Source organism: Nerophis lumbriciformis, linkage group LG38 (genome assembly GCF_033978685.3).
Source record: "Nerophis lumbriciformis linkage group LG38, RoL_Nlum_v2.1, whole genome shotgun sequence".
In the NCBI taxonomy this organism is placed as follows: Eukaryota; Metazoa; Chordata; class Actinopteri; order Syngnathiformes; family Syngnathidae; genus Nerophis; species Nerophis lumbriciformis.
Window position 1 is genome coordinate 20,249,894 of NC_084585.2, and position 72,089 is coordinate 20,321,982.

Consider the following 72,089-nt stretch of genomic DNA (forward strand, 5'->3'; position numbering starts at 1 on the left):
TTTGTGGTTTTTAGGTGCGCCTTATAGTGCGGAAAATACGGTATATACAGTACAGGCCAAAAGTTTGGACACACCGTCTTATTCAATGTGTTTTCTTTATTTTCATGACTATTTACATTGTAGATTGTCACTGAAGGCATCAAAACTATGAAGGAACTTATAATCCGGTGCGCCTTATATATGGACCAATATTGAGCCACAACAGGTCTCGCAACTACGGTAACTACGCCGACTTCATTTCCCCCCTTCTACGTTTGCTTACCGTAGAAGAAGAAGCGCTTCTTCTTCTACGGAGGAAAATGAAGTCCCGTAGTTGCAAGACCTAAACTTTATGTAAAGACCCAAAAATGGCTCCTATTAAGAGACACGCTTACGACGCAGAGTTTAAACTCAAGGCGATCAGTCACGCAGTAGAACACGGGAATAGAGCAGCAGCGAGAGAATTTAACATTAACGAATCAATGGTGCGGAAGTGGAGGAAGCAACACGATGACCTGCACCAAGTAAAGAAGACTAAACAGAGTTTCCGAGGGAACAAAGCGAGATGGCTACAGTTGGAGGACAAACTCGAACAGTGAGTTGTTGAACAGAGAGCAGCAAGTAGAAGTGTCAGTACAATCACTATTTGTTATGTTGACATTCCCTTTAGCGCAGCTCCATCTAATGGATGCATAACGTAACCCCAGCCTCTACTGTAGTGTCTATTCTATGCGCCTTATAATGCGGTGTGCCTTATACAGGTATATGAACAAAGTTTTAAAATAGGCCATTCAAAATACGGTACTTAACAAAAAAAAAAGGTGAAATAACTGAAATCATGTTTTATATTCTAGTTTCTTCAAAATAGCCAGCCTTTGCTCGGATTACTTTTTCGCACACTCTTGGCATTCTCTCGATGATTTTCAAGAGGTAGTCACCTGAAATGGTTTTCACTTCACAGGTGTGCTTGAAGCTCATCGAGAGAATGCCAAGAGTATGCAAAGCAGTAATCAGAGCAATTTTGAAGAAACTAGAATATAAAACATGTTTTTAGTTATTTCACCTTTTTTTGTTAAGTACATAACTCCACGTGTTCATTTATAGTTTTGATGCCTTCAGTGACAATCTACAATGTAAATATATATTTCTATATACAATATGTATGTCTGTGTTTGCTGTTGTGCTTTGCAGTGGTTCACACCTGTGCTGTAGCAAATTACGTTATTTTTAAATTTATACATTTTGCAATAATCCTGTTATTTAGTCATTATTTTTTATAAAATAATATGGTTTTGAGTTAATCATTGTGTAGAAGTGCACTGCATAATACTGAGTGCTTTTTCTTCTAACATTTTTAATTTGATGTTTTGGTTACACCAATATTTATATGCACAGTATATGCACAATTTTTCGGTTACTATTGAAATATATGTATTTATTACATAGGTGCAGAACTTCACTGTATTATACTAAATTTGTACCTATGAAGGTTCTCATTTATCCAGGTCTTTGTAATCTCAGGGCATTCAATCGATCGCAACTGGACTGTTTGGTTTGTCTTGGAAAACGTTTCGCCTCTCATCCGAGTAGGCTTCATCAGTTTATGTTCATAGACTTAGATTGATCAGATCTAGTCTTATACTTAGATTGGTCAGATCTAGTGCAAACGGTTGGTGCCAAAACCCCAAATATTTATACTCCAAAAAACCCAAAGGGTGTGCCTGGACAAGGATGGTTCCGCCCTATTGTAGTGAGAAAAACAACTGTTTGATGCAAACAAGCAATCCTAACTGTCAAAGCCAATGACCGTGTAGTCTCCTTTGTTCTGATTGATGTATTGTGTGGCAGAACGATCGCTGTAGATCGACTACTACCAGTCCAAAATAGTCGTAATCCCAGTACACTTCAAACCAGGCAACATCCTGAGACAGAGACTGGTGCATCCTAAAGACCGGACACCCCACACCCACAAAAACAATCTGGTGTATGCTACCCATTGTATTAAAACTGATTCATATATTGGGGAAACAAAACAACCACTAACCCGACACACGGCACAGCACAGACGGGCAAACTCTTTAGACCAAGACTCAGCTGTCTACCTGCACCTCAGGGAGAAACAGCACTCCTTTGAGAACTAAAATGTACAGATTGTGGACAGGGAGGACGGATGGTACGAAAGAGGAGTGAGGTGGGGTTTGTGTGGTGGGTAGTAGAGCAGCCGTGCCAGAAACTTGAGGGTTGCAGGTTCGCTCCCAGCCTCTTGCCATCCAAATCACTGCCGTTGTGTCCTTGGGCAGGACACTTCACCCATGCCCCCGGAGCCGCTCACACTGGCGAATGAATGATGAGTGGTGGTCAGAGGGGTCGTAGGCGAAAACTGGCAGCCACGCTTCCGTCAGTCTACCGCAGGGCAGCTGTGGCTACAATGTAGCTTACCACCACCAGGTGTGAATGTTGAGTGAATGAATGATGGCTTCTCATTTCTCTGTGAAGCGCTTTGAGTGTCTTGAAAAGCCCTATATAAATCTAATTCAATATTATTATTATTATTATGTAATGGTTGAAAAACCATACCTGAACAGAGGAGGTGGTCTGCAACACCACTTGTCTCCCACGCACAACACTGTCCTTTCAACCATTCCTAAAAGACTACAATTTACCCTCCAACAAATACCAGGAGTTAGAAACATTCTGGTCACAGAAGGTGACCAGAATGCCATTTGTGACATTTGTTTACAACTGAATGGAATGCTTACGTGGGGGATTCCGACTATTTTGGACTGGTAGTAGTCAATCCACAGCGATCGTTCTGCCACACAATACATCAATGCTAACAAGGGAAAATTACATTTCAACGACTGTCGTTGGCTTTGACAGTTAAGATTGCTCGTTTGCATCCAAACAGTTGTTTTTCTCACTACAATAGGGCGAAACCATGGGTGTGCGGTGTGCGGTCTTTAGGATGCACCAGTCTCTGTTTTAGGGTGTTGCCTGGTTTGAAGTGTACTGGGATTCCGACTAGTTTGGACTGGTACTAGTTGATCCACAGCGTTCGTTCTGCCACACAATACCTCAATGCTAACAAGGGAACATACACTTCATTGACTGTAGTTGGCTTTGACAGTAGAATTGCTCGTTTGCGTCCAAACAGCTGTTTTTCTCACTACAATAGGGCGAAACCAACCTTGCCCAAGCACACCCTCCTGGTTTTCGGAGTGTAAATATTTTGGGTTTTGGACTAGATCTGACCAATCTAAGTCTATGAGCATGAACTGATGAAGCCTACTAGGATAAATGATAAATGGGTTGTACTTGTATAGCGCTTTTCTACCTTCAAGGTACTCCAAGCGCTTTGAAAATACTTCCACATTTACCCATTCACACACACATTCAAACACTGATGGAGGGAGCTGCCATGCAAGGCGCTAACCAGCACCCATCAGGAGCAAGGGTGAAGTGTCTTGCTCAGGACACAACGGACATGACGAGGTTGGTACTAGGTGGGGATTGAACCAGGGACCCTCGGGTTGCGCACGGCCACTCTTCCACTGCGCCACGCCGTCCCTAAGGATGAGTGGCGAAACGTCTTCCAAAACAAACCAAACAGTCCAGTTGCGAACGATTGAACGCCCTGAGATGACATACTAATTCTGGTTGCTTTTTTTAGATTGTGTTTTTATTTATGTGGGCTCTGTACCGAGGATGTCGTTGTGGCTTGTGCAGCCCTTTGAGACACTTGTGATTTAGGGCTATATAAATAAACATTGATTGATTGATTGATATTTTAAATATAAATGAGTACAAATATTTTTTGTATTTTAGATATAATATATACAATTTGAAATATACTCAAATATGTCACTGTATTTTAAATACATTTAAATTATTCTAATTACATTTATTTTATTTGATCAATCTTAACTAAACTGCATGATACACAGGTGTTTCTAATACACATGCCATTCATCCTATTAATAATTATTTTTATCTTTTATATACATTGTAGAAGCAAAATATAATTTATTTTTTAAAATTATTTTCAAACATTGTATTAAAAATTTAATACTAGCAGAACTTTAACAGCATAAGCAGTCCTTACATAAATTGTATTTCTAGAATACTGTTTTATAGGGAGACAAATATTTAGAAATTGTGAGATGGAAATAACTCATTTATATGAGTTGGGACGGCGTGGCGCAGTGGAAGAATGGCCGTGCGCGACCCGAGGGTCCCTGGTTCAATCCCCACCTAGTACCAACCTCGTCATGTCCGTTGTGTCTTGAGCAAGACACTTCACCCTTGCTCCTGATGGGTGCTGGTTAGCGCCTTGCATGGCAGCTCCCTCCATCAGTGTGTGAATGTGTGTGTGAATGGGTAAATGTGGAAGTAGTGTCAAAGCGCTTTGAGTACCTTGAAGGTAGAAAAGCGCTATACAAGTACAACCCATTTATCATTTAAAAATGTATATAAACATAACTCCAAAACCAAACATGCATTATGTGTAAAAATGCCTGTAATATTGTATCTATGTGAGTTTTACCAGAATAAGGTATTTTGGTAAGGTTTATAAATACAACATTTAGGTTTTACTCATAATGACAGTATAACTGCCATATTCAAAATAACAGTTATTTAAACATAACTCCTGAACCAAACATGCTAAATGGCTATTAATGCCTGGAGAAATGTATAAAAACATAACTCCAAAACCAAACATGCATTATGTCTAAAAATGCCTTTAGTATTGTATCTATGTGAGTTTTACCAGAATCAGGTATTTTGTTAAGGTTGAAAAATACAAAAATTAGGTTTTACTCATAATGACAGTATAACTGCCACATTGACCGCCACCAAACATGCATGATGTCTAAAAATGCCTATAATTTTGTATCCATGTGAGTTTTACTAGAATCAGTTGTTTTTGTAAGGTTTACAAATACAAAATATTAGTTTTACTCATAATGACAGTATACTGTCACAATCAATCTGACAATTTGGCTAATAATGCCTTGAGGAATGTATCTTTGTGAGTTTTACTGGAAATAATATTTTGTAAGGTTTGTAAAGACACGAGTTTTTTTTTTTTTTTTACACAATTTTACAGTATAGCTGTCATACTATATATGAAAGTTATATAAACACAACTCCAAAACCAAATATACAAAATGTGAGTTTTATCAGAATCAGGTATTTTGGTAAGGTTTACAAAAACAAAAATTAGGTTTTACTCATAGTGACAGTATAACTGCCACACTCAATAAGACAGTTAATTAAACATAACTCCTAAAACACAAATGCAAAATGACTAATAATGCCTAGAGAAAGGTATATTTGTGAATTTTACTGGAAGACAATATTTGTAAGGTTTGTAAAGATACAAATTATTTTTTGTTTTTTACTCAATATGATGGTATAACTTTCATACTAAATATGAAAGTTATATAAACATAGCTCCAAAACCAAACATGCTTTATGTCTAAAAATTCCTGTAATATTGTATCGATGTGGGTTTTACCAGAATCAGGTATTTTGGTAAGGTTTACAAATTCAAAAAATAGGTTTTTATTTATAATGACACACAATACAATAACTCCCCCACTCAAAACAAACATAACTCCTAAACCAAACATGATAAATGGCTAATTATGCCTGGAGAAATGTATCTTTGTGAGTTTTGGGAGAGAGAAAAAACCTGTAAGATTAATAAAGACACAAGTTTGTTGTTTTTTTTTACTCAATATGATGGTTTAACTGTCATACTAAATATGAAAGTTGTATAAACATAACTCCAAAACCAAACATGAATTATGTCTAAAAATGCCTGCAATATTGTATCTATGTGATTTTTTACCAGAATCAGGTATTTTTGGTAAGGTTTACAAATACAAAAATTAGGTTTTACTCATAATGACAGTATATTGTCACATTCAATCTGACAGTTATTTAAACATAACTCCTAAACCACAAATACAAAATGGCTAATAATGCCTGGAGAAATGTATCTTTGTGAGTTTTCCTGGAAAAAAATTTTTTTTATAAGGTTTGTAAAGACACAAGTTATTTTTTTGTACTTAATATGACAGTATAACTGTCATACTAAATATGAAAGTTAAATAAACATAACTCCAAAACCAAACTTGCAATACGTCTAAAAATGCCTGTAATATTGAATCTATGTGAATTTTACCAGAATCAGGTATTTAAGTAAGGTTTACAAATACAAAAATTGGGTTTTACTCATAATGACAGTATACTGTCAAATTCAATCTGACAGTTATTTAAACATACTGTAACTCCTAAACCACAATTACAAAATGGCTAATAATGCCTGGAACAATGTATCTTTGTGAGTTTTCCTGGAAACTTTTTTTTTTATAAGGTTTGTAAAGAAACAAATTAGTTTTTTTACTTAATATGACAGTATAACTGTCATACTATATATGAAAGTTAAATAAACATAACTCCAAAACCAAACTTGCAATCCGTCTTAAACTGCCTGTAATATTGAATCTATATGAGTTTTACCAGAATCAGGTATTTTGGTAAGGTTTAAAAATACAAAACTTGGGTTTTACTCATTATGACAGTATAACTGCATTATTTGATATGACAGTTATTTAAACATAACTCCTAAACCAAACATGATAAATGGCTAATAATGCCTGGAAAAATGTATATGAACATAACTCCAAAACCAAACATGCATTATGTCTAAAAATGCCTGTAATCTTGTATCTATGTGAGTTTTACCAGAATCAGGTATTTTGGTAAGGTTTATAAATACAAAATTTAGGTTTTACTCATAATGACAGTATAACTGCCATATTCAAAATAACAGTTATTTAAACATAACTCCTAAACCAAACATGCTAAATAGCTATAAATGCTTGGAGAAATGTATCTTTGTGAGTTTTACTAGAAAAAATTATTTTGTAAGGTTTGTAAAGACAAAAGTTATTTTTTTTTACTCAATATGATGGTTTAACTGTCAAACTAAATATAAAAGTAATATAAACATAATTCCAAAACCAAACTCCTAAACCAAACTTGCAATCCGTCTTAAACTGCCTGTAATATTGAATCTGTATGAGTTTTACCAGAATCAGGTATTTTGGTAAGGTTTACATTTGTAAACTTGGGTTTTACTCATAATGACAGTATAACTGCATTATTTGATATGACAGTTATTTAAACATAACTCCTAAACCAAACATGATAAATGGCTATTAATGCCTGGAGAAATGTATACAAACATAACTCCAAAACCGAACATGCATTATGTCTAAAAATGCCTTTAGTATTGTATCTATGTGAGTTTTACCATAATCAGGTATTTTGGTAAGGTTTACATATACACAAACTTGGTTTTACTCATAATGACAGTATAACTGCCACATTTAATATGACAGTTATGTAAACATAACTCCTATACCACACATGCAAAATGGTTAATAATGCCTGGAGAAATGTATCTTTGTGATTTTTACTAGAAAAAAATATTTTGTAAGGTTTGTAAAGACGAAAGTTAGTTTTTTTTTTACTCAATATGATGGTATAACTGTCATACTAAATATGAAAGTTATATAAACATAATTCCAAAACCAAACTCCTAAACCAAACTTGCAATCTGTCTTAAACTGCCTGTAATATTGAATCTATGTGAGTTTTACCAGAATCAGGTATTTTGGTAAGGTTTACAAATACATAACTTGGGTTTTACTCATAATGACAGTATAACTGCAACATTTGATATGACAGTTATTTAAACATCACTCCTAATCCAAACATGATAAATGGCTAATAATGCCTGGAGAAATGTATCATGGTGAGTTTTACTGGAAACAAATAATTTGTAAGGTTTATAAAGACACAAGTTAGGTTTTTTTATTTAATATGATGGTATAACTGTCATACTAAATATGAAAGTTATATAAACATAACTCCAAAACCAAACATGCATTATGTCTAAAAATGCCTGTAATATTGTATCTATGTGAGTTTTACCAGAATCAGGTATTTTGGTTAAGGTTGACAAATACAAAAATTAGGTTTTACTCATGATGACAGTATAACTCACACATTGACTGCCACGAAACATGCATTATGACTAAAAATGCTTATAATTTTGTATCCATGTTAGTTTTACTAGAATCAGTTGTTTTTGTAAGGTTTACAAATACAAAATATTAGTTTTACTCATAATGACAGTATACTGTCACAATTAATCTGACAAAATGGCTAATAATGCCTAGAGGAATGTATCTTTGTGAGTTTTACTGGAAAAAATATTTTGTAAGGTTTGTAAAGACACAAGTTAGTTGTTTTTTTTACACAATTTAACAGTATAGCTGTCATACTATATATGAAAGTTATATAAACATAATTCCAAAACCAAATATGCAATCCGTCTAAAAATGCCTGTAATATTGAATATATGTGAGTTTTATCAGAATCAGGTATTTTGGTAAGGTTTACGAATACAAAAATTAGGTTTTACTCATAGTGACAATATAACTGCCACACTCAGTATGACAGTTAATTAAACATAACTCCTAAAACACAAATGCAAAATGTCTACTAATGCCTAGGGAAATGTATATTTGTGAATTTTACTGGAAAACAATGTTTTGTAAGGTTTGTAAATATACAAATTAGTTTTTTTTTTACTCAATATATGATGGTATAACTGTCATACTAAATATGAAAGTTATATAAACATTACTCCAAAACCAAACATGCTTTATGTCTAAAAATTCCTGTAATATTGTATCGATGTGGGTTTTACCAGAATCAGGTATTTTGGTAAGGTTTACAAATACAAAACATAGGTTTTACTCATAATGACAGTATAACTGCCACACTCAATATGACAGTTATTTAAACATAACTCCTAAACCAAACATGATAAATGACTAATTATGCCTGGAGAAATGTATCTTTGTGAGTTTTACTGGGGGAAAAAAAATTGTAAGGTTTATAAAGACACAAGTTATTTTTTTTTTTACTCAATATGATGGTATAACTGTCATACTAAATATGAAAGTTGTATAAAAATAACTCCAAAACCAAACATGCATTATGTCTAAAAATGCCTGCAATATTGTATCTATGTGATTTTTACCAGAATCAGGTATTTTTGGTAAGGTTTACAAATACAAAAATTAGGTTTTACTCACTATGACAGTATACTGTCACATTCAATCTGACAGTTATTTAAACATATTGTAACTCCTAAACCACAAATACAAAATGGCTAATAATGCCTGGAGAAATGTATCTTTGTGAGTTTTCCTGGAAAAAAACAAAACAATTTATAAGGTTTGTAAAGTCACAAGTTAGTTTTTTTACTTAATATGACAGTAGAACTGTCATACTAAATATGAAAGTTAAATAAACATAACTCCAAAACCAAACTTGCAATACGTCTTAAAATGCCTGTAATATTGAATCTATGTGAGTTTTACCAGAATCAGGTATTTTGGTAAGGTTTACAAATACAAAACATAGGTTTTACTCATAATGACAGTATAACTGCCACACTCAATATGACAGTTATTTAAACATAACTCCTAAACCAAACATGATAAATGACTAATTATGCCTGGAGAAATGTATCTTTGTGAGTTTTACTGGGGGAAAAAAAATTGTAAGGTTTATAAAGACACAAGTTATTTTTTTTTTTACTCAATATGATGGTATAACTGTCATACTAAATATGAAAGTTGTATAAAAATAACTCCAAAACCAAACATGCATTATGTCTAAAAATGCCTGCAATATTGTATCTATGTGATTTTTACCAGAATCAGGTATTTTTGGTAAGGTTTACAAATACAAAAATTAGGTTTTACTCACTATGACAGTATACTGTCACATTCAATCTGACAGTTATTTAAACATATTGTAACTCCTAAACCACAAATACAAAATGGCTAATAATGCCTGGAGAAATGTATCTTTGTGAGTTTTCCTGGAAAAAAACAAAACAATTTATAAGGTTTGTAAAGTCACAAGTTAGTTTTTTTACTTAATATGACAGTAGAACTGTCATACTAAATATGAAAGTTAAATAAACATAACTCCAAAACCAAACTTGCAATACGTCTTAAAATGCCTGTAATATTGAATCTATGTGAGTTTTACCAGAATCAGGTATTTTGGTAAGGTTTACAAATACAAAAATTGGGTTTTACTCATAATGACAGTATAACTGCCATATTCAAAATAACAGTTATTTAAACATAACTCCTAAACCAAACATGCTAAATAGCTAATAATGCCTGTAGAAATGTATCTTTGTGAGTTTTACTAGAAAAAAATATTTTGTAAGGTCTGTAAAGACAAAAGTTTTTTTTTTTTTTTTACTCAATATGATGGTATGACTGTCAAACTAAATATAAAAGTAATATAAACATCATTCCAAAACCAAACTCCTAAACCAAACGTGCAATCCGTCTTAAACTGCCTGTAATATTGAATCTATATGAGTTTTACCAGAATCAGGTATTTTGGTAAGGTTTACAAATACAAAACTTGGGTTTTACTCATAATGACAGTATAACTGCATTATTTGATATGACAGTTATTTAAACATAACTCCTAAACCAAACATGATAAATAGCTAATAATGCCTGGAAAAATTTATATAAACATAACTCCAAAACCAAACATGCATTATGTCTAAAAATGCCTGTAATATTGTATCATTGTGAGTTTTACCAGAATCAGGAATTTTGGTAAGGTTTATAAATACAAAAATTAGGTTTTACTCATAATGACAGTATAACTGCCACCCTCAATATGACAGTTATGTTAACATAACTCCTAAACCACACATGCAAAATGGCTAATAATGCCTGGAGAAATGTATCTTTGTGAATTTTACAGGAAAAAAAATATTTTGTAAGGTTTGATAAGACACAAAATAGTTTTTTTTTATTTAATATGTTTGTATAACTGTCATAATAAATGTAAAAGTTATATAAACATAACTCCAATACCAAACATGCAATCCGTCTAAAAATGCCTGTAATATTGAATCTATGTGAGTTTTACTAGAATCAGGTATTTTGTTAAGATTTACAAATACAAAAATTAGGTTTTACTCACTATGACAGTATACTGTCACATTCAATCTGACTGTTATTTAAACACAAATTCTAAACCACAGATGCAAAATGGCTAATAATAACTGGAGAAATGTATTTTTGTGAGTTTTACTGGAAAAAAAATATTTTGTAAGGTTTGTATAGACACAAGTTAGTTTTTTTTTTTACTCAATATGATGGAAACATGCTTTATGTCTAAAAAATCCTGTAATATTTTATCCATGTGAGTTTTCAGTTATTTTGGTAATTTTACAAATACAAAAAATAGGTTTTACTCATAATGACAGTATATCTGCCACACTCAATATGACAGTTATTTAAACATAGCTCCACCCACTCAGCAGATGATTTTATGAATTTCTTTAATAAGAAAATTGAACTCATTAGAAAGGAGATTAAAGACAATGCATCGCAGCTATAACTGGGTTCTATTAACACAGATACGACTGTATCTACGAAGGATACCGCCCTCCAAAATAGTTTCTCTCTCTTTGATGAAATAACACTAGAGGAATTGTTAAGATGTGTCAATGGGACAAAACAAACATGTCTACTTGACCCATTTCCTGGGAAACTTATTAAGGAGCTATTTGTATTATTAGGTCCATCAGTGCTAAATATTATAAACTTATCACTTTCCTCTGGCACTGTTCCACTAGCATTCAAAAAAGCGGTTATTCATCCTTTGCTCAAAAGACCTAACCTCGATCCTGACCTCATGGTAAACTACCGGCCGGTGTCCCACCTTCCGTTTATCTCGAAAATCCTCGAAAAAATTGTCGCACAGCAGCTAAATGAACACTTAATGTCTAACAATCTCTGTGAACCTTTTCAATCCGGTTTCAGGGCAAATCACTCTACGGAGACAGCCCTCGCAAAAATGACTAATGATCTACTGCTAACGATGGATTCTGATGCGTCATCTATGTTGCTGCTTCCTGATCTTATCGCTGCTTTCGATACCGTCGATCATAACATTTTATTAGAGCGTATCAAAACACGTATTGGTATGTCAGACTTAGCCTTGTCGTGGTTTAACTCTTATCTTACTGACAGGATGCAGTGCGTCTCCCATAACAATGTGACCTCGGACTATGTTAAGGTAACGTGCGGAGTCCCCCAAGATTCGGTTCTTGGCCCTGCACTCTTTAGTATTTACATGTTGCCGCTAGGCGACATCATACGCAAATACGGTGTTAGCTTTCATTGCTATGCTGATGACACCCAACTCTACATGCCCCTAAAGCTGACCAACACGCCGGATTGTAGTCAGCTGGAGGCGTGTCTTAATGAAATTAAACAATGGATGTCCGCTAACTTCTTGCAACTCAACACTAAGAAAACGGAAATGCTGATTATCGGTCCTGCTAAACACCGACATTTATTTGATAATACCACCTTAACATTTGACAACCAAACAATTACACAAAGCGACTCAGTAAAGAATCTGGGTATTATCTTCGACCCAACTCTCTCCTTTGAGTCACACATTAAGAGTGTTACTAAAACGGCCTTCTTTCATCTCTGTAATATCGCTAAAATTCGTTCCATTTTGTCCACTAGCGACGCTGAGATCATTATTCATGCATTCGTTACGTCTCGTCTCGATTACTGTAACGTATTATTTTCGGGTCTCCCTATGTCTAGCATTAAAAGATTACAGTTGGTACAAAATGCGGCTGCTAGACTTTTGACAAGAACAAGAAAGTTTGATCATATTACGCCTATACTGGCTCACCTGCACTGGCTTCCTGTGCACTTAAGATGCGACTTTAAGGTTTTACTACTTACGTATAAAATACTACACGGTCTAGCTCCAGCCTATCTTGCCGATTGTATTGTACCATATGTCCCGGCAAGAAATCTGCGTTCAAAGAACTCCGGCTTATTAGTGATTCCCAGAGCCCAAAAAAAGTCTGCGTGCTGTAGAGCGTTTTCTATTCGGGCTCCAGCACTATGGAATGCCCTCCCGGTAACAGTTAGAGATGCTACCTCAGTAGAAACATTTAAGTCCCATCTCAAAACTCATTTGTATACTCTAGCCTTTGAATAGCCCCCCTTTTTTTAGACCAGTTGATCTGCCGTTTCTTTTCTTTTCTCCTCTGCTCCCCCCTATCCCTTGTGGAAGGGGAGACACACAGATCCGGTGGCCATGGATGGGGTGCTGGCTGTCCGGGGTCGGGACCCGGGGTGGACCGCTCGCCTGTATATCGGTTGGGAACATCTCTGCGCTGCTGACCCGTCTCCGCTCGGGATGGTTTCCTGCTGACCCCACTGTGGACTGGACTCTTACTGTTATGCTGGATCCACTATGGACTGGACTCTCACAATATTATGTTAGACCCACTCGACATCCATTGCATTCGGTCTCCCTAGAGGGGGGGGTTACCCACATATGCGGTCCTCTCCAAGGTTTCTCATAGTCATTCACATCGACGTCCCACTGGGGTGAGTTTTTCCTTGCCCTTATGTGGGCTGTACCGAGGATGTCGTTGTGGCTTGTGCAGCCCTTTGAGACACTTGTGATTTAGGGCTATATAAATAAACATTGATTGATTGATTGATAACTCTAAACCAAACATGGTTAATAGGCTATAATGCCTGGAGAAATGTATCTTTGTGAGTTTTACTGGAAACATTTTTTTTTTAAGGTTTATAAAGACACAAGTTCGTTTTTTTTACTCAATATGACAGTATAACTGGAATACTAAATGTAAAAAATATATAAACATAACTCCAAAACCAAACATGCATTATGTTTAAAAATGCCTGTAATTTTGTATCCATGCGAGTTTTACTAAAATCAATTGTTGTAGTAAGGTTTGCAACTACAAAATATTGGTTTTACTCACCATGATAGTATACTGTCACATTCAATTTGACAGTTATTTAAACATAACTACCAAACCACACATGCGAAATGGCTATAATGCCTGGAGAAATGTATCTTTGTGAGATTACTGTCATTATGAGTAAAACCTAATTTTTGTATTCGTAAACCTTACCAAAATACCCGATTCTGATAAAACTCACATATATTCAATATTACAGGCATTTTTAGACGGATTGCATATTTGGTTTTGCAATTATGTTTATATAACTTTCATATATAGTATGACAGCTATACTGTTAAATTGTGTAAAAAAACAACTAACTTGTGTCTTTACAAACCTTACAAAATATTTTTTCCAGTAAAACTCACAAAGATACATTCCTCTAGGCATTATTAGCCAATTTGTCAGATTAATTGTGACAGTATACTGTCATTATGAGTAAAACTAATATTTTGTATTTGTAAACCTTACAAAAACAACTGATTCTAGTAAAACTCACATGGATACAAAATTATAAGCATTTTTAGACATAATGCATGTTTGGTGGCAGTCAATGTGGCAGTTATACTGTCATTATGAGTAAAACCTAATTTTTGTATTGGTCAACCTTAACCAAAATACCTGATTCTGGTAAAACTCACATAGATACAATATTACAGGCATTTTTAGACATAATGCATGTTTGGTTTTGGAGTTATGTTTATATAACTTTCATATTTAGTATGACAGTTATACCATCATATTAAATAAAAAAACTAACTTGTGTCTTTATAAACCTTACAAATTATTTGTTTCCAGTAAAACTCACCATGATACATGTCTCCAGGCATTATTAGCCATTTAGCATGTTTGGATTAGGAGTTATGTTTAAATAACTGTTATTTTGAATATGGCAGTTATACAGTCATTATGAGTAAAACCTAAATTTTGTATTTATAAACCTTACCAAAATACCTGATTCTGGTAAAACTCACATAGATACAATATTACAGGCATTTTTAGACATAATGCATGTTTGGTTTTGGAGTTATGTTCATATACATTTTTCCAGGCATTATTAGCCATTTATCATGTTTGGTTTAGGAGTTATGTTTAAATAACTGTCATATCAAATAATGCAGTTATACTGTCATTATGAGTAAAACCCAAGTTTTGTATTTGTAAACCTTACCAAAATACCTGATTCTGGTAAAACTCATATAGATTCAATATTACAGGCAGTTTAAGACGGATTGCAAGTTTGGTTTAGGAGTTTGGTTTTGGAATTATGTTTATATTACTTTTATATTTAGTTTGACAGTTAAACCATCATATTGAGTAAAAAAAAATAACTTTTGTCTTTACAAACCTTACAAAATATTTTTTTCTAGTAAAACTCACAAAGATACATTTCTCCAGGCATTTATAGCTATTTAGCATGTTTGGTTTAGGAGTTATGTTTAAATAACTGTTATTTTGAATATGGCAGTTATACTTTCATTATGAGTAAAACCCAATGTTTGTATTTGTAAACCTTACCAAAATACCTGATTCTGGTAAAACTCACATAGATACAATATTGCAGGCATTTTTAGACATCATGCATGTTTGGTTTTGGAGTTATGTTTATACAACTTTTATATTTAGTATGACAGTCATACCATCCTATTGAGTAAAAAAAAAAAAAATAACTTGTGTCTTTATAAACCTTACAAAATGTTCCCAGTAAAACTCACAAAGATACATTTCTCCAGGCATAATTAGCCTTTTATCATGTTTGGTTTAGGAGTTATGTTTAAACAACTGTCATATTGAGTGTGGCAGTTATACTGTCATTATGAGTAAAACCTATTTTTTGTATTTGTAAATTTTACCAAAATACCTGATTCTGGTAAAACCCACATCGATACAATATTGCAGGGATTTTTAGACATAAAGCATGTTTGGTTTTGGAGTTATGTTTATATAACTTTCATATTTAGTATGAAAGTTATACCATCATATTGAGTAAAAAACAAAAAATAATTTGTATCTTTACAAACCTTACAAAATTTTGTTTTCCAGTAAAATTCACAAATATACCTTTCTCTAGGCATTATTAGTCATTTTGCATTTGTGTTTTAGGAGTTATGTTTAATTAACTGTCATATTGAGTGTGGCAGTTATACTGTCACTATGAGTAAAACCTAATTTTAGTTTTTGTAAACCTTACCAAAATACCTGATTCTGATAAAACTCACATGTATTCAATATTACAGGCATTTTTAGACGGATTGCATATTTGGTTTTGGAGTTGTGTTTATATAACTTTCATAAATAGTATGACAGCTATACTGTTAAATTGTGTAAAAAAAAAAACTAACTCGTGTCTTTACCAAAATACCTGATTCTGGTAAAACTCATATAGATTCAATATTACAGGCAGTTTAAGACGGATTGCAAGTTTGGTTTAGGAGTTTGTTTTTGGAATTATGTTTATATTAATTTTATATTTAATTTGACAGTTATACCATCATCCATCCATCCATCCATTTTCTACCGTTATTCCCTTTGGGGTCGCGGGGGGCGCTGGAGACTATCTCAGCTACAATCGGGCGGAAGGCGGGGTACACCCTGGACAAGTCGCCACCTCATCGCAGGGCCAACACAGATAGACAGACAACATTCACACTCACATCCACACACTAGGGCCAATTTAGTGTTGCCAATCAACTTATCCCCAGGTGCATGTCTTTGGAGGTGGGAGGAAGCCGGAGTACCCGGAAGGAACCCATGCAGTCCCGGGGAGGACATGCAAACTCCACACAGAAAGATCCCGAGCCCGGGACTGAACCCAAGACTACTCAGGACCTTCGCAGATGCACTAACCCCTCTTCCACCGTGAAGCCCAGTTATACCATCATATTCAGTAAAAAAAAAAAACTTTTGTCTTTACAAACCTTACAAAATATTTTTTTCTAGTAAAATTCACAAAGATACATTTCTCCAGGCATTATTAGCCATTTAGCATGTTTGGTTTAGGAGTTGTGTTTAAATAACTGTTATTTTGAATATGGCAGTTATACTGTCATTATGAGTAAAACCCAATTTTTGTATTTGTAAACCTTACCTAAATACCTGATTCTGATAAAACTCACATAGATTCAATATTACAGGCATTTTTAGACGTATTGCAAGTTTGGTTTTGGAGTTATGTTTATTTAACTTTCATATTTAGTATGACAGTTATACTGTCATATTAAGTAAAAAAACCTAACTTGTGTCTTTACAAACCTTATAAAATATTTTTTTTTTTCCAGGAAAACTCACAAAGATACATTTCTCCAGGCATTATTAGCCATTTTGTATTTGTGGTTTAGGAGTTATGTTTAAATAACTGTCAGGTTGAATGTGACAGTATACTGTCATTATGAGTAAAACCTATTTTTTGTATTTGTGAACCTTACCAAAAATACCTGATTCTGGTAAAAATCACATAGATACAATATTGCAGGCATTTTTAGACATAATGCATGTTTGGTTTTGGAGTTATGTTTGTACAACTTTCATATTTAGTATGACAGTTATACCATCATATTGAGTAAAAAAAAGAAAAAACTTGTGTCTTTATAAACGTTACATTTTTTTTTTCCCCACAACTCACAAAGGTACATTTCTCCAGGCATAATTAGCCATTTATCATGTTTGGTTTAGGAGTTATGTTTAAATAACTGTCATATTGAGTGGGGTAGTTATTGTATCGTGTGTCATTATAAATAAAAACCTATTTTTTGTAATTGTAAACCTTACTAAAATACCTGATTCTGGTAAAACTCACATAGATACAATATTAAAGGCATTTTTAGACATAATGTATGTTTGGTTTTGGAGTTATATTTATATAACTTTCATATTTAGTATGACAGTTATACCATCATATTCAATAAAAAAACTAACTTGTGTCTTTATAAACCTTACAAATTATTTGTTTCCAGTAAAACTCACACTGATACATTTCTCCAGGCATTATTAGCCAGCCATTTATCATGTTTGGTTTAGGAGTTATGTTTAAATAACTGTCATATCAAATGTTGCAGTTATACTGTCATTATGAGTAAAACCCAAGTTTTGTATTTGTAAACCTTACCAAAATACCTGATTCTGGTAAAACTCACATAGATTAAATATTACAGGCAGTTTAAGACATATTGCAAGTTTGGTTTAGGAGTTTGGTTTTGGAATTATGTTTATATAACTTTCATATTTAGTATGACAGTTATACCATCATATTGAGTAAAAAAAAACTAACTTTTGTCTTTACAAACCTTACAAAATATTTGTTCCAAGTAAACATCACAAAGATACATTTTTTCCAGGCATTATTTAGCCATGTATCATGTTTGGTTTAGGAATTATGTTTAAATAACTGTCATGTTGAGTGTGGCAGTTATATTGTCATTATGAGTAAATAAATACATTTTTTTATTTGTAAACCTTACCAAAATACCTGATTCTGGTAAAACTCATATAGATACAATATTACAGGAATTTTTAGACATAAAACATGTTTGGTTTAGGAATTATGTTTAAATAACTGTCAGATTGAATGTGACAGTATACTGTCATAGTGAGTTAAACCAATATTTTGTATTTGCAAACCTTACAAAAACAACTGATTCTAGTTAAACTCACATGAATACAATATTACAGGCATTTTTAGACATAATGCATGTTTGGTTTTGGAGTTATGTTTATATTTTTTTTACATTTAGTATGACAGTTTTACTGTCATATTGAGTAAGAAAAAAATAACTTGTGTCTTTACAAACCCATTCATCCATCCATTTTCTACAGCTTATTCCCTTTGGGGTCGCGGGGGGCGCTGGAGCCTATCTAAGCTACAATCGGGCGGAAGGCGGCGTACACCCTGGACAAGTCGCCATCTCATCGCAGTCTTTACAAACCTTACAAAATTGTTTTTTTTTCCTGTAAAACATAAAAAGATACATTTCTCCAGGCATTATTAACCATTTTGCATGTGTGGTTTGGGAGTTATGTTTACATAACTGTCATATTGAATGTGGCAGTTATACTGTCATTATGAGTAAAACCTATTTTTTGTTTTTGTAAACCTTACCAAAATACCTGATTCTAGTAAAACGAACATAGATTCATTGGTTTTGGAGTTATTATAATTTATCTTTCATATTTTGTATGACAGTTATATCATCATATTGAGTAAAAAATGTAACTTGTATCTTTATAAACCTTACAAATTCGTTTTTTCCAGTAAAACTCACAAAGATACATTTCTCCAGGCATTATTAGGCATTTATCATGTTTGGTTTAGGAATTATGTTTAAATACCTGTCATGTTAAATGTGGCAGTTATATTGTCATTATGAGTAAAACCTACTTTTTGTATTTGTAAACCTTACCGGTTTAGGAATTATGTTTAAATACCTGTCATGTTAAATGTGGCAGTTATATTGTCATTATGAGTAAAACCTATTTTTTGTATTTGTAAACCTTACCAAAATACCTGATTCTGGTAAAACTCACATAGATACAATATTACAGGAATTTTTAGACATAAAACATGTTTGGTTTTGGAGTTATGTTTATATAACTTTCATATATAGTATGACAGTTGTATTAAGTAAAAAAAAACTAATTTGTGTCTTTACAAACCTTACAAAATATTTTTTTTTCATTAAAATTCACAAAGATAAATTTTTCCAGGCATAATTAGTCATTTTGCATTTGTTTTTTATGAGTTATGTTTAAAAAACTGTCATATTGAGTGTGGCAGATATACTGTCATTATGAGGAAAACCTAATTTTTGTATTTGTAAAACATACCAATATACCTGATTTTGGTAAAACTCACATAGATTCAATATTACAGGCATTTTTAGACGGATTGCAAGTTTGGTTTTAGAGTTATGTGTATATAACTTTCATATTTAGTATGACAGTTATACTGTGAAATTGAGTAAAAATAACAAACTTGTAATTTTAAAAACCTTACAAAATATTTTTTTCCATTAAAATTCACAGAGCTACATTTTTCTCGGCATTATTAGTCATTTTGCATGTGTGGTTTAGGAGTTATATTTAAATAGCTGTCAGATTGAATGTGACACTCATAGATTCAATATTACAGGCAGTTTAAGACGGATTGCAAGTTTGGTTTAGGAGTTTGGTTTTGGAATTATGTTTATATTACTTTTATATTTAGTTTTACAGTTATACCATCATATTGAGTTAAAAAAAAAACTAACTTTTGTCTTTATAAACCTTACAAAAAAATGTTTTCCCAGTAAAACTCACAAAGATACATTTCTCCAGGCATAATTACTTTTTGTGTTTGCAAGCCTTAAAATAGCATATGTTTCGAGTAAAACTCACAAGGATGCATTGTTTTAGGCTGTATTAGGCTATTTTGCATGTGTGGTTAGGAAGTTATTTTTAAATAACTGTCAAATTGAATTTAGCAGTTATCTGTCATTATTAGTAAACCCCTAATTTATGTAATTGTACACCTTACCAAATTAACTGATTCTTTTAACACTATCATAGATGTAATATTTTAGTCATTTTTAGACATAATGCATGTTCAGTTTTGGAGTTATGTTTATATAACTTTTATATTTGGTATGACATTTATACTGTCATATTGAATTAAAAAAACTAACTTGCGTCATGGCAAACCTTACAGAAGATAATTTTTCTAGTAATTTTTTTTGCATTATGAAAAAAAAAATGTGTATTTGTAAACCTTACCAAATTACCTGATTCTAGTGAAACTCACATAGATACAATATTTTAGGCATTTTTAGACATAATGAATGTTCAATTTTGGAGTTATGTTTATATATATTTCATATTTGGTATGACAGTTATACTGTCATATTGCATTAAAAAAACTAACTTGCCTCTTTGAAAAACTTACAAAAGATAATTTTTCAAGTAAAACTAACAAAGATACATGTCTTCACGCATTATTAGACATGTTGCATGTTTGGGGTAGGAAATATGTTGAAAAACATTTTTATTGCTTATTTCGCTTTATCTCAGGATTTTCAGAACATTACTGTCATATGAGTAAAAAACTACTTTTTGTGTTTGCAAACTTTAAAATAGCATATGTTTCGAGTAAAACTCACATGGATGCATTGTTTTAGACTTTATTAGCCTATTTTGCATGTGTGGTTAGAAGTTATGTTTAAATAACTGTCAAATTGAATGTAGCAGTTATCTGTCATTATGAGTATACCCCTAATTTATGTAATTGTACACCTTACCAAATTAACTGATTCTTGCAAAACTCACATAGATACAATATTTTAGGCATTTTTAGACATAATGCATGTTTCGTTTTGGAGTTATGTTTATATAACTTTCATATTTGGTATGACAGTTATACTGTCATATTGTATTAAAAAAACTAACTTGAGTCTTTGTAAAACTTACAAAATATAATTTTTCTAGTATAACTAACAAAGATACATGTATCCATGCATTATTAGACATGTTGCTTGTTTGGTGTAGGAATTATGTTGAAAAACATTTTTATTGCTTATTTTGCATTATCTCAGGATTTTAAGAACATTACTGTCATAATGAGTAAAAACTACTTTTTGTGTTTGCAAGCCTTAAAATAGCAAATGTTTCGAGTAAAACTCACAAGGATGCATTGTTTTAAGCTTTATTAACTTATTTGAATGTGTGATTAGGAAGTTATGTTTAAATAACAGTCAAATTGAATGAAGCAGTTATACTGTCATTATGAAAATATTTCTGTGTTTGTAAACCTTACCAAATTACCTGATTCTGGTGAAACTCACATAGATACAATATTACAGGTATTTTTAGACATAATGCATGTTCAGTTTTGGAGTTATGTTTATATAACTTTCATAATTGGTATGACAGTTATACTGTCATATTGAATTAAAAAAAACTTATTTGCCTTTTTGCAAAACTTACAAAAGATAATTTTTCTAGTAAAACTAACAAAGATACATGTCTTCAGGCATTATTAGACATGTTGCATGTTTGGTGTAGGAATAATGTTGAAAAACATTATTATTGCTTATTTTGCATTATCTCAGGATTTTAAGAACATTACTGTCAAAATGAGTATAACACTACTTGTTGTGTTTGCAAGCCTTAAAATAGCATATGTTTCGAGTAAAACTCACAAGGATGCATTGTTTTAGGCTTTATTAACCTATTTTGCATGTGTGGTTAGGGAGTTATGTTTAAATAACAGTCAAATTGAATATAGCAGGCATTATTAGGCATGTTGCATGTTTGGTGTAGGAATTATGTTGAAAAACAATTTTATTGATTTTTTCGCATTATCGCAGGATTTTAAGAACATTACTGGCATATTGAGTAAAAAACTACTATGACAGTATACTGTCACATTCAATCTGACTGTTATTTAAACATAACTCCTAAACCATGCAAGCAAAATGTCAAATAATGCCTGGAGAAATGTATCTTTGTAAGTTTTACAGGAAAAAAATAGTTTCTAAGGTTTGTAAAGACACAAGTTAGCTTTTTTTTTACTCAATATGACAGTATAACTGTCATACTAAATATGAAAGTTGAATAAATATAACACCAAAACCAAACTTGCAATCCGTCTAAAAATGCCTGTAATATTGAATATATGTGAGTTTTACCAGAATTAGTTATTTTGGTGAGGTTTACAAATACAAAAATTGGGTTTTACTCATAATGACAGTACCGGTATAACTGCCATATTCAAAATAACAGATATTTAAACATAACTCCTAAACCAAATATGCTAAATGGCTAATAATGCCTGGAGAAATGAATCTTTGTGAGTTTTACTAGAAAAAAAATATTTTGTAAGGTTTGTAAAGACAAAAGTTAGTTGTTTTTTTTTACTCAATATGATGGTATAACTGTCATGCTAAATATGAAAGTTAGATAAACATACTTCCAAAACCAAACTCCTAAACCAAACTTGCAGTCTGTCTTGAACTGCCTGTAATATTGAATCTATGAGAGTTTTGCCAGAATCAGGTATTTTGGTAAGGTTTACAAATACAAAACTTGGGTTTTACTCATAGTGACAGTATAACTGCAACATTTGATATGACAGCTAACATGACTCCTAAACCAAACATGATAAATGGCTAATAATGCCTGGAGAAATGTATCATGGTGAGTTTTACTGGAAACAAATAATTTGTAAGGTTTATAAAGACACAAGTTATTTTTTTAAATTTAATATAATGGTATAACTGGCATACTAAATATGAAAGTTATATAAACATAACTCCAAAACCAAAATGCATTTTGTCTAAAAATGCCTGTAATATTGTATCTTTTTGAGTTTTACCAGAATCAGGTATTTTGGTAAGGTTGACAAATACAAACATTAGGTTTTACTCATAATGACAGTATACTGCCACATTCAATATGAAAATTATTTAAACATAACTCCAAAACCAAACATGCATTATGTCTAAAAATTCCTATAACTTTGTATCTACGTGATTTTTACTAGAATCAGTTGTTTTTGTAAGGTTTACAAATACAAAATATTAGTTTTTCTCATAATGAGAGTATACTGTCACAATCAATCTGACAAAATGGCTAATAATGCCTGGAGGAATGTATCTTTGTGAATTTTACAGAACAAATATTTTGTAAGGTTTGTAAAGACACAAGTTATTTTTTTAACTTAATTTTACAGTATAGCTGTCATACTATATATGAAAGTTTTATAAACATAACTCCAAAACCAAACATGCAATCCGTTTAAAAATGTCTGTAATATTTATTATATGTAAGTTTTATCAGAATCAGGTATTTGGTAAGGTTTACAAATCAAAAAATTAGGTTTTACTCATAGTGACAGTATAACTGTCACCCTCAATATGACAGTTATTTAAACATAACTCCTATCTAGTGGTTAGAGTGTCCGCCCTGAGATCGGTAGGTTGTGAGTTCAAACCCCGGCCGAGTCATACCAAAGACTAGAAAAAATGGGACCCATTACGTCCCTGCTTGGCACTCAGCATCAAGGGTTGGAATTGGGGGTTAAATCACCAAAAATGATTCCCGGGCGCAGCACCGCTGCTCCCCTCACCTCCCAGGGGGTGATCAAGGGGATGGGTCAAATGCAGAGGACACATTTCACCACACCTAGTGTGTGTGTGACAATCATTGGGACTTTAACTTTAACTTTAACTTTAAAACACAAATGCAAAATGACTAATAATGCCTAGAGAAATGTATATTTGTGAATTTTACTGGAAAACAATATTTTGTAAGGTTTGTAAAGATACAAATTAGTGTTTTATTACTCAATATGATGGTATAACTGTCATACTAAATATGAAAGTTATATAAACATAACTCCAAAACCAAACATACTTTATGTCTAAAAATTCCTGTGATATTGTATCGATGTGGGTTTTACCAGAATCAGGTATTTTGGTAAGGTTTACAAATACAAAAAATAAGTTTTACTCATAATGACAGTATAACTGCCACACTCAATATAACAGTTATTTAAACATAACTCCGAAACCAAACATGTTAAATGGCTAATAATGCCTGGGTAAATGTATCTTTGTGAGTTTAACTGGAAAAAAAAATATTTTGTAAGGTTTGTAAAGACAGAAGTTAGTTTTTTTACTCATAATGACAGTATAACAACTACCACATTCAAAATGACAGTTATATAAACATAACGCCAAAACGAAACATGCATTATGTCTAAAAATGCCTGTAGTATTAAATATATGTGAGTTTGACCAGAATCAGGTATTTTGGTAAGGTTTACAAATACAAAAAGTAGGTTTTACTCATAATGACAGTATAACTGCCACGTTCAAAATTACAGTTATTTAAACATAACTCCTAATTTAAACATGCTAAATGGCTAATACTGCCTGGAGAAAGGTATCTTTGTGAGTTTAACTGGAAAATAAAATTATTTTGTAAGGTTTGTAAAGACACAAGTTAGTTTTTTTTATTCAATATGTTTGTATAACTGTCATAATAAATGTAAAAGTTATATAAACATAACTCCAAAACCAATCATGCATTATGTCTAAAAATGCCTGTAATATTGTATCTATGTGAGTTTTACAAGAATCAGGTATTTTGGTAATGTTGAAAAATACAAAAATTAGGCTTTACTCATACAAAATATTAGTTTAACTCATAATGACGTATACTGTCACAATCAATCTGACAATATGGCTAATAATGCCTTGAGGAATGTATCTTTGTGAGTTTAACTGGAAAAAATATTTTGTAAGGTTTGTAAAGACACAAGTTAGTTTTTTTTACACAATATTACAGTATAGCTGTCATACTATATATGAAAGTTATATAAACACAACTCCAAAACCAAATATGCAATATGTGAGTTTTATCAGAATCAGGTATTTTGGTAAGGTTTACAAAAACAAAAATTAGGTTTTACTCATAGTGACAGTATAACTGCCACACTCAATATGACAGTTATTTAAACATAACTCCTAAAACACAAATGCAAAATGACTAATAATGCCTAGAGAAAGGTATATTTGTGAATTTTACTGGAAAATAATATTTTGTAAGGTTTGTAAAGATACAAATTAGTTTGTTTTTTTACTCAATTTGATGGTATAACTTTCATATTATATATGAAAGTTATATAAACATAACTCCAAAACCAAACATGCTTTATGTCTAAAAATTCCTGTAATATTGTATCGATGTGGTACAAAAAAATAGGTTTTAATCATAATGACAGTATAACTGCCACACTCAATATGACAGTTATTTAAACATAATTCCTAAACCAAACATGATAAATGGCTAATTATACCTGGATAAATGTATCTTTGTGAGTTTTACTGGAAAAAAAAAAGGTTTATAAAGACACAAGTTTTTTTTTTTTACTCAATATAATGGTGTAACTGTCATACTAAATATGAAAGTTGTATAAACATAACTCCAAAACCAAACATGCATTATGTCTAAAAATGCCTGTAATATTGTATCTATGTGATTTTTACCAGAATTAGGTATTTTGGTAAGGTTTACAAATACAAAATCTAGGTTTTACTCATAATGACAGTATAACTGCCACACTCAATATAACAGTTATTTAAACATAACTCCTAAACCAAACATGATAAATGGCTAATTATACCTGGAGAAATGTATCTGTGAGTTTTACTGGAAAAAAAAAATCTAATGTTTATAAAGAAACAAGTTATTTTTTTTACTCAATATAATGGTATAACTGTCATACTAAATATGAAAGTTATATAAACATAACTCCAAAACCAAACATGTTTTATGTCTAGAAATTCCTGTAATATTGTATCTATGTGAGTTTTACCAGAATCCGGTATTTTGGTAAGGTTTACAAATACAAAAAATTGGTTTTACTCATAATGACAATATAACTGCCACATTGAACATGACATGTATTTAAACATAATTCCTAAACCACAAATGTAAAATGGCTAATAATGCCTGGAGCAATGTATCTTTGTGAGTTTTCCTGGAAAAAATAATAAAAAATTGTAAGGTTTGTAAAGACACAAGTTAGTTTTTTTACTTAATATGACAGTATAACTGGCATACTATATATAAAAGTTAAATAAACATAACTCCAAAACCAAACTTGAAATATGTCTAAAAATACCTGTAATATTGTATCTATGTGAGTTTTACCAGAATCAGGTATTTCGGTAAGGTACAAATTTGGTTTTACTCATAATGACAGTATAACTGCCACATTTAATATGACAGTTATGTAAACATAACTCCTATACCACACATGCAAAATGGTTAATAATGCCTGGAGAAATGTATCTTGGTGAGTTTTACTGGAAAAAACGAATTTGTAAGGTTTATAAAGATACAAGTTAAATGTTTTACTCAATATGATGATATAACTGTCATACTAAATATGAAAGTTATATTAACATAACTCCAAAACCAATGAATCTATGTTCGTTTTACGAGAATCACGTATTTTGGAAAGGTTTACAAAAACAAAAAATAGGTTTTACTCATAATGACAGTATAACTGCCACATTCAATATGACAGTTATGTAAACATAACTCCTAAACCACACATGCAAAATGGTTAATAATGCCTGGAGAAATGTATCTTTTTAAGTTTTACAGGGAAAAAAAACAATTTTGTAAGGTTTGTAAAGACTGCGATGAGGTGTCGACTTGTCCAGGGTGTACCCCGCCTTCCGCCCGATTGTACCTGAGATAGGCTACAGCGCCCCCCGCGACCCCAAAGGGAATAAGCGGTACAAAATGGATGGATGAATGGGTTTGTAAAGACACAAGTTATTTTTTTCTTACTCAATATGACAGTAAAACTGTCATACTAAATGTAAAAAAATTATAAACATAACTCCAAAACCAAACATGCATTATGTCTAAAAATGCCTGTAATATTGTATTCATGTGAGTTTAACTAGAATCAGTTGTTTTTGTAAGGTTTGCAAATACAAAATATTGGTTTTACTCACTATGACAGTACACTGTCACATTCAATCTGACAGTTATTTAAACATAACTCCTAAACCACACATACAAAATGACTAATAACGCCTGGAGAAAAGTTTATTTGTGAGTTTTAAACTGTCAGATTGAATGTGACAGTATACTGTCATAGTGAGTAAAACCAATATTTTGTATTTGCAAAACTTACAAAAACAACTGATTCTAGTTAACTCACATGGATACAATATTACAGGCATTTTTAGACATAATGCATGTTTGGTTTTGGAGTTATAATTATATAACTTTTACATTTAGTATGAGAGTTATACTGTCATATTGAGTAAAAAAGAAAAAAAACTTGTGTCATTAAAAACCTTACAAAATATTTTTTTTTTCCCAGTAAAACTCACAAAGATAAATTTTTCCAGGCATTATTAGCCATTTTGCATGTGAGGTTTAGGAGTTATATTTAAATAACTGTCATATTGCGTGTGGCAGTTATACTGTCATTATGAGTAAAACCTAATTGTTGTATTTGTAAACCTTACCAAAATACCTGATTGTAGTAAAACTCATATAGATACAATATTACAGGCATTTTTAGACGGATTGCATGTTTGGTTTTAGAGTTATGTTTATATAACTTTCATATTTAGTATGACAGTTATACTGTCATATTGAGTAAAAGAAACTAATTTGTGTCTATACAAACCTTACAAAATATTTTTTTCCAGTAACAGGTATTTTGGTAAGGTTTACAAATAAAAAAATTTGGTTTTACTCATAATGACAGTATAACTACCACGTTCAAAATGACAAATATTTAAACATAACTCCTAAACCAAACATGCTATATGGCTAATAATGCCTGGAGAAAGGTGTCTTTGTGAGTTTTACTGGAAAAACATTATTTTGTATGGTTTGTAAAGACACAAGTTAGTTTTGTTTTACTCAATATGACAGTATAACTGTCATACTTAATGTAAAAGTTGTATAAACATAACTACAAAACCAAACATGCATTATATCTAAAATTGCCTGTAATGATGTATCCATGTGAGTTTTACTAGAATCAGTTGTTTTTGTAAGTTTTGGGAATACAAAATATTGGTTTTACTCACTATGACAGTATACTGTCACATTCAATCTGACAGTTATTTAAACACAACTCCTAAACCACACATTCAAAGTGACTAATAATGCCTGGAGAAATGTATTTTTGTGAGTTTTACTGGAAAAAAAATATTTTGTAAGGTTTGTTTGGACACAAGTTAGTTTTTTTTACTCAATATGATGGTATAACTGTCTTACTAAATTTAAAAGTTATATAAACATAACTTCAAAACCAAAATGCAATCCATCTAAAAATGCCTGTAATATTGAATCTATGTGAGTTTTACCACAAACAGGTATTTTGGTAAGGTTCACAAATACAACAATTAGGTTTTACTCATAATGACAGTATAACTGCCACACGCAATATGACAGTTATTTAAATATAACTCCTAAACCTCACATGCAAAATGGCTAATAATGCCTGGAAAAATTTATCTTTGTGAGTTTTACTGGGAAAAAAAAATATTTTGTAAGGTTTTTAAAGACACAAGTTATTTTTTTTTTTTTACTCAATATGACAGTATAACTGTCATACTAAATGTAAAAGTTATATAATTATAACTCCAAAAACAAACATGCATTATGTCTAAAAATGCCTGTAATATTGTATCCATGTGAGTTTTAGTAGAATCAGTTGTTTTTGTAAGGTTTTCAAATACAAAATATTGGTTTTACTCACTATGACAGTATACTGTTACATTCAATCTGACAGTTATTTAAATATAACTCCTAAACCACACATGCAAAATGGCTAATAATGCCTGGAGAAATTTATTTTTGTGAGTTTTACTGGAAAAAATATATTTTGTAAGGTTTGTTCGGACACAAGTTTTTTTTTTTTATTCAATATGATGGTATAACTGTCTTACTAAATTTGAAAGTTATATAAACATAACTTCAAAACCAAACATGCAATCCGTCTAAAAATGCATGTAATATTGAATCTATGTGAGTTTTACCACAAACAGGGATTTTGGTAAGGTTTACAAATACAAAAATTTGGTTTTACTCATAATGACAGTATAACTGCAACGTTCAAAATGACAGTTATTTAAACATAACTCCTAAACCAAACATGCTAAATGGCTAATAATGACTGGAGAAATGCATCTTTGTGAGTTTTCCTGAAAAAAAACAACATTTTAGTAAGGTTTGTAAAGACACAAGTTAGTTGTTTTTTACTCCATATGACAGTATAACTGTCATACTAAATGTAAAATGTATATAAACAAAACTCCAAAACCAAACATGCATTATGTCTAAAAATGCCTGTAACATTGTATCCATGTGAGTTTTACTAGAATCAGTTGTTTTTTTAAGGTTTGAAAATAGAAAATATTGAATTTACTCACTATGACAGTATGCTGTCACATTCAATCTGACAGTTATTTAAACATAACTCCTAAACCACACATACAAAATGACTAATAATGCCTTTGTGAGTTTTACTGAAAAAAAAATATATATATTTTGTAAGGTTTGTAAAGACACAAGTTAGTTTTTTTTTTTTACTTAATATGACAGTAAAACTGTCATACTAAATATGAAAGTTATATAAACATAACTCCAAAACCAAACATGCATTATGTTCAAAAATTGCCTGTAATATTGTATCTATGTGAGTTTTACTACAATCAGGTATTTTGGTAAGGTTTACAAATACAAAAATAAGGTTTTACTCACTATGACAGTATACTGCTGTCATTTTGAGTAAAAAAAAATTGTGTTGTAAAAAATATTTTTTTCCAGAAAAATTCACAGAGATACATTCCTCCAGGCATTATTAGTCATTTTGAATATGTGGTTTAGGAGTTATGTTTAAATAACTGTCAGATCGAATGTGACAGTATACTGTCATAGTGAGTAAAACCAATATTTTGTATTTGCAAAACTTACAAAAACAACTGATTCTAGTATAACTCACATGGATACATCATTTCAGGCATTCTTAGTCATAATGCATGTTTGGTTTTGGAGTTATGTTTATATAACTTTTCCATTTAGTATGACAGTTATACTGTCTTTTTGAGTTAGAAAAAACTAACTTGTGTCTTTACAAACCTTACAATTTTTATTTATTTTTTTCCAGTAAAACTCACAAAGATACTTTTCTCCAGGCATTATTAGCCATTTAGCATGTTTTGTTTATGAGTTATGTTTAAAACAATTTGGCGGTTATCTGTCAATATGAGTAAAACCTAATTTTTGTATTTGTAATCCTTACCAAAATACCTGATTCTGGTAAAAATCAAATATATTCAATATTACAGCCATTTTTTTTACGAATTGCAAGTTTGGTTTTGGAGTTATGTTTATAAAACTTTCATTTTTAGTATGACAGTTATACCATCATATTGAGTTAAAAAAAAACAGTATCTTTACAAACCTTACAAAATATTTTTTTCCAGTAAAAATCACAAAGATACATTTTTCCACGCATTATTAGTCATTTTGCATGTGTGTTTTAGGAGTTATGTTTAAATAACTGTCATATTGAGCGTGGCAGTTATACTGTCATTATGAGTAAAACCTAATTTTGGTATTGTAAACCTTACCACAATACCTGATTCTGATAAAACTCACATATATTTAATATTACAGGCATTTTTAAATGGATTGCATGTTTGGTTTTTGAGTTTGGTTTTGGAGTTATGTTTCTATAACTTTTTTTAGTTTGACAGTTATACCGTCATATTGAGTAAAAAAACTTGTGTCTTTGTAAACCTTACAAAAGATCATTACTCTAGTAAAACTAACAAAGATACATTTCTCCAGGTTTAAAAGCCATTTTCATGTGTCGTTTATGACTTATGTTTAAATAACTGTCATATTGAGTGTGGCACTTATAATGTCACTATCAGTAAAACCTATTTTTTTTATTTGTCAACCTTACCAAAATACCTCATTTTGGTAAAACTCACATAGATTCAATATTACAGACATTTTTAGACGGATTGCAAGTTTGGTTTTGGAGTCATGTTTATATATTTTCTGCATGTAGTATGACAGTTATACTGTCATATTGAGTAAAAAAAACTAACGTGTGTCTTTACAAACCTTACAAATTGTTTTTCCTAGTAAAACTCACAAAGATACATTTCTCCAGGCATAATTAGCCATTTTGCATGTGTGGTTTAGGAGTTATGTTTACATAACTGTCAGATTGAATGTGACAGTATACTGTCATAGTGAGTAAAACCTAATTTTTGTATTTGTAAACCTTACCAAAATACCTGATTCTGGTAAAACTCACATAGATACAATATTACACATAGACATAAAACATGTTTGGTTTTGCAGTTATGTTTATACAACTTTCATATTTAGTATGACAGTTATACCATCATATTGAGTAAAAAAAACTAATTTGTGTCTTTACAAACCTTACAAAATATTTTTTTTTCATTAAATTTCACAAAGATACATTTTTCCAGGCATTATTAGTCATTTTGCATTTGTTTTTTTAGGAGTTATGTTTAAAAAACTGTCATATTGCGTGTGGCAGTTATACTGTCATTATGAGTAAAACCTAATTTTTGTATTTGTAAACCTTACCAAAATACCTGATTTTGGTTAAACTCACATAGATTCATAATTACAGGCATTTTTAGACGGATTGCAAGTTTGGTTTTAGAGTTATGTGTATATAACTTTCATATTCAGTATGACAGTTATACTGTCAAATTGAGTAAAAAATAACAAACTTGTAATTTTAAAAACCTTAAAAAATATTTTTTTCCAATAAAATTCAGAGAGATACATTTTTCTCGGCATTATTAGTCATTTTGCATGTGTGGTTTAGGAGTTATGTTTAAATAGCTGTCAGATTGAATGTGACAGTACACTGTCATAGTGAGTAAAACCAATATTTTGTATTTGCAAAACTTACAAAAACAACTGATTTTAGTAAAACTCACATTGATACAATATCCATCCATCCATCTTCCTCCGCTTATCCGAGGTCGGGTCGCGGGGGCAGCAGCCTAAGCAGGGAAGCCCAGACTTCCCTCTCCCCAGCCACTTCGTCCAGCTCCTCCCAGGGGACCCCGAGGCGTTCCCAGGCCAGCCGGGAGATATAGTCTTCCCAACGTGTCCTGGGTCTTCCCCGCGGCCTCCTACCGGTCAGACATGCCATAAACACCTCCCTAGGGAGGCGTTCGGGTGGCATCCTGACCAGATGCCCGAACCACCTCATCTGGCTCCTCTTGATGTGGAGGAGCAGCGGCTTTACTTTGAGCTCCTCCCGGATGGCAGAGCTTCTCACCCTATCTCTAATGGAGAGCCCCGCCACCCGGCGGAGGAAACTCATTTCGGCCGCTTGTACCCGTGATCTTGTCCTTTCGGTCATAACCCAAAGCTCATGACCATAGGTGAGGATGGGAACGTAGATCGACCGTTAAATTGAGAGCTTTGCCTTCCGGCTCAGCTCCTTCTTCACCACAACGGATCGATACAGCGTCCGCATTACTGAAGACGCCGCACCGATCCGCCTGTCGATCTCACGATCCACTCTTCCCCCACTCGTGAACAAGACTCCGAGGTACTTGAACTCCTCCACTTGGGGAAAAATCTCCTCCCCAACCCGGAGATGGCACTCCACCCTTTTCCGGGCGAGAACCATGGACTCGGACTTGGAGGTGCTGATTCTCATCCCAGTCGCTTCACACTCGGCTGCGAACCGATCCAGTGAGAGCTGAAGATCCTGGCCAGATGAAGCCATCAGGACCACATCATCTGCAAAAAGCAGAGACCTAATCCTGCAGCCACCAAACCATTCGAAGTGAGTCCGACTATATCTAGCCGGAACTTCTCCACCTCGCGCACTAGCTCAGGCTCCTTCCCCCCCAGCGAGGTGACGTTCCACGTCCCAAGAGCTAGCTTCTGTAGCCGAGGATCGGACCGCCAAGTGCCCTGCCTTCGGCTGCCGCCCAGCTCACATTGCACCCGACCTCCATGACCCCTGCTATGGGTGGTGAGCCCATTGGAGGGGGGACCCACGTTGCCTCTTCGGGCTGTGCCCGGCCGGGCCCCATGGGGGCAGGCCCGGCCACCAGGTGCTCACCATCGTGCCCCACCTCCGGGCCTGGCTCCAGAGGGGGGCCCCGGTGACCCGCGTCCGGGCGAGGGAAATCTGGGTCCTTGTTTTTTATATTTCATGGAGGTCTTCGAGCTGCTCTTTGTCTGATCCCTCACCTAGGACCAGTTTGTCTTGGGAGACCCTACCAGGGGGCATAAAGCCCCCGGACAACATAGCTCCTAGGATCATTGGGACACGCAAACTCCTCTACCACGTTAAGGTGGCAGCTCAGAGAGGAGTGATACAATATTACAGGCATTTTTTAATGGATGTCCATCCATCCATCCATTTTCTACCGCTTATTCCCTTCGGGGTCGCGGGGGGCGCTGGAGCCTATGTCAGCTACAATCGAGCGGAAGGCGGGGTACACCCTGGAAATGTCGCCACCTCATCATATTAAGTAAAAAAAACTAAATTGGTTCTTTACAAACCTTACAAAATATGTTTTTCCAGTAATCTCACAAAGATACATTTCTCCAGGCATTATAGCCATTTTGCATGTGTGGTTTGGTAGTTATGTTTAAATAACTGTCAAATTGAATGTGACAGTATACTATCATGGTGAGTAAAACCAATATTTTGTAATTGCAAACCTTACTACAACAATTGATTTTCGTAAAACTCGCATGGATACAAAATTACAGGCATTTTTAAACATAATGCATGTTCTGTTTTGGAGTTATGTTTATATATGTTTTACATTTAGTATTAGAGTTATACTGTCATATTGAGTAAAAAAAACTAACTTGTGTCTTTATAAACCTTAAAAAAAAATGTTTTCCAGTAAAACTCACAAAGATACATTTCTCCAGGCATGATTAGCCATTAACCATGTTTGGTTTAGAGTTATGTTTAAATAACTGTCATATTGCGTGTGGCACTGTCATTATGAGTAAAACCTATTTTTTGTATTTGTAAAATTACCAAAATAACTTACTCTGATAAAACTCACATGGATAAAATATTACAGGATTTTTTTTAGACATAAAGCATGTTTCCATCATATTGAGTAAAAAAAACTAACTTGTGTCTATACAAACTTTACAAAATATTTTTTTTCCAGTAAAACTCACAAAAATACATTTCTCCAGTTATTATTAGCCACTTTGCATCCGTGGTTTAGAATTGGTGTTTAAATAACAGTCAGATTGAATGTGACAGTATACTGTCATAGTGAGTAAAACCTAATTTTTGTATTTGTAAACCTTAACAAAATACCTGATTCTAGTAAAACTCACATAGATTCAATATAACAGGCATTTTTAGACGGATTGCATGTTTGGTATTGGAGTTATGTTTATATAACTTTTACTTTTATTATGACAGTTATACAAACATATTGAATAAAAAAAAACTATTTTGTGTCTTATCAAACCTTACAAAATATTTTTTTTCCTGTAAAACTCACAAAGATACATTTCTCCAGGCATTATTAGCCATTTTGCATTTGTGGTTTAGGAGTTATGTTACATAACCGTCATATTGAGGGTGGCAGTTATACTGTCATTATGAGTAAAACCTAATTTTTGTATTTATAAACCTTACCAAAATTCCTGATTCTGGTAAAACTCACATAGATACAATATTACAGGCATTTTTAGACATAATGCATGTTTGGTTTTGGAGTTATGTTTATATACATTTTTCCAGGCATTATTAGCTATTTATCATGTTTGGTTTAGGAGTTATGTTTGAATAACTGTCATATCAAATAATGCAGTTATACTGTCATTATGAGTAAAACCCAAGTTTTGTATTTGTAAACCTTACCAAAATACCTGATTCTGGTAAAACTCATATAGATTCAATATTACAGGCAGTTTAAGACGGATTGCAAGTTTGGTTTAGGAGTTTGGTTTTGGAATGATGTTTATATTACTTTTATATTTATCCATCCATCCATCCATCTTCTTCCGCTTATCCGAGGTCGGGTCGCGGGGGCAGCAGCCTAAGCAGGGAAGCCCAGACTTCCCTCTCCCCAGCCACTTCGTCCAGCTCTTCCTGTGGGACCCCGAGGCGTTCCCAGGCCAGCCGGGAGACATAGTCTTCCCAACGTGTCCTGGGTCTTCCCCGTGGCCTCCTACCGGTCGGACGTGCCCTAAACACCTCCCTAGGGAGGCGTTCGGGTGGCATCCTGACCAGATGCCCGAACCACCTCATCTGGCTCCTCTCGATGTGGAGGAGCAGCGGCTTTACTTTGAGCTCTCCCCGGATGGCAGAGCTTCTCACACCCTATCTCTAAGGGAGAGCCCCGCCACCCGGCGGAGGAAACTCATTTCGGCCGCTTGTACCCGTGATCTTGTCCTTTCGGTCATAACCCAAAGCTCATGACCGGGTTAGCGAGAACCATGCACTGGGACTTGGAGGTCCGAGTCCATGGTCCATCCCAGTCGCTTCACACTCGGCTGCGAACCGATCCAGTGAGAGCTGAAGATCCTGGCCAGATGAAGCCAACAGGACCACATCATCTGCATAAAGCAGAGACCTAATCCTGCAGCCACCAAACCAGATCCCCTCAACGCCTTGACTGCGCCTATAAATTCTGTCCATAAAAGTTATGAACAGAATCGGTGACAAAGGGCAGCCTTGGCGGAGTCCAACCCTCACTGGAAACGTGTCCGACTTACTGCCGGCAATGCGGACCAAGCTCTGGCACTGAGCATACAGAGAGCGGACTGCCACAATCAGACAGTCCGATACCCCATACTCTCTGAGCACTCCCCACAGGACTTCCCGAGGGACACGGTCGAATGCCTTCTCCAAGTCCACAAAACACATGTAGACTGGTTGGGCAAACTCCCATGTACCCTCAAGGACCCTGCCGAGAGTATAGAGCTGGTCCACAGTTCCACGACCAGGACGAAAACCACACTGTTCCTCCTGAATCCGAGGTTCGACTATCCGGCGTAGCCTCCTCTCCAGTACACCTGAATAGACCTTACCGGGAAGGCTGAGGAGTGTGATCCCACGATAGTTAGAGCACACCCTCCGGTTCCCCTTCTTAAAGAGAGGAACCACCACCCCGGTCTGCCAATCCAGAGGTACTGCCCCCGATGTCCACGCGATGCTGCAGAGTCTTGTCAACCAAGACAGCCCCACAGCATCCAGAGCCTTAAGGAACTCCGGGCGGATCTCATCTAGCCCTGGGGCCTTGCCACCGAGGAGCTTTTTAACTACCTCAGCAACCTCAGCCCCAGAAATAGGAGAGCCCACCACAGACTCCCCAGGCACTGCTTCTGAGCACGCTGTGAGTAAACGTTGAGAACTCAGTTAACACGCCTCGTCTGCATTATTTATAATTAGACAGACAACACACTTAATAGGAGCCATTTTGGGGTCTTTACATAAACACACAAATGGAAATGAAACGCCACATATCCCAGCATGCACCGCGCGCTTCTTCTACGGGGAAAAAAGATGGCGGCTGTTTACCGTAGTTGCGAGACCTAAACTTTATGAAAATTAATATTAATATTAACCCATATATAAGGCGCACCGGATTATAAGGCGCACTGTCAGCTTTTGAGAAAATTTGTGGTTTTTAGGTGCGCCTTATAGTGCGGAAAATACGGTACTTTTTTTTTTTTCCAGCAAAACTCACAGATACATTTCTCCAGGTATACTTAGCCATTTATCATGTTTGGTTTAGGAGTTATGTTTAAATAACTGTCATATTGAGTGTGGCAGTTATACTGTCATTATGAGTAAAACCTAGATTTTGTATTTGTAAACCTTATTAAAATACCTGATTCTGGTAAAAATCACATAGATACAATATTACAGGCATTTTTAGACATAATGCATGTTTGGTTTTGGAGTTATGTTCATATAAAATTTACATTTATTATGACAGTTATACACATATTGACTAAAAAAAACTAACTTGTGTCTTAACAAACCTTACAAAATATTTTTATTTTCCAGTTAAACTCACAAAGATACCTTTCTCCAGGCAGAATTAGCCATTTAGCATGTTTAAATTAGGACTTATGTTTAAATAACTGTAATTTTGAACGTGGCAGTTATGCTGTCATTATGAGTAAAACCTACTTTTTGTATTTGTAAACCTTACCAAAATACCTGATTCTGGTCAAACTCACATAGATTTAATATTACAGGCATTTTTAGACATAATGCATGTTTGGTTTTGGCGTTATGTTTATATAACTGTCATTTTGAATGTGGCAGTTATACTGTCATTATGAGTAAAAAAACTAACTTCTGTCTTTACAAACCTTACAAAAAAATTGTTTTCCAGTTAACCTCACAAAGATCCATTTCCCCAGGCTTTATTAGCCATTTAACATGTTTGGCTTAGGAGTTATGTTTGAATAACTGTTATATTGAGTGTGGCAGTTATACTGTCATTATGAGTAAAACATATTTTTTGTATTTGTAAACCTTACCAAAAAACCTGATTCTGGTAAAACCCACATCGATACAATATTACAGGAATTTTTAGACATAAAATATGTTTGGTTTTGGAGTTATGTTTATATAACTTTCATATTTAGTATGACAGTTATACCATCATATTGAGTAATAAAACACTAATTTGTATCTTTGCAAACCTTACAAAATATTGTTTTCCGGTAAAATTCGCAAATATACATTTCTCTAGGCATTATTAGTCATTTTGCATTTGTGTTTTAGGAGTTATGTTTAAATAAGTGTCATATTAAGTAAAAAAAACCTAACTTGTGTCTTTACAAACCTTATAAAAAAAATTTTTTTCCAGGAAAACTCACAAAGATACATTTCTCCAGGCATTATTAGCCATTTTGTATTTGTGGTTTAGGAGTTATGTTTAAATAACTTTCAGATTGAATGTGACAGTATACTGTCATTCTGAGTAAAACCTAATTTTTGTATTTGTAAACCTTACCAAAAATACCTGATTCTGGTAAAAATCACATAGATACAATATTGCAGGCATTTTTAGACATAATGCATGTTTGGTTTTGGAGTTATGTTTATACAACTTTCATATTTAGTATGACAGTATACCATCATATTGAGTAAAAAAAACCAAACTTGTGTCCTTATAAACCTTACAATTTTTTCCCCCCAAAACTCACAAAGAATACTGTCACTATGAGTAAAACCTAATATTTTGATTTGTAAACCTTACCAAAATACCTGATTCTGATAAAACTTACATATAATAAATATTACAGACATTTTTAGACGGATTGCATGTTTGGTTTTGGAGTTATGTTTATAAAACTTTCATATATAGTATGACAGCTATACTGTAAAATTAAGTAAAATAAACTAACGTGTGTCTTTACAAACCTTACAAAATTTTTTGTTCCAATAAAATTCACAAAGATACATTCCTCCAGGCATTATTAGCCATTTTGTCAGATTGATTGTGACAGTATACTCTCATTATGAGAAAAACTAATATTTTGTATTTGTAAACCTTACAAAAACAACTGATTCTAGTAAAAATCACGTAGATACAAAATTATAGGAATTTTTAGACATAATGCATGTTTGGTTTTGGAGTTTTGTTTAAATAATTGTCATATTGAATGTGGCAGTATACTGTCATTATGAGTAAAACCTAATGTTTGTATTTGTCAACCTTACCAAAATACCTGATTCTGGTAAGACTCAATATTACAGGCATTTTTAGACAAAATGCATTTTGGTTTTGGAGTTATGTTTATAAAACTTTCATATTTAGTATGACAGTTATACCATCGTATTAAATAAATAAAAAATAACTTGTGTCTTTATAACCTTACACATTATTTTTTTCCAGTAAAACTCACAAAGATACATTTCTCCAGGCATTATTAGTCATTTATCATGTTTGGTTTAGGAGTCATGTTTAAATAACTGTCATATTAAATGTTGCAGTTATACTGTCATTATGAGTAAAACCCAAGTTTTGTATTTGTAAACCTTACCAAAATACCTGATTCTGGCAAAACTCACATAGATTCAATATTACAGGCAGTTTAAGACGGACTGCAAGTTTGGTTTAGGAGTTTGGTCTTGGAATTATGTTTATCTAACTTTCATATTTAGTATGACAGTTATATATTGAGTAAAAAAAACAACTAACTTTTGTCTTTACAAACCTTACAAAATATTTTTTTTCTAGTAAAACTCACAAAGATTCATTTCTCCAGGCATTATTAGCCATTTAGCATATTTGGTTTAGGAGTTATGTTTAAATAACTGTTATTTTGAATATGGCAGTTATACTGTCATTATGAGTAAAACCCAATTTTTGTATTTGTAAACCTTACCAAAATAACGGATTCTGGTAAAACTCACATATATTTAATATTACAGGCATTTTTAGACGGATTGCAAGTTTGGTTTTGGTGTTATATTTATTCAACTTTCATATTTAGTATGACAGTATACTATTTTTTCCTGTAAAACTTACAAAGATACATTTCTCTAGGCATTATTTGACATTTTGCTTGCATGGTTTAGGAGTTATGTTTAAATAACAGTCAGATTGAATGTGACAGTATACTGTCATAGTAGTTTTTTACTCAATATGCCAGTAATGTTCTTAAAATCCTGAGATAATGCGAAAAAGCAATAAAAATGTTTTTCAACATAATTCCTACACCAAACATGCAACATGTCTAATAATGCCTGAAGACATGTATCTTTGTTAGTTTTACTAGAAAATGTATCTTTTGTAAGTTTTGCAACGACGCAAGTAAGTTTTTTTAATTCAATATAACAGTATAACTGTCAAACTAAATGTATAATTTATATAAACATAACTCCAAAACTGAACATGCATTATGTCTAAAAATGCCTAAAATATTGTATCTATGTGAGTTTTACCAGAATAAGGTAATTTTGTAAGGTTTACAAATACAAAAATTGGTTTTTTTCTCATAATAACAGTAGAACTGCTATATTCAATTTGACAGTTATTTAATTATAACTTCCTAACCACACATGCAAATAGGCTAATAAAGCCTAAAACAATGCATCCTTGTGAGTTTTACTCGCAACATATGCTATTTTAAGGCTTGCAAACACAAAAAGTAGTTTTTTACTGATTATGACAGTAATGTTCTTAAAATCCTGAGATAATGCGAAATAAGCAATAAAAATGTTTTTCATCATAATTCCTACACCAAACATGCAACATGTCTAATAATGCATGGATACATGTATCTTTGTTAGTTATACTAGAAAAATTATCTTTTGTAAGTTTTACAAAGACTCAAGTTAGTTTTTTTAATCCAATATGACAGTATAACTGTCATACCAAATATGAAAGTTATATAAACATAACTCCAAAACTGAACATGCATTATGTCTAAAAATGCCTAAAATATTGTATCTATGTGAGTTTTACAAGAATCAGTTAATTTGGTAAGGTGTACAATTACATAAATTAGGGGTTTACTCATAATGACAGTTAACTGCTACATTCAATTTGACTGTTATTTAAACATAACTCCCTAACCACACATGCAAAATAGGTTAATAAAGCCTAAAACAATGCATCCTTGTGAGTTTTACTCGAAACATATGCTATTTTAAGGCTTGCAAACACAAAAAGTAGTTTTTTTACTCATTTTGACAGTAATGTTCTTAAAATCCTGAGATAATGCAAAATAAGCAATAAAAATGTTTTTCAACATAATTCCTACACCAAACATGCAACATGTCTAATAATGCCTGAAGACGTGTATCTTTGTTAGTTTTACTAGAAAAATTATCTTTTGTAAGTTTTGCAAAGAGGCAAGTTAGTTTTTTTAATTCAATATGACAGTCTAACTGTCATACCAAATATGAAAGTTATATAATTGGGACGGCGTGGCGCAGTGGAAGAATGGCCGTGCGCGACCCGAGGGCCCCTTTGTTCAATCCCCACTTAGTACCAACCTCGTCATGTCCGTTGTGTTCTGAGCAAGACACTTCACCCTTCCTCCTGATGGGTGCTGGTTAGCGCCTTGCATGGCAGCTCCCTCCATCAGTGTGTGAATGTGTGTGTGAATAGGTAAATATGGAAGTAGTGTCAAAGCGCTTTGAGTACCTTGAAGGCAGAAAAGCGCTATACAAGTACAACCCATTTATCATTATTTATTTATAAACATAACTCCAAAACTGAACATGCATTATGTCTAAAATTGCCTGTAATATTGTATCGATGTGAGTTTCACCAGAATCAGGTAATTTGGTAAGGTTTACAAATACAAAAATAGTTTTTTTTCATAATGACAGTATAACTGCTACATTCAATTTGACTGTTATTTAAACATAACTTCCTAATCACACATGCAAATAGGTTAATAAAGCCTAAAACAATGCATCCTTGTGAGTTTTACTCGAAACATATGCTATTTTAAGGCTTGCAAACACAAAAAGTAGTTTTTTAATCATTTTGACAGTAATGTTCTTCAAATCCTGAGATAATGCGAAATAAGCAATAAAAATGTTTTTCATCATAATTCCTACACCAAACATGCAACATGTCTAATAATGCATGGATACATGTATCTTTGTTAGTTATACTAGAAAAATTATCTTTTGTAAGTTTTACAAAGACTCAAGTTAGTTTTTTTAATCCAATATGACAGTATAACTGTCATACCAAATATGAAAGTTATATAAACATAACTCCAAAACTGAACATGCATTATGTCTAAAAATGCCTAAAATATTGTATCTATGTGAGTTTTACAAGAATCAGTTATTTTGGTAAGGTGTACAATTACATAAATTAGGGGTTTACTCATAATGACAGTTAACTGCTACATTCAATTTGACTGTTATTTAAACATAACTCCCTAACCACACATGCAAAATAGGTTAATAAAGCCTAAAACAATGCATCCTTGTGAGTTTTACTCGAAACATATGCTATTTTAGGCTTGCAAACACAAAAAGTAGTTTTTTACTCATTATGACAGTAATGTTCTTAAAATCCTGAGATAATGCGAAATAAGCAATAAAAATGTTTTTCAACATAATTCCTACACCAAACATGCAACATGTCTGATAATGCGTGAAGATATGTATCTTTGTTAGTTTTACTAGAAAAATTATATTTTGTAAGTTTTGCAAAGAGGCAAGTTAGTTTTTTTAATGCAATATGACAGTATAACTGTCATACCAAATATGAAATATATATAAACATAACTCCAAAATTGAACATGCTTTATGTCTAAAAATGCCTAAAATATTGTATCTATGTGAGTTTTACCAGAATCAGGTAATTTGGTAAGGTTTACAAATACAAAAATTGTTTTTTTTTCATAATGACAGTATAACTGCTACATTCAATTTGACTGTTATTTAAACATAACTTCCTAATCACACATGCAAATAGGTTAATAAAGCCTAAAACAATGCATCCTTGTGGGTTTTACTCGAAACATATGCTATTTTAAGGCTTGCAAACACAAAAAGTAGTTTTTTACTCATTATGACAGAAAAGTTCTTAAAATCCTGAGATAATGCGAAATAAGCAATAAAAATGTTTTTCAACATAATTCCTACACCAAACATGCAACATGTCTAATAATGCCTGAAGACACGTATCTTTGTTAGTTTTACTAGAAAAAAATATATTTTGTAAGTTTTGCAAAGAGGCAAGTTAGTTTTTTTAATTCAATATGACAGTATAACTGTCATACCAAATATGAAATATATATAAACATAACTCCAAAATTGAACATGCAATATGACTAAAAATGCCTAAAATAATGTATCTATGTGAGTTTAACAGAATCAGGTAATTTGGTAAGGTTTACAAATACAAAAATTGTTTTTTTTTCATAATGACAGTATAACTGCTACATTCAATTTGACTGTTATTTAAACATAACTTCCTAATCACACATGCAAATAGGTTAATAAAGCCTAAAACAATGCATCCTTGTGAGTTTTACTCGAAACATATGCTATTTTAAGGCTTGCAAACACAAAAAGTAGTTTTTTACTCATTATGACAGTAATGTTCTTAAAATCCTGAGATAATGCGAAATAAGCAATAAAAATGTTTTTCAACATAATTCCTACAATAAACATGCAACATGTCTGATAATGCGTGAAGATATGTATCTTTGTTAGTTTTACTAGAAAAATTATAATTTTTAAGTTTTGCAAAGAGGCAAATAAGTTTTTTTAATCCAATATGACATACCAAATATGAAAGTTATATAAACATAACTCCAAAACTGAACATGCATTATGTCTAAAAATGCCTAAAATATTGTATCTATGTGAGTTTTACAAGAATCAGTTATTTTGGTAAGGTGTACAATTACATAAATTAGGGGTTTACTCATAATGACAGTTAACTGCTACATTCAATTTGACTGTTATTTAAACATAACTCCCTAACCACACATGCAAAATAGGTTAATAAAGCCTAAAACAATGCATCCTTGTGAGTTTTACTCGAAACATATGCTATTTTAGGCTTGCAAACACAAAAAGTAGTTTTTTACTCATTTTGACAGTAATGTTCTTAAAATCCTGAGATAATGCAAAATAAGCAATAAAAATGTTTTTCAACATAATTCCTACACCAAACATGCAACATGTCTAATAATGCCTGAAGACATGTATCTTTGTTAGTTTTACTAGAAAAATGATCTTTTATAAGTTTTGCAAAGAGGCAAATAAGTTTTTTTAATTCAATATGACAGTATAACTGTCATACCAAATATGAAAGTTATATAAACAAAACTCCAAACCTAAACATGCATTATGTCTAAAATTGCCTGTAATATTGTATATATTTGAGTTTCACCAGAATCAGGTAATTTGGTAAGGTTTACAAATACAAATTTTTTTTTTTTTTTCTTACTGACAGTATAACTGCTACATTCAATTTGACTGTTATTTAAACATAACTTCCTAATCACACATGCAAATAGGTTAATAAAGCCTAAAACAATGCATCCTTGTGGGTTTTACTCGAAACATATGCTATTTTAAGGCTTGCAAACACAAAAAGTAGTTTTTTACTCATTATGACGGTAATGTTCTTAAAATCCTGAGATAATGCGAAATAAGCAATAAAAATGTTTTTCAACATAATTCCTACACCAAACATGCAACATGTCTGATAATGCGTGAAGATATGTATCTTTGTTAGTTTTACTAGAAAAATTATATTTTGTAAGTTTTGCAAAGAGGCAAGTTAGTTTTTTTTAATGCAATAAGACAGTATAACTGTCATACCAAATATGAAATATATATGAACATAACTCCAAAATTGAACATGCATTATGTCTAAAAATGCCTAAAATATTGTATCTATGTGAGTTTTACCAGAATCAGGTAATTTGGTAAGGTTTACAAATAAAAAATTGTTTTTTTTTCATAATGACAGTATAACTGCTACATTCAATTTGACTGTTATTTAAACATAACTTCCTAATCACACATGCAAATAGGTTAATAAAGCCTAAAACAATGCATCCTTGTGAGTTTTACTCGAAACATTTGCTATTTTAAGGCTTGCAAACACAAAAAGTAGTTTTTTACTCATTATGACAGAAAAGTTCTTAAAATCCTGAGATAATGCGAAATAAGCAATAAAAATGTTTTTCAACATAATTCCTACACCAAACATGCAACATGTCTAGTAATGTGTGAAGATATGTATCTTTGTTAGTTTTACTAGAAAAATTATATTTTGTAAGTTTTGCAAAGAGGCAAGTTAGTTTTTTTAATGCAATATGACAGTATAACTGTCATACCAAATATGAAAGTTATATAAACATAACTCCAAACCTAAACATGCATTATGTCTAAAATTGCCTAAAATATTGTATCTATGTGAGTTTCACTAGAATCAGGTAATTTGGTAAGGTTTACAAATACACATTTTTTTTTTCATAATGCAAAAAAAATTACTAGAAAAATTATCTTCTGTAAGGTTTGCCATGACGCAAGTTAGTTTTTTTAATTCAATATGACAGTATAAATGTCATACCAAATATAAAAGTTATATAAACATAACTCCAAAACTGAACATGCATTATGTCTAAAAATGACTAAAATATTACATCTATGATAGTGTTAAAAGAATCAGTTAATTTGGTAAGGTGTACAATTACATAAATTAGGGGTTTACTAATAATGACAGATAACTGCTAAATTCAATTTGACAGTTATTTAAAAATAACTTCCTAACCACACATGCAAAATAGCCTAATACAGCCTAAAACAATGCATCTTTGTGAGTTTTACTCGAAACATATGCTATTTTAAGGCTTGCAAACACAAAAAGTAATTATGCCTGGAGAAATGTATCTTTGTGAGTTTTACTGGGAAAACATTTTTTTGTAAGGTTTATAAAGACAAAAGTTAGTTTTTTTTTTAACTCAATATGATGGTATAACTGTCAAACTAAATATAAAAGTAATATAAACATATTTCCAAAACCAAACTCCTAAACCAAACTTGCAATCCGTCTTAAACTGCCTGTAATATTGAATCTATATGAGTGTCACATTCAATCTGACAGCTATTTAAACATAACTCCTAAACCACACATGCAAAATGACTAATAATGCCGAGAAAAATGTAGCTCTGTGAATTTTAATGGAAAAAAATATTTTGTAAGGTTTTTAAAATTACAAGTTTGTTATTTTTACTCAATTTCACAGTATAACTGTCATACTAAATATGAAAGTTATATACACATAACTCTAATACCAAACTTGCAATCCGTCTAAAAATGCCTGTAATATTGAATCTATGTGAGTTTTACCAAAATCAGGTATATTGGTATGTTTTACAAATACAAAAATTAGGTTTTCCTCATAATGACAGTATATCTGCCACACTCAATATGACAGTTTTTTAAACATAGCTCATAAAAAACAAATGCAAAATGACTAATAATGCCTGGAAAAATGTATCTTTGTGAATTTTAACGAAAAAAAAATATTTTGTAAGGTTTGTAAAGACACAAATTAGTTTTTTTTTTACTTAATACAACTGTCATACTATATATGAAAGTTATATAAACATAACTCCAAAACCAAACATGTTTTATGTCTAAAAATTCCTGTAATATTGTATCTATGTGAGTTTTACCATAATCAGGTATTTTGGTAAGGTTTACAAATACAAAAAATAGGTTTTACTCATAATGACAATATAACTGCCACATTTAACATGACAGGTATTTAAACATAATTCCTAAACCGGTAAGGTTTACAAATACAAAAAATAGGTTTTACTCATAATGACAATATAACTGCCACATTTAACATGACAGGTATTTAAACATAATTCCTAAACCAAACATGATAAATGCCTAATAATGCCTGGAGAAATGTATCTTTGTGAGTTTTACTGGAAAAAACGAATTTGTAAGGTTTATAAAGATACAAGTTAAATTTTTTACTCAATATGATGATATAACTGTCATACAAAATATGAAAGATAAATTATCATAACTCCAAAACCAATGAATCTATGTTCGTTTTACTAGAATCAGGTATTTTGGTAAGGTTTACAAAAACAAAAAATAGGTTTTACTCATAATGACAGTATAACTGCCACATTCAATCTGACAGTTATGTAAACATAACTCCTAAACCACACATGCAAAATGGTTAATAATGCCTGGAGAAATGTATCTTTTTATGTTTTACAGGAAAAAAAAACAATTTTGTAAGGTTTGTAAAGACTGCGATGAGATGGCGACTTGTCCAGGGTGTACGCCGCCTTCCGCCCGATTGTAGCTTAGATAGGCTCCAGCGCCCCCCGCGACCCCAAAGGGAATAAGCTGTAGAAAATGGATGGATGAATGGGTTTGTAAAGACACAAGTTATTTTTTTCTTACTCAATATGACAGTAAAACTGTCATACTAAATGTAAAAAAAATATAAACATAACTCCAAAACCAAACATGCATTATGTCTAAAAATGCCTGTAATATTGTATTCATGTGAGTTTAACTAGAATCAGTTGTTTTTGTAAGGTTTGCAAATACAAAATATTGGTTTAACTCACTATGACAGTATACTGTCACATTCAATCTGACAGTTATTTAAACATAATTCCTAAACCAAACATGTTTTATGTCTAAAAATTCCTGTAATATTGTATCTATATGAGTTTTACCAGAATCAGGTATTTTGGTAAGGTTTACAAATAAAAAAATGTATTTATTTACTCATAATGACAATATAACTGCCACACTCAACATGACAGTTATTTAAACATAATTCCTAAACCAAACATGATACATGGCTAATAATGCCTGGAAAAAATGTATCTTTGTGATGTTTACTAGGAACAAATATTTTGTAAGGTTTGTAAAGACAAAAGTTAGTTTTTTTTTACTCAATATGATGGTATAACTGTCATACTAAATATGAAAGTTATATAAACATAATTCCAAAACCAAACTCCTAAACCAAACTTGCAATATGTCTTAAACTGCCTGTAATATTTAATCTATGTGAGTTTTACCAGAATCAGGTATTTTGGTAAGGTTTACAAATACAAAACTTGGGTTTTACTCATAATGACAGTATAACTGCAACATTTGATATGACAGTTATTTAAACATAACTCCTAAACCAAACATGATAAATGGCTGGCTAATAATGCCTGGAGAAATGTATCAGTGTGAGTTTTACTGGAAACAAATAATTTGTAAGGTTTATAAAGACACAAGTTAGTTTTTTTATTGAATATGATGGTATAACTGTCATACTAAATATGAAAGTTATATAAATATAACTCCAAAACCAAACATACATTATGTCTAAAAATGCCTTTAATATTGTATCTATGTGAGTTTTACCAGAATCAGGTATTTTAGTAAGGTTTACAATTACAAAAAATAGGTTTTTATTTATAATGACACACGATACAATAACTACCCCACTCAATATGACAGTTATTTAAACATAACTCCTAAACCAAACATGATAAATGGCTAATTATGCCTGGAGAAATGTACCTTTGTGAGTTGTGGGGAAAAAAAAAATGTAACGTTTATAAAGACACAAGTTTTTGTTTTTTTTTACTCAATATGATGGTATAACTGTCATACTAAATATGAAAGTTGTATAAACATAACTCCAAAACCAAACATGCATTATGTCTAAAAATGCCTGCAATATTGTATCTATGTGATTTTTACCAGAATCAGGTATTTTTGGTAAGGTTTACAAATACAAAAAATAGGTTATACTCATAATGACAGTATACTGTCACATTCAACCTGACAGTTATTTAAACATAACTCCTAAACCACAAATACAAAATGGCTAATAATGCCTGGAGAAATGTATCTTTGTGAGTTTTCCTGAAAAAAAAAAAAAAATTTTATAAGGTTTGTAAAGACACAAGTTAGGTTTTTTTACTTAATATGACAGTATAACTGTCATACTAAATATGAAAGTTAAATAAACATAACTCCAAAACCAAACTTGCAATACGTCTAAAAATGCCTGTAATATTGAATCTATGTGAGTTTTATCAGAATCAGGTATTTAGGTAAGGTTTACAAATACAAAAATTGGGTTTTACTCATAATGACAGTATAACTGCCATATTCAAAATAACAGTTATTTAAACACAACTCCTAAACCAAACATGCTAAATGGCTAATAATGCCTGGAGAAATGTATCTTTGTGAATTTTACTAGAAAAAACTATTTTGTAAGGTTTGTAAAGACAAAAGTTTTTTTTTTTTACTGAATATGATGGTATAACTGGGCTTCACGGTGGAAGAGGGGTTAGTGCATCTGCGAAGGTCCTGAGTAGTCTTGGGTTCAGTCCCGGGCTCGGGATCTTTCTGTGTGGAGTTTGCATGTCCTCCCCGGGACTGCATGGGTTCCTTCCGGGTACTCCGGCATCCTCCCACCTCCAAAGACATGCACCTGGGGATAAGTTGATTGGCAACACTAAATTGGCCCTAGTGTGTGGATGTGAGTGTGAATGTTGTCTGTCTATCTGTGTTGGCCCTGCGATGAGATGGCGACTTGTCCAGGGTGTACCCCGCCTTCCGCCCGATTGTAGCTGAGATAGTCTCCAGCGCCCCCCGCGACCCCAAAGGGAATAACGGTAGAAAATGGATGGATGGATGGATGATGGTATAACTGTCAAATTAAATATAAAATTAATATAAACATAATTCCAAAAACAAACTCCTAAACCAAACTTGCAATCCGTCTTAAACTGCCTGTAATATTGAATCTATATGAGTTTTACCAGAATCAGGTATTTTGGTAAAGACACGAGTTAGTTTTTTTTTTTACACAATTTAACAGTATAGCTGTCATACTATATATGAAAGTTATATAAACACAACTCCAAAACAAATATGCAATCCGTCTAAAAATGCCTGTAATATTGAATACATGTGAGTTTTATCAGAATCAGGTATTTTGGTAAGGTTTACAAAAACTAAAATTAGGTTTTACTCATAGTGACAGTATAACTGCCACACTCAATATGACAGTTAATTAAACATAACTCCTAAAACACAAATGCAAAATGACTAATAATGCCTAGAGAAAGGTATATTTGTGAATTTTACTGGAAAACAAAATTTTGTAAGGTTTGTAAAGATACAAATTATTTTTTGTTTTTTACTCAATATGATGGTATAACTTTCATACTAAATATGAAAGTTATATAAACATAACTCCAAAACCAAACATGCTTTATGTCTAAAAATCCCTGCAATATTGTATCGATGTGGGTTTTACCAGAATCAGGTATTTTGGTAAAATTTACAAATACAAAAAATAGGTTTTACTCATAATGACAGTATAACTGCCACACTCAATATGACAGTTGTTTAAACATAACTCCTAAACCAAACATGATAAAAGGCTAATTATGCCTGGAGAAATGTATCTTTGTGAGTTTTACTGGGAACATTTTGTAAGGTTTATAAAGACACAAGTTATTTTTTTTTTTTTTACTCAATAGGATGGTATGACTGTCATACTAAATATAAAAGTTGTATAAACATAACTCCAAAACCAAACATGCATGATGTCTAAAAATGCCTGCAATATTGTATCTATGTGAGTTTTACCAGAATCAGGTATTTTGGTAAGGTTTACAAATACAAACATTGGGTTTTACTCATAATGAAAGTATAACTGCCATATTCAAAATAACAGTTATTTAAACATAACTCCTAAACCAAACATGCTAAATAGCTATAAATGCCTGGAGAAATGTATCTTTGTGAGTTTTACTAGAAAAAAATATTTTGTAAGGTTTGTAAAGACAAAAGTTATTTTTTTTTACTCAATATGATGGTTTAACTGTCAAACTAAATATAAAAGTAATATAAACATAATTCCAAAACCAAACTCCTAAACCAAACTTGCAATCCGTCTTAAACTGCCTGTAATATTGAATCTATATGAGTTTTACCAGAATCAGATATTTTGGTAAGGTTTACAAATACAAAACTTGGGTTTTACTCATAATGACAGTATAACTGCATTATTTGATATGACAGTTATTTAAACATAACTCCTAAACCAAACATGATAAATGGCTAATAATGCCTGGAAAAATGTATATGAACATAACTCCAAAACCAAACATGCATTATGTCTAAAAATGCCTGTAATATTGTATCTATGTGAGTTTTACCAGAATCAGGTATTTTGGTAAGGTTTATAAATACAAAATTTAGGTTTTACTCATAATGACTGTATAACTGCCATATTCAAAATAACAGTTATTTAAACATAACTCCTAATCCAAACATGATAAATGGCTAATAATGCCTGGAGAAATGTATCATGGTGAGTTTTACTGGAAACAAATAATTTGTAAGGTTTATAAAGACACAAGTTAGTTTTTTTATTTAATATGATGGTATAACTGTCATACTAAATATGAAAGTTATATAAACATAACTCCAAAACCAAACATGCATTATGTCTAAAAATGCCTGTAATATTGTATCTATGTGAGTTTTACCAGAATCAGGTATTTTGGTTAAGGTTGACCAATACAAAAATTAGGTTTTACTCATAATGACAGTATAACTGCCACATTGACTGCCACCAAACATGCATTATGTCTAAAAATGCTTATAATTTTGTATCCATGTGAGTTTTACTAGAATCAGTTGTTTTTGTAAGGTTTACAAATACAAAATATTAGTTTTACTCATAATGACAGTATACTGTCACAATTAATCTGACAAAATGGCTAATAATGCCTAGAGGAATGTATCTTTGTGAGTTTTACTGGAAAAAATATTTTGTAAGGTTTGTAAAGACACAATTTAGTTGTTTTTTTTACACAATTTAACAGTATAGCTGTCATACTATATATGAAAGTTATATAAACATAATTCCAAAACCAAATATGCAATCCGTCTAAAAATGCCTGTAATATTGAATATATGTGAGTTTTATCAGAATCGGGTATTTTGGTAAGGTTTACGAATACAAAAATTAGGTTTTACTCAAAATGACAGTAATCTCACAAAGATACATTTCTCCAGGCATTATAGCCATTTCACATGTGTGGTTTGGTAGTTATGTTTAAATAACTGTCAAATTGAATGTGACAGTATACTATCATGGTGAGTAAAACCAATATTTTGTAGTTGCAAACCTTACTACAACAATTGATTTTAGTAAAACTCGCATGGATACAAAATTACAGGCATTTTTAAACATAATGCATGTTTGGTTTTGGAGTTATGTTTATATATTTTTTACATTTAGTATTCCAGTTATACTGTCATATTGAGTAAAAAAAACGAACTTGTGTCTTTATAAACCTTAAAAAAAAAATGTTTCCAGTAAAACTCACAAAGATACATTTCTCCAGGCATTATAGCCTATTAACCATGTTTGGTTTAGAGTTATCAATCAATCAATCAATGTTTATTTATATAGCCCTATATCACAAGTGTCTCAAAGGGCTGCACAAGCCACAACGACATCCTCGGTACAGCCCACATAAGGGCAAGGAAAAACTCACCCCAGTGGGACGTCGATGTGAATGACTATGAGAAACCTTGGAGAGGACCGCATATGTGGGTAACCCCCCCCTCTAGGGAGACCGAATGCAATGGATGTCGAGTGGGTCTAACATAATATTGTGAGAGTCCAGTCCATAGTGGATCCAGCATAACAGTAAGAGTCCAGTCCACAGTGGGGTCAGCAGGAAACCATCCCGAGCGGAGACGGGTCAGCAGCGCAGAGATGTTCCCAACCGATATACAGGCGAGCGGTCCACCCCGGGTCCCGACCCCGGACAGCCAGCACCCCATCCATGGCCACCGGATCTGTGTGTCTCCCCTTCCACAAGGGATAGGGGGGAGCAGAGGAGAAAAGAAAAGAAACGGCAGATCAACTGGTCTAAAAAAAGGGGGGCTATTCAAAGGCTAGAGTATACAAATGAGTTTTGAGATGGGACTTAAATGTTTCTACTGAGGTAGCATCTCTAACTGTTACCGGGAGGGCATTCCATAGTGCTGGAGCCCGAATAGAAAACGCTCTACAGCCCGCAGACTTTTTTTGGGCTCTGGGAATCACTAATAAGCCGTAGTTCTTTGAACGCAGATTTCTTGCCGGGACATATGGTACAATACAATCGGCAAGATAGGCTGGAGCTAGACCGTGTAGTATTTTATACGTAAGTAGTAAAACCTTAATGTCGCATCTTAAGTGCACAGGAAGCCAGTGCAGGTGAGCCAGTATAGGCGTAATATGATCAAACTTTCTTGTTCTTGTCAAAAGTCTAGCAGCCGCATTTTGTACCAACTGTAATCTTTTAATGCTAGACATAGGGAGACCCGAAAATAATACGTTACAGTAATCGAGACGAGACGTAACGAACGCATGAATAATGATCTCAGCGTCGCTAGTGGACAAAATGGAACGAATTTTAGCGATATTACAGAGATGAAAGAAGGCCGTTTTAGTAACACTCTTAATGTGTGACTCAAAGGAGAGAGTTGGGTCGAAGATAATACCCAGATTCTTTACTGAGTCGCTTTGTGTAATTGTTTGGTTGTCAAATGTTAAGGTGGTATTATCAAATAAATGTCGGTGTTTAGCAGGACCGATAATCAGCATTTCCGTTTTCTTAGTGTTGAGTTGCAAGAAGTTAGCGGACATCCATTGTTTAATTTCATTAAGACACGCCTCCAGCTGACTACAATCCGGCGTGTTGGTCAGCTTTAGGGGCATGTAGAGTTGGGTGTCATCAGCATAGCAATGAAAGCTAACACCGTATTTGCGTATGATGTCGCCTAGCGGCAACATGTAAATACTAAAGAGTGCAGGGCCAAGAACCAAATCTTGGGGGACTCCGCACGTTACCTTAACATAGTCCGAGGTCACATTGTTATGGGAGACGCACTGCATCCTGTCAGTAAGATAAGAGTTAAACCACGACAAGGCTAAGTCTGACATACCAATACGTGTTTTGATACGCTCTAATAAAATGTTATGATCGACGGTATCGAAAGCAGCGATAAGATCAGGAAGCAGCAACATAGATGACGCATCAGAATCCATCGTTAGTAGATCATTAGTCATTTTTGCGAGGGCTGTCTCCGTAGAGTGATTTGCCCTGAAACCGGATTGAAAAGGTTCACAGAGATTGTTAGACATTAAGTGTTCATTTAGCTGCTGTGCGACAATTTTTTCGAGGATTTTCGAGATAAACGGAAGGTGGGACACCGGCCGGTAGTTTACCATGAGGTCAGGATCGAGGTTAGGTCTTTTGAGCAAAGGATGAATAACCGCTTTTTTGAATGCTAGTGGAACAGTGCCAGAGGAAAGTGATAAGTTTATAATATTTAGCACTGATGGACCTAATAATACAAATAGCTCCTTAATAAGTTTCCCAGGAAATGGGTCAAGTAGACATGTTTGTTTTGTCCCATTGACACATCTTAACAATTCCTCTAGTGTTATTTCATCAAAGAGAGAGAAACTATTTTGGAGGGCGGTATCCTTCGTAGATACAGTCGTATCTGTGTTAATAGAACCCAGTCATAGCTGCGATGCATTGTCTTTAATCTCCTTTCTAATGAGTTCAATTTTCTTATTAAAGAAATTCATAAAATCATCTGCTGAGTGGGTGGAGCTATGTTTAAATAACTGTCATATTGAGTGTGGCAGATATACTGTCATTATGAGTAAAACCTATTTTTTGTATTTGTAAAATTACCAAAATAACTGAAAACTCACATGGATAAAATATTACAGGATTTTTTAGACATAAAGCATGTTTCCATCATATTGAGTAAAAAAAAAAACTAACTTGTGTCTATACAAACCTTACAAAATATTTTTTTTCCAGTAAAACTCACAAAAATACATTTCTCCAGTTATTATTAGCCATTTTGCATCTGTGGTTTAGAATTTGTGTTTAAATAACAGTCAGATTGAATGTGACAGTATACTGTCATAGTGAGTAAAACCTAATTTTTGTATTTGTAAATCTTAACAAAATACCTGATTCTAGTAAAACTCACATAGATTCAATATTACAGGCATTTTTAGACGTGTCATCGGATTTGCGGCCTCATGTTTTGGACACTCGGGTGAAGAGAGGGGCGGAGCTTTCTACCGATCACCACCTGGTGGTGAGTTGGCTGCGATGGTGGGGGAGGATGCCGGACAGACCTGGCAGGCCCAAACGCATTGTGAGGGTTTGCTGGGAACGTCTGGCAGAGTCTCCTGTCAGAGAGAGTTTCAATTCCCACCTCCGGAAGAACTTTGAACATGTCACGAGGGAGGTGCTGGACATTGAGTCCGAGTGGACCATGTTCCGCACCTCTATTGTCGAGGCGGCTGATTGGAGCTGTGGCCGCAAGGTAGTTGGTGCTTGTCGTGGCGGTAATCCTAGAACCCGTTGGTGGACACCGGCGGTGAGGGATGCCGTCAAGCTGAAGAAGGAGTCCTATCTGGTTCTTTTGGCTCATGGGACTCCTGAGGCAGCGGACAGGTACCGACAGGCCAAGCGGTGTGCGGCTTCAGCGGTCGCGGAGGCAAAAACTCGGACATGGGAGGAGTTCGGGGAAGCCATGGAAAACGACTTCCGGACGGCTTCGAAGCGATTCTGGACCACCATCCACCGCCTCAGGAAGGGGAAGCAGTGCAGTGCCAACACCGTGTATGGTGCGGATGGTGTTCTGCTGACCTCGACTGCGGAAGTTGTGGATCGGTGGAGGGAATACTTCAAAGACCTCCTCAATCCCACCAACACGTCTTCCTATGAGGAAGCAGTGCCTGAGGAATCTGTGGTGGGCTCTCCTATTTCTGGGGCTGAGGTTGCTGAGGTAGTTAAAAAGCTCCTCGGTGGCAAGGCCCCGGGGGTAGATGAGATCCGCCCGGAGTTCCTTAAGGCTCTGGATGCTGTAGGGCTGTCTTGGTTGACAAGACTCTGCAGCATCGCGTGGACATCGGGGGCAGTACCTCTGGATTGGCAGACCGGGGTGGTGGTTCCTCTCTTTAAAAAGGGGAACCGGAGGGTGTGTTCTAACTATCGTGGGATCACACTCCTCAGCCTTCCCGGTAAGGTCTATTCAGGTGTACTGGAGAGGAGGCTACGCCGGATAGTCGAACCTCGGATTCAGGAGGAACAGTGTGGTTTTCGTCCTGGTCGTGGAACTGTGGACCAGCTCTATACTCTCGGCAGGGTCCTTGAGGGTGCATGGGAGTTTGCCCAACCAGTCTACATGTGCTTTGTGGACTTGGAGAAGGCATTAGACCGTGTCCCTCGGGAAGTCCTGTGGGGAGTGCTCAGAGAGTATGGGGTTTCGGACTGTCTGATTGTGGCAGTCCGCTCCCTGTATGATCAGTGTCAGAGCTTGGTTCGCATTGCCGGCAGTAAGTCGGACACGTTTCCGGTGAGGGTTGGACTCCGCCAAGGCTGCCCTTTGTCACCGATTCTGTTCATAACCTTTATGGACAGAATTTCTAGGCGCAGTCAAGGCGTTGAGGGGATCCGGTTTGGTGGCTGCAGGATTAGGTCTCTGCTTTTTGCAGATGATTTGGTCCTGATGGCTTCATCTGGCCAGGATCTTCAGCTCTCACTGGATCGGTTCGCAGCTGAGTGTGAAGCGACTGGGATGAGAATCAGCACCTCCAAGTCCGAGTCCATGGTTCTCGCCCGGAAAAGGGTGGAGTGCCATCTCCGGGTTGGGGAGGAGATCTTGCCCCAAGTGGAGGAGTTCAAGTACCTCGGAGTCTTGTTCACGAGTGAGGGAAGAGTGGATCGTGAGATCGACAGGCGGATCGGTGCGGCGTCTTCAGTAATGCGGACGCTGTATCGATCCGTTGTGGTGAAGAAGGAGCTGAGCCGGAAGGCAAAGCTCTCAATTTACCGGTCGATCTACGTTCCCATCCTCACCTATGGTCAAGAGCTTTGGGTTATGACCGAAAGGACAAGATCACGGGTACAAGCGGCCGAAATGAGTTTCCTCCGCCGGGTGGCGGGGCTCTCCCTTAGAGATAGGGTGAGAAGCTCTGTCATCCGGGGGGAGCTCAAAGTAAAGCCGCTGCTCCTCCACATCGAGAGGAGCCAGATGAGGTGGTTCGGGCATCTGGTCAGGATGCCACCCGAGCGCCTCCCTAAGGAGGTGTTTAGGGCATGTCCGACCGGTAGGAGGCCACGAGGAAGACCCAGGACACGTTGGGAAGACTATGTCTCCCGGCTGGCCTGGGAACGCCTCGGGGTCCCCCGGGAGGAGCTGGACGAAGTGGCTGGGGAGAGGGAAGTCTGGGCTTCCCTGCTTAGGCTGCTGCCCCCGCGACCCGACCTCGGATAAGCGGAAGAAGATGGATGGATGGATGGATTTAGACGGATTGCATGTTTGGTATTGGAGTTATGTTTATATAACTTTTACATTTATTATGACAGTTATACAAACATATTAAATAAAAAAAACTATTTTGTGTCTTATCAAACCTTACAAAATATTTTTTTTCCTGTAAAATTCACAAAGATACATTTCTCCAGGCATTATTAGCCATTTTGCATGTGTGGTTTAGGAGTTATGTTAACATAACTGTCATATTGAGGGTGGCAGTTATACTGTCATTATGAGTAAAACCTAATTTTTGTATTTATAAACCTTACCAAAATTCCTGATTCTGGTAAAACTCACAATGATACAATATTACAGGCATTTTTAGACATAATGCATGTTTGGTTTTGGAGTTATGTTTATATAACTTTTTCCAGGCATTATTAGCTATTTATCATGTTTGGTTTAGGAGTTATGTTTAAATAACTGTCATATCAAATAATGCAGTTATACTGTCATTATGAGTAAAACCCAAGTTTTGTATTTGTAAACCTTACCAAAATACCTGATTCTGGTAAAACTCATATAGATTCAATATTACAGGCAGTTTAAGACGGATTGCACGTTTGGTTTAGGAGTTTGGTTTTGGAATGATGTTTATATTACTTTTATATTTAGTTTGACAGTCATACCATCATATTGAGTAAAAAAAAACAAAAACTTTTGTCTTTACAGACCTTACAAAATATTTTTTTCTAGTAAAACTCACAAAGATACATTTCTACAGGCATTATTAGCTATTTAGCATGTTTGGTTTAGGAGTTATGTTTAAATAACTGTTATTTTGAATATGGCAGTTATACTGTCATTATGAGTAAAACCCAATTTTTGTATTTGTAAACCTTACCAAAATACCTGATTCTGGTAAAACTCACATAGATTCAATATTCCAGGCATTTTAAGACGTATTGCAAGTTTGGTTTTGGAGTTATGTTTATTTAACTTTCATATTTAGTATGACAGTTCTACTGTCATATTAAGTAAAAAAACTAACTTGTGACTTTACAAACCTTATAAATTGTTTTGTTTTTTTCCAGGAAAACTCACAAAGATACATTTCTCCAGGCATTATTAGCCATTTTGTATTTGTGGTTTAGGAGTTACAATATGTTTAAATAACTGTCAGATTGAATGTGACAGTATACTGTCATAGTGAGTAAAACCTAATTTTTGTATTTGTAAACCTTACCAAAAATACCTGATTCTGGTAAAAATCACATAGATACAATATTGCAGGCATTTTTAGACATAATGCATGTTTGGTTTTGGAGTTATTTTTATACAACTTTCATATTTAGTATGACAGTTATACCAATTTTTTTTCCCCCAGTAAAACTCACAAAGATACATTTCTCCAGGCATAATTAGTCATTTATCATGTTTGGTTTAGGAGTTATGTTTAAATAACTGTCATATTGAGTGTGGCAGTTATACTGTCATTATGAGTAAAACCTATGTTTTGTATTTGTAAACCTTACCAAAATACCTGATTCTGGTAAAACCCACATCGATACAATATTACAGGAATTTTTAGACATAAAGCATGTTTGGTTTTGGAGTAATGTTTATATAACTTTCATATTTAGTATGACAGTTATACCATCATATATTGAGTAAAAAAAAACTAATTTGTATATTTACAAACCTTACAAAACATTGTTTTCCAGTAAAATTCACAAATATACATTTCCCTAGGCATTAGTAGTCATTTTGCATTTGTGTTTTAGGAGTTATGTTTAATTAACTGTCATACTCAGTGTGGCAGTTATATTGTCACTATGAGTAAAACCTAATTTTTGTATTCGTAAACCTTACCAAAATACCTGATTCTGATAAAACTCACATATATTCAATATTACAGGCATTTTTAGACGGATTGCATATTTGGTTTTGGAATTATGTTTATATAACTTTCATATATAGTATGACAGCTATACTGTTAAATTGTGTAAAAAAAACAACTAACTTGTGTCTTTACAAACCTTACAAAATATTTTTTCCAGTAAAACTCACAAAGATACATTCCTCTAGGCATTATTAGCCATTTTGTCAGATTAATTGTGACAGTATACTGTCATTATGAGTAAAACTAATATTTTGTATTTGTAAACCTTACAAAAACAACTGATTCTAGTAAAACTAACATGGATACAAAATTATAAGCATTTTTAGACATAATGCATGTTTGGTGGCAGTCAATGTGTTAGTTATACTGTCATCATGAGTAAAACCTAATTTTTGTATTTGTCAACCTTAACCAAAATACCTGATTCTGGTAAAACTCACATAGATACAATATTACAGGCATTTTTAGACATAATGCATGTTTGGTTTTGGAGTTATGTTTATATAACTTTCATATTTAGTATGACAGTTATACCATCATATTAAATAAAAAAACCTAACTTGTGTCTTTATAAACCTTACAAATTATTTGTTTCCAGTAAAACTCACCATGATACATTTCTCCAGGCATTATTAGCCATTTATCATGTTTGGATTAGGAGTGATGTTTAAATAACTGTCATATCAAATGTTGCAGTTATACTGTCATTATGAGTAAAACCCAAGTTATGTATTTGTAAACCTTACCAAAATACCTGATTCTGGTAAAACTCACATAGATTCAATATTACAGGCAGTTTAAGACAGATTGCAAGTTTGGTTTAGGAGTTTGGTTTTGGAATTATGTTTATATAACTTTCATATTTAGTATGACAGTTATACCATCATATTGAGTAAAAAAAAAACTAACTTTCGTCTTTACAAACCTTACAAAATATTTTTTTCTAGTAAAAATCACAAAGACACATTTCTCCAGGCATTATTAGCCATTTTGCATGTGTGGTTTAGGAGTTATGTTAACATAACTGTCATATTGAGGGTGGCAGTTATACTGTCATTATGAGTAAAACCTAATTTTTGTATTTATAAACCTTACCAAAATTCCTGATTCTGGTAAAACTCACAATGATACAATATTACAGGCATTTTTAGACATAATGCATGTTTGGTTTTGGAGTTATGTTTATATAACTTTTTCCAGGCATTATTAGCTATTTATCATGTTTGGTTTAGGAGTTATGTTTAAATAACTGTCATATCAAATAATGCAGTTATACTGTCATTATGAGTAAAACCCAAGTTTTGTATTTGTAAACCTTACCAAAATACCTGATTCTGGTAAAACTCATATAGATTCAATATTACAGGCAGTTTAAGACGGATTGCACGTTTGGTTTAGGAGTTTGGTTTTGGAATGATGTTTATATTACTTTTATATTTAGTTTGACAGTCATACCATCATATTGAGTAAAAAAAAACAAAAACTTTTGTCTTTACAGACCTTACAAAATATTTTTTTCTAGTAAAACTCACAAAGATACATTTCTACAGGCATTATTAGCTATTTAGCATGTTTGGTTTAGGAGTTATGTTTAAATAACTGTTATTTTGAATATGGCAGTTATACTGTCATTATGAGTAAAACCCAATTTTTGTATTTGTAAACCTTACCAAAATACCTGATTCTGGTAAAACTCACATAGATTCAATATTCCAGGCATTTTAAGACGTATTGCAAGTTTGGTTTTGGAGTTATGTTTATTTAACTTTCATATTTAGTATGACAGTTCTACTGTCATATTAAGTAAAAAAACTAACTTGTGACTTTACAAACCTTATAAATTGTTTTGTTTTTTTCCAGGAAAACTCACAAAGATACATTTCTCCAGGCATTATTAGCCATTTTGTATTTGTGGTTTAGGAGTTACAATATGTTTAAATAACTGTCAGATTGAATGTGACAGTATACTGTCATAGTGAGTAAAACCTAATTTTTGTATTTGTAAACCTTACCAAAAATACCTGATTCTGGTAAAAATCACATAGAAACAATATTGCAGGCATTTTTAGACATAATGCATGTTTGGTTTTGGAGTTATTTTTATACAACTTTCATATTTAGTATGACAGTTATACCAATTTTTTTTCCCCCAGTAAAACTCACAAAGATACATTTCTCCAGGCATAATTAGTCATTTATCATGTTTGGTTTAGGAGTTATGTTTAAATAACTGTCATATTGAGTGTGGCAGTTATACTGTCATTATGAGTAAAACCTATGTTTTGTATTTGTAAACCTTACCAAAATACCTGATTCTGGTAAAACCCACATCGATACAATATTACAGGAATTTTTAGACATAAAGCATGTTTGGTTTTGGAGTAATGTTTATATAACTTTCATATTTAGTATGACAGTTATACCATCATATATTGAGTAAAAAAAAACTAATTTGTATATTTACAAACCTTACAAAACATTGTTTTCCAGTAAAATTCACAAATATACATTTCCCTAGGCATTAGTAGTCATTTTGCATTTGTGTTTTAGGAGTTATGTTTAATTAACTGTCATACTCAGTGTGGCAGTTATATTGTCACTATGAGTAAAACCTAATTTTTGTATTCGTAAACCTTACCAAAATACCTGATTCTGATAAAACTCACATATATTCAATATTACAGGCATTTTTAGACGGATTGCATATTTGGTTTTGGAATTATGTTTATATAACTTTCATATATAGTATGACAGCTATACTGTTAAATTGTGTAAAAAAAACAAACTAACTTGTGTCTTTACAAACCTTACAAAATATTTTTTCCAGTAAAACTCACAAAGATACATTCCTCTAGGCATTATTAGCCATTTTGTCAGATTAATTGTGACAGTATACTGTCATTATGAGTAAAACTAATATTTTGTATTTGTAAACCTTACAAAAACAACTGATTCTAGTAAAACTAACATGGATACAAAATTATAAGCATTTTTAGACATAATGCATGTTTGGTGGCAGTCAATGTGTTAGTTATACTGTCATCATGAGTAAAACCTAATTTTTGTATTTGTCAACCTTAACCAAAATACCTGATTCTGGTAAAACTCACATAGATACAATATTACAGGCATTTTTAGACATAATGCATGTTTGGTTTTGGAGTTATGTTTATATAACTTTCATATTTAGTATGACAGTTATACCATCATATTAAATAAAAAAACCTAACTTGTGTCTTTATAAACCTTACAAATTATTTGTTTCCAGTAAAACTCACCATGATACATTTCTCCAGGCATTATTAGCCATTTATCATGTTTGGATTAGGAGTGATGTTTAAATAACTGTCATATCAAATGTTGCAGTTATACTGTCATTATGAGTAAAACCCAAGTTATGTATTTGTAAACCTTACCAAAATACCTGATTCTGGTAAAACTCACATAGATTCAATATTACAGGCAGTTTAAGACAGATTGCAAGTTTGGTTTAGGAGTTTGGTTTTGGAATTATGTTTATATAACTTTCATATTTAGTATGACAGTTATACCATCATATTGAGTAAAAAAAAAACTAACTTTCGTCTTTACAAACCTTACAAAATATTTTTTTCTAGTAAAAATCACAAAGACACATTTCTCCAGGCATTATTAACCATTTTGCATGTGTGGTATAGGAGTTATGTTTACATAACTGTCATATTAAATGTGGCAGTTATACTGTCATTATGAGTAAAACCAAGTTTGTGTATATGTAAACCTTACCAAAATACCTGATTATGGTAAAACTCACATAGATACAATACTAAAGGCATTTTTAGACATAATGCATGTTCGGTTTTGGAGTTATGTTTGTATACATTTCTCCAGGCATTAATAGCCATTTATCATGTTTGGTTTAGGAGTTATGTTTAAATAACTGTCATATCAAATAATGCAGTTATACTGTCATTATGAGTAAAACCCAAGTTTACAAATGTAAACCTTACCAAAATACCTGATTCTGGTAAAACTCATATAGATTCAATATTACAGGCAGTTTAAGACGGATTGCAAGTTTGGTTTAGGAGTTTGGTTTTGGAATTATGTTTATATTACTTTTATATTTAGTTTGACAGTTAAACCATCATATTGAGTAAAAAAAAAAAACTTTTGTCTTTACAAACCTTACAAAATATTTTTTTCTAGTAAAACTCACAAAGATACATTTCTCCAAGCATTTATAGCTATTTAGCATGTTTGGTTTGTAAACCTAACCAAAATACCTGATTCTGGTAAAACTCATATAGATTCAATATTACAGGCAGTTTAAGACGGATTGCAAGTTTGGTTTTGGAGTTATGTTTATTTAACTTTCATATATAGTATGACAGTTATACTGTCATATTAAGTAAAAAAAACTAATTTGTTTCTTTACAAACCTTATAAAAAAAAAGTTTCCAGGAAAACTCACAAAGATACATTGTTCCAGGCATTATTAGCCATTTTGTAATTGTGGTTTAGGAGTTACAGTATGTTTAAATAACTGTCAGATTGAATTTGATAGTATACTGTCATTATGAGTAAAACCCAATTTTTGTATTTGTAAACCTTACTTAAATACCTGATTCTGGTAAAATTCACATAGATTCAATATTACAGGCATTTTCAGACGTATTGCAAGTTTGGTTTTGGAGTTATGTTTATTTAACTTTCATATTTAGTATGACAGTTATACTGTCACATTAAGTACAAAAAAATAACTTGTGTCTTTACAAACCTTATAAAAAATTTTTTTTCCAGGAAAACTCACAAAGATACATTTCTCCAGGCATTATTAGCCATTTTGTATTTGTGGTTTAGGAGTTATGTTTAAATAACTGTCAGATTGAATGTGACAATATACTGTCATTATGAGTAAAACCTAATTTTTGTATTTGTAAACCTTACCAAAAATACCTGATTCTGGTAAAAAATCACATAGATACAATATTGCAGGCATTTTTAGACATAATTCATGTTTGGTTTTGGAGTTATGTTTATACAACTTTCATATTTAGTATGACAGTTATACCATCATATTGAGTAAAAAAAAACAAAAAACTTGTGTCTTTATTAATCTTACAGGGTTTTTTTTTCTCCCAAAACTCACAAAGATACATTTCTCCAGGCATAATTAGCCATTTATCATGTTTGGTTTAGGAGTTATGTTTAAATAACTGTCATTTTGAGTGGGGGAGTTATTGTATTGTGTGTCATTATAAATAAAAACCTATTTTTTGTATTTGTAAACCTTACCAAAATACCTGATTCTGGTAAAACCCACATCGATACAATATTACAGGAATTTTTAGACATAAAGCATGTTTGGTTTTGGAGCTATGTTTATATAACTTTCATATTTAGTATGAAAGTTATACCATCATATTGAGTAAAAAACAAAAAATAATTTGTATCTTTACAAACCTTACAAATAATGTCTTCCAGTAAAATTCACAAATATACCTTTCTCTAGGCATTATTAGTCATTTTGCATTTGTGTTTTAGGAGTTATGTTTAATTAACTGTCTTATTGAGTGTGGCAGTTATACTGTCACTATGAGTAAAACCTAATTTTTGTTTTTGTAAACCTTACCAAAATACCTGATTCTGATAAAACTCACATTTTGTATATTTGGTTTTGGAGTTGTGTTTATATAACTTTCATATATAGTATGACAGCTATACTGTAAAATTGTGTAAAAAAAAAAAAAAACTTGTGTCTTTACAAACCTTACAAAATATTATTTCCAGTAAAACTCACAAAGATACATTCCTCAAGGCATTATTAGCCAAATTGTCAGATTGATTGTGACAGTATACTGTCATTATGAGTAAAACTAATATTTTGTATTTGTAAACCTTACAAAAACAACTGATTCTAGTAAAACTCACATGGATACAAAATTATAGGCATTTTTAGACATCATGCATGTTTGGTGGCGGTCAATGTGGCAGTTATACTGTCATTATGAGTAAAACCTAATTTTTGTATTTTTCAACCTTAACAAAATACCTGATTCTGGTAAAACTCACATAGATACAATACTAAAGGCATTTTTAGACATAATGCATGTTTGGTTTTGGAGTTATGTTTGTATACATTTCTCCAGGCATTAATAGCCATTTAGCATGTTTGGTTCAGGAGTTATGTTTAAATAACTGTTATTTTGAATATGGCAGTTATACTGTCATTATGAGTAAAACCTAAATGTTGTATTTATAAACCTTACCAAAATACCTTATTCTGGTAAAACTCACATAGATACAATATTACAGGCATTTTTACACATAATGCATGTTTGGTTTTGGAGTTATGTTTATATACATTTTTCCAGGCATTATTAGCCATTTATCATGTTTGGTTTAGGAGTTATGTTTAAATAACTGTCATATCAAATAATGCAGTTATACTGTCATTATGAGTAAAACCCAAGTTTTGTATTTGTAAACCTTACCAAAATACCTGATTCTGGTAAAACACATATAGATTCAATATTACAGGCAGTTTAAGACGGATTGCAAGTTTGGTTTAGGAGTTTGGTTTTGGAATTATGTTTATATTACTTTTATAATTAGTTTGACAGTTATACCATCATATTGAGTAAAAAAACAACAACTTGTCTTTACAAACCTTACAAAATATTTTTTCTAGTAAAATTCACAAAGATACATTTCTCCAGGCATTATTAGCCATTTAGCATGTTTGGTTCAGGAGTTATGTTTAAATAACTGTTATTTCGAATATGGCAGTTAATGTCATTATGAGTAAAACCCAATTTTTGTATTTGTAAACCTTACCAAAATACCTGATTCTGGTAAAACTCACAGATTCAATATAACAGGCATTTTTAGACGTATTGCAAGTTTGGTTTTGGAGATATGTTTATTTAACTTTCATATTCAGTATGACAGTTAATCTGTCATATTAAGTAAAAAAACTAATTTGTTTCTTTACAAACCTTATAAAAAAAAAAAAAATTCCAGGAAAACTCAAAAAGATAAATTTTTCCAGGCATTATTAGCCATTTTGTAATTGTGGTTTAGGAGTTACAGTATGTTTAAATAACTGTCAGATTGAATGTGACAGTATACTGTCATAGTGAGTAAAACCTAATTTTTGTATTTGTAAACCTTACCAAAAATACCTGATTCTGGTAAAAATCACATAGATACAATATTGCAGGCATTTTTAGACATAATGCATGTTTGGTTTTGGAGTTATGTTTATACAACTTTTATATTTAGTATGACAGTTATACCATCATATTGAGTAAAGAAAAAAAAAACTTGTGTCTTTATAAACCTTACAAAAAATGTTTTCCCAGTAAAACTCACAAAGATACATTTCTCCAGGCATATTTAGCCATTTATCATGTTTGGTTTAGGAGTTATGTTTAAACAACTGTCGTATTGAGTGTGGCAGTTATAATGTCATTATGAGTAAAACCTATTTTTTGTATTTGTAAACCTTACCAAAATACCTGATTCTGGTTAAACCCACATCGATACAATATTACAGGAATTTTTAGACATAAAGCATGTTTGGTTTTGGAGTTATGTTTATATAACTTTCATATTTAGTATGAAAGTTATACCATCATATTGAGTAAAAAACAAAAAATAATTTGTATCTTTACAAACCTTACAAAATATTGTTTTCCAGTAAAATTCACAAATATACCTTTCTCTAGGCATTATTAGTCATTTTGCATTTGTGTTTTAGGAGTTATGTTTAATTAACCGTCAGATTGAGTGTGACAGTTATACTTAATGCATGTTTGGTTTTGGAGTTATGTTTATGTAACTTTTACATTTATTATGACAGTTATACAAACATATTGAATAAAAAAACCTAACTTGTGTCTTTACAAACCTTACAAAATATTTTTTTTTCCCAGTTAAACTCACAAATATACCTTTCTCCAGGCAGTATTAGCCATTTAGCATGTTTAAATTAGGAGTTATGTTTAAATAACTGTAATTTTGAATGTGGCAGTTATACTGTCATTATGAGTAAAACCTACTTTTTGTATTTGTAAACCTTACCAAAATACCTGATTTTGGTCAAACTCACATAGATTTAATATTACAGGCATTTTTAAATATAATGCATGTTTGGTTTTGGAGTTATGTTTATATAACTGTCATTTTGAAGTGGTAGTTATACTGTCATTATGAGTAAAGAAACTAACTTCTGTCTTTACAAACCTTACAAAATGTTTTTTTTCCAGTTAAACTCACAAAGATACATTTCCCCAGGCATTATTAGCCATTTAACATGTTTTGTTTAGGAGTAATGTTTAAATACGTGTCATATTGAGTGTGGCAGTTATACTGTCATTATGAGTAAAACCTATTTTTTGTATTTGTAAACCTTACCAAAATACCTGGATCTTGTAAAACCCACATCGATACAATATTACAGGAATTATTAGACATAAAGTATGTATGGTTTTGGAGTTATGTTTATATAACTTTCATATTTAGTATGACAGTTATACCATCATATTAAGTAAATAAAATTAATCTGTGTCTTTACAAACCTTATAAAATATTGTTTTCCTGTAAAATTCACAAATATACATTTCTCTAGTCATTTTTAGTCATTTTGCATTTGTGTTTTAGTAGTTATGTTTAAATAACTGTCATATTGAGTGTGGCAGTTATTCTGTCACTATGAGTGATTTGTAAACCTTACCAAAATACCTGATTCTGATAAAACTTACATATAATAAATATTATAGACATTTTTAGACGGATTGCATGTTTGGTTTTGGAGTTATGTTTATAAAACTTTCATATATAGTATGACAGCTATACTGTAAAATTAAGTTAAAAAAAACTAGCGTGTGTCTTTACAAACCTTACAAAATATTTGTTCCAGTAAAATTCACAAAGATTCATTCCTCCAGGCATTATTAGCCATTTTGTCAGATTGATTGTGACAGTATACTCTCATTATGAGTAAAACTAATATTTTGTATTTGTAAACCTTACAAAAACAACTAATTCTAGTAAAACTCACGTACATAAAAAATTATAGGAATTTTTAGACATAATGCATGTTTGGTTTTGGAGTTATGTTTAAATAAATGTCATATTGAATGTGGCAGTATACTGTCATTATGACAGTATACTGTTGACAAAGTTGTATTTGTCACCTTTACCAAAATACCTGATTCTGGTAAAACTAAAAAAGATACAATATTACAGGCATTTTTAGACAAAATGCATTTTGGTTTTGGAGTTATGTTTATATAACTTTCATATTTAGTATGACAGACAGTTCATCATATTAAAAAAATAATAATAATTTGTGTCTTTATAAACCTTACACATTATTTTTTTCCAGTAAAACTCACAAAGATACATTTCTCCAGGCATTATTAGTCATTTATCATGTTTGGTTTAGGAGTCATGTCATACCTGTCATATCAAATGTTGCAGTTATACTGTCATTATGAGTAAAACCCAAGTTTTGTATTTATAAACCTTACCAAAAAACCTGATTCTGGCAAAACTCACATAGATTCAATATAACAGGCAGTTTAAGACAGACTGCAAGTTTGGTTTAGGAGTTTGGTTTTGGAATTATGTTTATCTAACTTTCATATTTAGAATGACAGAAATACCATCATATTGAGTAAAAAAAACAACTAACTTTTGTCTTTACAAACCTTACAAAATACTTTTTTTCTAGTAAAAGTCACAAAGATTCATTTCTCCAGACATTATTAGCCATTTAGCATATTTGGTTTAGGAGTTATGTTTAAATAACTGTTATTTTGAATATGGCAGTTATACTGTCATTATGAGTAAAACCCAATTTTTGTATTTGTAAACCTTACCAAATTACCGATTCTGGTAAAACTCACATATATTCAATATTACAGGCATTTTTAGACAGATTGCAAGTTTGGTTTTGGTGTTATATCTATTCAACTTTCATATTTAGTATGACAGTTATACTGTCATATTGAGTAAAAAAAAGCTAACTTGTGTCTTTACAAACCTTACAAACTATTTTTTTCCTGTAAAACTTACAAAGATACATTTCTCCAGGCAGTATTTGACATTTTGCTTGCATGGTTTAGGAGTTATGTTTAAATAACAGTCAGATTGAATGTGACAGTATAATGTCATAGTAGTTTTTTACTCAATATGCCAGTAATGTTCTTAAAATCCTGAGATAATGCGAAAAAAGCAATAAAAATGTTTTTCAACATAATTCCTACACCAAACATGCAACATGTCTAATAATGCCTGAAGACATGTATCTTTGTTAATTTTACTAGAAAATGTATCTTTTGTAAGTTTTGCAACGACGCAAGTTAGTTTTTTTAATTCAATATAACAGTATAACTGTCAAACTAAATGTAAAAGTTATTTAAACATAACTCCAAAACTGAACATGCATTATGTCTAAAAATGCCTACAATATTGTATCTATGTGAATTTTACAAATACAAAAATTGGGTTTTTCTCATAATGACAGTATACCTGCTATATTCAATTTTACAGTTATTTAAACATAACTTCCTAACCACACATGCAAATAGGTTAATAAAGCCTAAAACAATGCATCCTTGTGAGTTTTACTCGAAACATTTGCTATCTTAAGGCTTGCAAACACAAAAAGTAGTTTTTTACTCATTATGACAGTAATGTTCTACAAATCCTGAGATAATGCGAAATAAGCAATAAAAATGTTTTTCATCATAATTCCTACACCAAACATGCAACATGTCTAATAATGCATGGATACATGTATCTTTGTTAGTTATACTAGAAAAATTATCTTTTGTAAGTTTTACAAAGACTCAAGTTAGTTTTTTTAATCCAATATGACAGTATAACTGTCATACCAAATATGAAAGTTATATAAACATAACTCCAAAACTGAACATGCATTATGTCTAAAAATGCCTAAAATATTGTATCTATGTGAGTTTTACAAGAATCAGTTATTTTGGTAAGGTGTACAATTACATAAATTAGGGGTTTACTCATAATGACAGTTAACTGCTACATTCAATTTGACTGTTATTTAAACATAACTCCCTAACCACACATGCAAAATAGGTTAATAAAGCCTAAAACAATGCATCCTTGTGAGTTTTACTCGAAACATATGGTATTTTAGGCTTGCAAACACAAAAAGTAGTTTTTTACTCATTTTGACAGTAATGTTCTTAAAATCCTGAGATAATGCAAAATAAGCAATAAAAATGTTTTTCAACATAATTCCTACACCAAACATGCAACATGTCTAATAATGCCTGAAGACATGTATCTTTGTTAGTTTTACTAGAAAAATTATATTTTGTAAGTTTTGCAAAGAGTCAAATAAGTTTTTTAAATTCAATATAACAGTATAAATGTCATACCAAATATGAAAGTTATATAAACATAACTCCAAAATTGAACATGCATTATGTCTAAAAATGCCTAAAATATTGTATCTATGTGAGTTTTACCAGAATCAGGTAATTTGGTAATGTTTAAAAATACAAAAATTGTTTTTTTTTCATAATGACAGTATAACTGCTTCATTCAATTTGACTGTTATTTAAACATAACTTCCTAATCACACATGCAAATAGGTTAATAAAGCCTAAAACAATGCATCCTTGTGAGTTTTACTCGAAACATTTGCTATTTTAAGGCTTGCAAACACAAAAAGTAGTTTTTTACTCATTATGACAGTAAAGTTCTTAAAATCCTGAGATAATGAGAAATAAGCAATAAAAATGTTTTTCAACATAATTCCTACACCAAACATGCAACATGTCTAATAATGCCTGAAGACATGTATCTTTGTCAGTTTTACTAGAAAAAATATATTTTGTAAGTTTTGCAAAGAGGCAAGTTAGTTTTTTTAATGCAATATGACAGTATAACTGTCATACCAAATATGAAAGTTATATAAACATAACTCCAAAACTAAACATGCATTATGTCTAAAAATGCCTAAAATATTGTATCTCTGAGAGTTTTAAAAGAATCAGTTAATTTGGTAAGGTGTACAATTACATAAATTAGGGGTTTACTCATAATGACAGTTAACTGCTACATTCAATTTGACTGTTATTTAAGCTTAACTCCCTAACCACACATGCAAATAGGTTAAAAAAGCCTGAAACAATGCATCCTTGTGAGTTTTACTCGAAACATATGCTATTTTAAGGCTTGCAAACACAAAAAGTAGTTTTTTACTCATTATGACAGTAATAAATGGCTAATTATGCCTGGAGAAATGTATCTTTGTGAGTTTTACTGGGAAAATATTTTTTTGTAAGGTTTGTGAAGACACAAGTTATTTTTTTTTTACTCAATATGATAGTATAACTGTCATACTAAATATAAAAGTTGTATAAACATAACTCCAAAACCAAACATGCATTATGTCTAAAAATGCCTGCAATATTGTATCTATGTGATTTTTACCAGAATCAGGTATTTTTGGTAAGGTTTACAAATACAAAAATTAGGTTTTACTCACTATGACAGTATACTGTCACATTCAATCTGACAGTTATTTAAACATACTGTAACTCCTAAACCACAATTACAAAATGGCTAATAATGCCAGGAAAAATTTATCTTTGTGAGTTTTCCTGGAAAACGTTTTTTTTATAAGGTTTGTAAAGAAACAAGTTAGTTTTTTCACTTAATATGACAGTTTAACTGTCATACTAAATATGAAAGTTAAATAAACATTACTCCAAAACCAAACTTGCAATACGTCTACAAATGCCTGTAATATTGAATCTATGTGAGTTTGACCAGAATCAGGTATTTTTTTGTAAGGTTTACAAATACAAAAATTGGGTTT